General features: G+C 46.4%; 2 protein-coding genes across 2 annotated transcripts; one reads left to right on the top strand and one right to left on the bottom strand.

Moving 5' to 3' along the window:
* The first annotated feature begins 15,753 nt into the window (after positions 1–15,753).
* RNF2 (ring finger protein 2) lies at positions 15,754–70,792 on the top strand. Its single transcript, XM_073582901.1, has 7 exons — positions 15,754–15,885; positions 19,007–19,098; positions 19,178–19,338; positions 37,387–37,602; positions 57,248–57,520; positions 67,589–67,760; positions 69,947–70,792. Exons 2-7 carry the CDS (start codon positions 19,012–19,014, stop codon positions 70,046–70,048), a joined length of 1,011 nt encoding a protein of 336 aa, XP_073439002.1. The 5' UTR covers positions 15,754–15,885; positions 19,007–19,011; the 3' UTR covers positions 70,049–70,792.
* Positions 32,588–34,905, bottom strand: LOC141096362 (uncharacterized). The gene is made up of 4 exons (XM_073582917.1): positions 34,532–34,905; positions 34,299–34,455; positions 33,489–34,176; positions 32,588–32,605 (listed from the first exon to the last, which is right to left on the bottom strand). Exons 1-4 carry the CDS (start codon positions 34,767–34,769, stop codon positions 32,588–32,590), a joined length of 1,101 nt encoding a protein of 366 aa, XP_073439018.1. The 5' UTR covers positions 34,770–34,905.
* Positions 70,793–72,089: the final 1,297 nt, after the last annotated feature.

Raw genomic sequence — 72,089 nt, 5'->3', positions numbered from 1 at the left:
AAACGCATCAAATCCTCGTGGATTTTTTGCTGCCAAGATATGCAGATACTGTGCAGAAAATTCCACAGGCAAATCTGCAACGTGTGCACATACCCTTGAAGGTATGTGTCCACGGTCTGGATATGCAGCGCTTTGGACGGCAAAAGCGCTGAGCCCTTTTGTACGTGCGGTGACACCGCATGTGTTCATTGAACACGTGAGGAAACATCGCATCCTATACATAGACTGTTTGGATTTGCTGCGGTCTGGAAAGACGCGCGCCGCATGTCCGGTTACTCAGTGCCGCTGGATGTCACCGTGCACGCATAGTGGAGATGGGATTTCATAAAATCCCCTCCACTATGCTGTAAAATCTGGAAGCTGCGGCTGTTTGCAGCGTCCAATCCGCAGCAAATCCTAAAGGAATACTGACCGTGGAAACATACCCTAAAGTTTGGAAATAAGACCTTTTTTCAAATACCTTGCGTTTCCAAAAGTGCCAGTCACGTCAACTTCCAGAATTGGAAGCTGACTCTGGATCACCGAGGTGGGCTCAGTCTCCCTGAGTAACTGGGCTGTGGGTGAAGTTTCATGGCACGTCACAGCCCAGCATCCTGCAGGCTTGCTGCACTCTGTTAATGAAAGCAGTGCAGGAGAGAGCACACACAATGCTGGGCTGTGACGTGCAGTGAAGCTACGCCCACAGCACCTGTTTGAACTCGTTACCTGTACAAGACATCTGTCCACACAATAAACCTTTCACACTACAGCCTCTCTACCATGGTCAAGACCAAATTCAACATTGGTGCACTGTGCTTGTAACGGATGAGAGCAGGTTCACACTGAGCACATGTGACAGACATGACAGTCTGGAGACACCTGGGAGAACGTTCTGCTGCCTGCAACATCCTCCAGCAAGACAGCTCTCCATGAGGTACCCTGACAGCCATTAGGTGCTGGGATCATATCATCAGACACATTGAGAGACAATATGCAGGCGCAGTGGGCCCTGCTTTTTTTTTTATGCATGACAATGCTAGGCCTGATGTGACTGAAATGTGTCAGCAGTTTCTGCAGGATAAAGGCATTGATGCTATGGACTGGCCTGCCCGTTCACCAGACCGGAATCCAATCGAGCACATCTGGGACATCATGCATGTATGTACATATTTCTGGGATATTAACTTGTTCCTCAATGTGATCTGCTTCCTATGAAGGTTAAAGGGGTTGTCTGGGTTTTTCACATAATCTCAGTGCATATCTGGGCTACAGAATGCTGACAATAAGTAATTTACCTTCTGTGGCCAGTTTGCAGGGTTTCCCAGATATCAGCTCTTGCTTGTAAGAAAAACGTCCAGGGGGGGTGTTCTGGCATTGAAATGAGAACTGGTCGTTTCCTCCTACTCTACTAAAAACATGCCGTCTGTAGCAACAACCCCACCCTCCATAGCTACAGGCCCTCCCCGACCACATGAAGAAGCCCATCCCTCCTCACACAGTAACAAATCCTCCCACTCTAGCAGCCTCAGTGCAGAGAGCAGGACCACCCAGCTGCTCCTCCCCCAGACACACGCTGAACAGTGATCTATGGAAAGTGAAACTAGTGAGGAGGAAATGACCAATTCTCATTTCAATGTCAGAACACCCCCCCCCTGGACGTTTTTCTTACAAGCAAGAGAGTGATATCTTGGAAACCGTGCAGACTAGCCACAGAAGGTAAATTACTTATTGTCAACATTCTGCAGCCCAGATATGCACTGAGATTATGTGAAAAGCCCGGACAACCCCTTTAATGTATTACTTTTTTTTTTAAAATTAATGTATAGGTCCAACCAGGGGTGTGGAGTCGGTAAGCCAAACCTCTGACTCCTCAATTTCCCTGACTCCGATTCCCTCCACTACTGAGCATGTACATAAAGTGTAGACTAGATTCATCTCAACTAAAAGCCTAGATTCTTACATCAGGAATAGTACAGATATTTATAGGACTTTCACACATTTTTATGAAAAAATATTCACCACATACTGCATTGTATTATTCCACCCGATTTATATTTTAGGAGTCCAAGTCGGTCCACTTTATACCAACTCAAATAAAATGGAAACCAACTCCACATCACTGATATCACAGATCTAAGGGTATATGCACACGCTGCGGATTCTGCTGCGTTGTACAGTACCTTTATTTCCTATGGAAATAATAAAAACGCAGTGCACATGCTGCGGATTTCTCAGTGCGGATTTGCTGCGGGTTACAATCCGCAGCATGTCAATTCTTTGTGCGGATTTCGCTGCTGTTTCCTACCTTCACCATTGTAGAGGTGTGAAACCGCAGGCTAATCCGCAGGTCTTTTGACCTGCGGATTTTACAAAATCCGCAGGGAGAAACCTGCAGCACCAAAAATCTACGTGGGCACATAGCCTAAAAAAGATGTGTCTTTAACCCCTTCATGACCAAGCCTATTTTGACCTTAATGACCTGGCCATTTTTTGCAAATCTGACCAGTGTCCATTTATGAGGTAATAACTCAGGAACGCTTCAACGCATCCTAGCGATTCTGAGACTGTTTTGTCGTGACATATTGGGCTTCAGGATAGTGGTAAATTTAGGTCGATAATTTTTGCATTTACTTGTGAAAAAAAACCGGAAATTTGGCGAAAATTTTGCAAATGTCGTAATTTTTAAATTTTCAATTTTTATTCTGTTAAACCAGGGCGTGTGACACAAAATAGTTAATAAATAACATTTCCCACATGTCTTGAGGGTTAAAAGTTGACCAGCGATTTCTCATTTTTACAACAAAATTTACAAAACCATTTTTTTTTTTTATAGGGACCACCTCACATTTGATGTCACTTTGAGGGGTCTATATGGCAGAAAATACCCAAAAGTGACACCATTCTAAAAACTGCACCCCCCAAGTTACGCAAAACTACATTCAAGAAGATTATTAACCCTTCAGGTGCTTCACAGGAACTAAAGCAACGTGGAAGGAAATAATGGACATTTTAATTTTTCCAACAAAAATTTTTTTGAGCATCAATTTTTTCATTTTCACATGGGCAACAGGATAAATTGGATCCTAAAATTTGTTGGGCAATTTCTCCTGAGTACACCGATACCTCATATGAGGTCATAAACCACTGTTTGTGGGCACGGTAGGGAGTGGAAGGGAAGAAGCGCCATTTGACTTTTTGAATGGAAAATTAGCTCCAATCGTTAGTGGTTGCCATGTCGCATTTGGAGAGCCCCTGTGAGTCTAAACATTGGAGCTCCCCCACAAGTGACCCCAATTTGGAAACTAGACCCCCCAAGGAACTTATCTAGATGCATAGTTAGCACTTTGAACCCTCAGGTGCTTCACAAATTGATCCGTAAAAAAAAAAAAAAAAAAGTACTTTTTTTTTTTTCACAAAAATTTTCTTTTAGCCTCAATTTCTTCATATTCACATTGGACCCCTAAAGTTGTTGTTCAGTTTGTCCTTAGTACGCTGGTACCCAATATGTGGGGGGGAACCACTGTTTGGGAGCACGGCAGGGCCCAGAAGGGAAGGAGTGCCATTTGACTTTTGAGTGGAAAATTAGCTCCAATCGTTAGCGGACACCATGTCGTGTTTGGAGAGCCCCTGTGTGCCTAAATAATGGAGTACCCCCACAAGTGACCCCATTTTGGAAACTAAACCCCCCAAGGAACTTATCTAGATGCGTGGTGAGCACTTTGAACCCCAAAGGGCTTCACAGAAGTTTATAACGCCGAGCCGTGAAAATAAAAAAATAATTTTTTAGCCCGCAATTTTTTATTTTCACAAGGGTAACAGGAAAAATCGGACCCTAAAAATTGTTGTCTGGGTTTGTCATGAGTACGCTGGTACCCCATATGTGGGGAGGAATCACTGTTTGGGCACACATCGGGGCTCGGAAGGGAAGTAGTGATGTTTTGAAATGTCGACTTGATGGAATGGTCTGCGGGCGTCATGTTAAGTTTGCAGAGCCCCTGATGTGCCTAAACAGTAGAAACCCCCCACAAGTGACCCCATTTTGGAAACTAGACCCCACAAGGAACTTATCTAGATGTGTGGTGAGCATTTTGAACCCCCAAGTGCTTCACAGAAGTTTATAACATAGAGCCGTAAAAATAAAAAAATCATATTTTTTTTTCCACAAAAATGACCTTTTTGCCCCATTTTTTATTTTACCAAGGGTAGCAAGAGGAATTGGACCCCAAAAGTTGTTGTGCAATTTGTCCTGAGTATGCTGATACCCCATATGTGGGGGTAAACCTCTGTTTGGGTGCACGGTAGAGCTCGGAAGGGAAAGAACATCGTTTGACTTTTTCAACGCAGAATTGGCTGGAATTGAGATCGGACACCATGTTACGTTTGCAGAATGTCATGAGCCCAATGCAGGTTTTTGAGCTGTACGTCAGGGGTTAATGTCTGGAGATCAGTGCAGGTTTTGACCTGCACACCTGGGGTTAATGATTGTGGCCTCTCTTTGGTTCTGGGAGAGCTTCTTAAACCCCTGGGAAGCTCCAATCCCTATCAGTTATACTTTTGCCTTTGGCAGAGTGTGGTGACCTCTGTGCCTGTTCGTTGTTATAGCTTGTTTACATGGTTCTGACCCGGTTCTGTTCCCCGTTATGAGTTTGCCTGTTGATTCTGTACTTCGCTACCCTCCCTGTGTATGACTCATTGGCTATGTCCTGACTATCTTCCCTGTTTATGCCCCTTGGTAACTTTGTCTCGCAGTTACCCTGCTTGGAAGTTACCCTGCTTGGAGTTCTCTTGCAGCTCCTAGCTCTCTGGAGTTTAGGCAACGCCCCCAGCAGTCACGTGCTTCAGGTCCTGCTGTTCTGAAGTACGCTCCTACTCGGCTGCTGCCCGCTCCACAGGTATCTTTGAGCACAGTTCGCTTTACTCAGGACACGCGCACTGGCTCAGTGAGCAAGTTCAGTGCAGTGTTCCTGACACAGAACCCCTGATGTGCCTAAACAGTGGAAACCCCCACAAGTGACACCATTTTGGAAACTAGACCCCCAAAGGAAGGAACTTATCTAGATGTGTGGTGAGCAGTCTGAGCCCCAAAGTGCTTCACAGAAGTTTATAACACAGAGTCATGAAAATAAAAAATCATTTTTTTCCTCAAAAAATGATTTTTTAGCCCGCAATTTTTTATTTTTACAAATGTAACAGGAGAAATTGGACCCCAAAAGTTGTTGTCCAGTTTTATCCAGAGTACGCTGGTACCCCATATGTGGGTGAGAACCACTGTTTGGGCACACGTCAGGGCTCGGAAGGGAAGTAGTTACGTTTTGAAATGCCGACTTGATGGAATGGTCTGCAGGCGTCATGTTACGTTTGCAGAGCCCCTGATGTGCCTAAACAGTGGAAACCCCCCACAAATGACACCATTTTGGAAACTAGACCCCCTAAGGAGCTTATTTAAATGTGTGGTGAGCTCTTTGAACCCCCAAGTGCTTCACAGAAGTTTAGAAAGCAGAGTCGTGAAAATAAAAAATCATTTTTTTTCCACAAATATCATTTTTTAGCCCCCAGTTTTTTTTTTTATTTTTCCAAGGGTATCAGGAGAAACTAGACCCCCTAGATGTTGTGCAATTTTTCCTGAGTACGCTGATACCTAATATGATGGGGTAAACCACTGTCTGAATACATGTCGGGGCTCAGAAGGGAGGGAGCATTGTTTGACTTTTTGGACGCAAAATTGGCTGGAATCAATGGTGGCGCCATGTCGCGTTTGGAGACCCCCTGGTGTGCCTAAATAGTGGAAACCCTTTCAATTCTAACTCAACCCTAACACACCCCTAACCCTAATCCCAACACACCCCTAACCCTAATCCCAACCCCAACACACCCCTAAGCCTAATCTTAATCCTAATTCCAACCCTAACCCTAAAGGGCCTGTCACACTAAGCGATATCTCTAGCAATATCGCTATAACGTCACTGGTTTTGTGATGTTATAGCGATATTGCTATGTCTGATACTTACCTCCGACCGGCTCCCCCGCTGGTTATCGCTGATCGCGCAAGAACGTCCTGGACCGTTTCTTGTCATCAGCTTCCCGTGGCGCCGACGAGCGACGCGTGGATGCGGGCGGGCGGACGTTAGGATCGCCGCGTCTGACAGGTAAGTAACGACCCCCGACCCCTGCTATGTCGCTGGTGAGATCTGCCTGTGTGGCAGCTCACTAGCGACCACTTAGCGATTTACCAGCGATCCTGACCGCGTCATATCGCTCGTCGGGATTGCTGGTACATCGCTAAGTGTGACAGTACCTTAACCCTGATTGCAACCCTAACCCTGATTCTAACCCTAACCCTAAATCTAACCCTAACGGAAAAATAGAAATAAATATATTTTCTTTATTTTATTATGTGTCACTAGCTATGGGGGTGATAAGGGGGGCTTTATTTACTTTTTTTTGTATTTTGATCATTGTGCTAGTTTATCACAGTGATCAAAGTGTACCTGTAAAATGAATGAATGAATCCGCCGGCTGGCAGATTCGCGGGTGCACTGCGCATGCGCCCGCCATTTTGTAAGATGGCGGCGCCCATGGATAGAAGACGGTGGGACACCGGGAGGTACCGGGGGGGCAGATTATTGCGGCGGCTACCGATCGCCGCTGTCAGTCGGTGGTGGTGGTGGTGGTGGGGGGGGGGTCGGATCACAGTCTCCAGCCATGTCCGATGCCATTGCAGCATCGGCCATGGCTGGATAGTAATATTTCATCAAATTTCATTGATGAAATATTACTATTGCTCTGATTGGCTGCTTCACTTTTAACAGCCAATCAGAGACATTGTAACCTCGTGGGGGCGAAGTACAGTGAAGTGGTGAAGTACAAAGCCCCCTGTATTTGCGGGTCGGGTGACCTTTCAGTGACCCCGGTCACCCGACCCGCAGGGGGGCTTTAAAGTCATGACGCCACATAGGTGTCACTGGTCACAATGGCACAGGTTTTCATGATGCCTATGTGGCGTCATTGGTCGGGAAGGGGTTAAAGGGGATCTGTCACCCCATTTTTGGCCTATCAGCTGCCGACTCCGCCATCAGGGGCTTATCTACAGCATTCTGTAATGCTGTAGATAAGCCCCTGATGTAACCTGAAAGATAAGAAAAACGAGTTAGATTATACTCACCCCGGCGTTCGGTCCGGTCCAAACTATATGTTGAAAAAGCCCCCCTCGGTTTATAGTCAAGTCAGGGTCCCACAAGACGGAGGGGGAGTGGCAGCGGCGGTGCAGCGGAGGCAGGACGTGGTCACAGGAGGTAGGAGACGGCTGCTGCAGCTAACACCTGTGCCAGCTGCCAAAGAGAAATTAATATTAACTGGGCTCGCAGTGAATATTCATTTCTCTTTAATAGCGGGCACAGTAATTGCAGCCACTGGCTTCCTGCAGCTGCCGGGCGATCACGTGTGCCCGCTATTTAAGGGAATGAATATTCACTGCTCTCCACTCCCAATGGCGTGGAGAGCAGTGAATATTCATTCCCCTTAGTAACGGCACAAGTGATCGCCCCGCAGCTGCAGGAAGCTGGCGGCTGATGGTACTGTGCCCGCTATCAAATGGCAATGAATATTCACTGCTCTTTACGCACACAGTCCAGGCATGGGGAGCACCGAGTATGCCGGCAGCTGTCCTCTGCTCGTAAGCAGTGCATTACATTACTGCCATGCCCTGCTTACAAGCATAAATCAGCTGATGGCATTGGAACAAGACAATGCGAGGGAGCGCAGGAAGGTAAGTAGGATGGCTTATTTTTTCTAATGTTTTTCTGATGAGGGCCATGCCTACCAGGACGGGGATGAGGGGGGGGCCATGCCTACAGAATATAGAATCTGTCTCTCACCGTTGAAGTGTACCTACAGTAGAAATTACAGACCTCTTCGTTCTTTATAGGTGGGAAAACTTGCAAAATCGGCAGAGTATGAAAAACTTATTTTCCCCACTGTATAGCCTGCAGTAATACATACATGTATACTCAGCACACAGTGTGCATGTATGTCTTTTATCTTATAACAATGCATATGCTTTTTGGTACTGCTACACAATAATGTGTATTACCATTATGTATGCCACATCATTGGATGTATTACCTTTGCTGTATTATATGTAATGTATATATTTATGTGCTGTTATAATAGGGAAAGTGCAGATCTTGGGTTGGCCACTAGATGGGGGCATTCTATTGTTCAAGGCTCTCAGCTTGTATGTAGTGAATAGTATAGGAAATGTTCAACATAGGAGGGGCTGCTGTGTGTAACGCTAGACACAGGAAACGTTTGGATCAGAGGGCTAGGGACGCCCAAACCGTTCACACGGGCTACAGGCCCAGGACACCACAGCAGTCATGCAACCTGTAGTGAAGAGAACCCCAGTCACCCACAGCTACGGTAAAGGAAAATCAGGGGGCTAGAACAGTTGGAGAAGATTCAGGATGTGGCGCCTCATTGCTTGGGCAGAAACCCTGTGAGCCGGGGCGAAATGGTCCAGGGACCTCATGGAAGCAGTAAGCGCGTACAGTAAAGACATGGTGCAAAGTCAGCAGCCAGCACAGAAGGGCAGAAGTCTCTTACAGCGGTTTTATACTCCGGAGATTAATGATCTTGTGTCTGGGGCAAAACAGACTGAGAGAAGCATACCCGTAGTAAAGCTACACAGAGAATCCGTTGAGGAACTGTCAGGGATGGTCCGATCCGGGCATGCGCTTTGTGACCATGAAAGTAGTGCAGGGAAAGAAAATGAACATTGTTTTGTGAAGCCTGTTGTTAAGAAAGTGAAGTCTGTGGATGCGCTGTGCAAAGAAACCAGTAAAGATGTTATTGTTGAAGCGGAATTGGACTGTGTCTCAGTTTTTTCTGACCAATTTGGAAAGGATGTCCAACAGCGGAAAGGGGGCACAGGTATGCTGACAAATGGTGAATGTGATTTTTCTGCGAGGCCGACCCTTACATACACTATGAAGCATGTACATACATACAATACTAGCTGAAGAGCCCGGCGCTGCCTGGACATAGTAACTAACTACGGTTAGTTATAACAAATTATAGTGATTATATCTATATATAAAGCTGAGTGTAGAGCCCCGCCCACTCTACATAGCCACATTCGCTTAAAGGGATCCCTTTAAGAGAGGCCTGGGGTCAGTACCAAAGCGCAGAGTGGATTTGCCCTAACTTCCCTACCAATGATCCCTTTAAGAGGGGCCTTGGGTCAGAACCAGAGCGCTGAGTGGATTTGCCCTAACTTGCATACCCATGATCCCTTTAATAGAACCCTGGGGTCAGAATCAAAGTGCTGAGGGATTTGCCCTTCCATGCAGGAGATCCCTTTAAGAGAGCCTGGGGTCAGTACCAGAGCATTTGAAGGCAATTGCCCTGACTTCCATACCGGGGATCCCTTTAAGAGAGCCTGGGGTAAGTACCAAAGCGCAGAGTGGATTTGCCCTAACTTCCATACCAATGATCCCTTTAAGAGACCCTGGGGTCAGAACCACAGAGCTGAGTGGAACGGTCCTAACTTCCATACCGGAGATCCCTTTAAGAGAGGCCTGGGGTCAAAACCAAAGGGCTGGATGGATTTGCTCTAACTTCCATACCAATGATCCCATTAAGAGGGAAGATGTGCCTATAGGATGGCGGATGTGTATATGGGCACAGGAGGGGGGATTCATTTCTGTCATGTGCTCTCTGCTCCTTTTTGGGGGGCAGACAATGGCTGGGAGCTTATGTTCCCAGGGATGCTAGATTTCTCCCACCATGTCAGTGTCTGCTGAGGTGTTGTCAAGTGTGAAAACTTGCTCACGGCAACCAATCACAGCTCAGCTTCTTTTAACCAGCTCTGGTGAAATGAGAGATGCTTAGTAATTGGTTGCAAGGAAAACTGTTGCTCATTGCAACCAATCACAGCTCAGCTTCTTTTGAACAGCTCTGGTGAAATGAAAGATGATTCATGATTGGTTGGTGATACACACATACATACAGTTATATTATAGATAGATAGATAGATAGAGAGATTCAGATATATATATACAGTGGGGCAAAAAAGTATTTAGTCAGTCAGCAATAGTGCAAGTTCCACCACTTAAAAAGATGAGAGGCGTCTGTAATTTACATCATAGGTAGACCTCAACTATGGGAGACAAACTGAGAAAAAAAATCCAGAAAATCACATTGTCTGTTTTTTTTTTCATTTTATTTGCATATTATGGTGGAAAATAAGTATTTGGTCAGAAACAAAATTTCATCTCAATACTTTGTGATATATCCTTTGTTGGCAATGACAGAGGTCAAACGTTTTCTGTAAGTCTTCACAAGGTTGCCACACACTGTTGTTGGTATGTTGGCCCATTCCTCCATGCAGATCTCCTCTAGAGCAGTGATGTTTTTGGCTTTTCGCTTGGCAACACAGACTTTCAACTCCCTCCAAAGGTTTTCTATAGGGTTGAGATCTGGAGACTGGCTAGGCCACTCCAGGACCTTGAAATGCTTCTTACGAAGCCACTCCTTCGTTGCCCTGGCGGTGTGCTTTGGATCATTGTCATGTTGAAAGACCCAGCCACGTTTCATATTCAATGCCCTTGCTGATGGAAGGAGGTTTGCACTCAAAATCTCACGATACATGGCCCCATTCATTCTTTCATGTACCCGGATCAGTCGTCCTGGCCCCTTTGCAGAGAAACAGCCCCAAAGCATGATGTTTCCACCACCATACTTTACAGTAGGTATGGTGTTTGATGGATGCAACTCAGTATTCTTTTTCCACCAAACACGACAAGTTGTGTTTCTACCAAACAGTTCCAGTTTGGTTTCATCAGACCATAGGACATTCTCCCAAAACTCCTCTGGATCATCCAAATGCTCTCTAGCAAACTTCAGACGGGCCCGGACATGTACAGGCTTAAGCAGTGGGACACGTCTGGCACTGCAGGATCTGAGTCCATGGTGGCGTAGTGTGTTACTTATGGTAGGCCTTGTTACATTGGTCCCAGCTCTCTGCAGTTCATTCACTAGGTCCCCCCGCGTGGTTCTGGGATTTTTGCTCACCGTTCTTGTGATCATTCTGACCCCACGGGGTGGGATTTGCGTGGAGCACCAGATCGAGGGAGATTATCAGTGGTCTTGTATGTCTTCCATTTTCTAATTATTGCTCCCACAGTTGATTTCTTCACTCCAAGCTGGTTGGCTATTGCAGATTCAGTCTTCCCAGCCTGGTGCAGGGCTACAATTTTGTTTCTGGTGTCCTTTGACAGCTCTTTGGTCTTCACCATAGTGGAGTTTGGAGTCAGACTGTTTGAGGGTGTGCACAGGTGTCGTTTTATACTGATAACAAGTTTAAACAGGTGCCATTACTACAGGTAATGAGTGGAGGAAAGAGGAGACTCTTAAAGAAAAAGTTACAGGTCTGTGAGAGCCAGAAATCTTGATTGCTTGTTTCTGACCAAATACTTATTTTCCACCATAATATGCAAATAAAATGAAAAAAAAACAGACAATGTGATTTTCTGGATTTTTTTTTCTCAGCTTGTCTCCCATAGTTGAGGTCTACCTATGATGTAAATGACAGACGCCTCATCTTTTTAAGTGGTGGAACTTGCACTATTGCTGACTGACTAAATACTTTTTTGCCCCACTGTATGTATATATATATATATATATATATATATATATATATATATATATATAGAGAGAGAGAGAGAGAGAGAGAGAGAGAGAGAGAGAGAGAGAGAGAGAGAGAGAGAGAGAGAGAGAGAGAGAGAGAGAGAGAGAGAGAGAGAGAGAGAGAGAGAGAGAGAGATTCAGATTGGTCGCGGCCGGCCGGGCTCAACCAATCAGCGACGCAGGATGGATTTCCGTGACAAACAGGTACTGTATGATAATGGGTATGGCGCCGGACATCGCGATCTCCGGCGCCGTACTTACCTCACTGGGAGGAGTGTTGCCGTGGCGCTTCTCTTCTTACGGTGACCGGGACAGGAGGCTGGGGGAGGAGTGTGGCACTGACGCCGGAGTATGCGCATTTGCAGTGTGCCTTCAGGAAAATGGCGCCGGACAGCGCGGTGTGGGCATGCGCATACTCCGGCGCCAGTGCCACACTCCACCCCCAGCCTCCGGCAGAACGGGACAGCGCTGGACCACAGGAAAGATGGGAGAGTATAAGCGTTTTTTTTTTGTGTGCAGTTTCCTAGGGGTGAGGGGGACCATGCATACCAGGAAGAGGGGGTGAGGGGTACCATGCATACCAGGAAAGGGGGGTGAGGGGTACCATGCATACCACAAAAGGGGGGTGAGGGGACCATGCATAGCAGGAAAGGGGGGTGAGGGGTACCATGCATAGCAGGAAAGGGGGGTGAGGGGTACCATGCATACCACGAAAGGGGGGTGAGGGGACCATGCATACCATGAAAGGGGGTGTGAGGGGACCATGCATACCATGAAAGGGGGGTGAGGGGACCATGCATACCATGAAAGGGGGTGTGAGGGGGACCATGCATACCATGAAAGGGGGTGTGAGGGGGACCATGCATACCATGAAAGGGGGTGTGAGGGGACCATGCATACCAGGATAGGGGAGGTGAGGGGGACCATGCATACCAGGATAGGGGAGGTGAGGGGGACCATGCATACCAGGATAGGGGAGGTGAGGGGGACCATGCATACCAGGATAGGGGAGGTGAGGGGGACCATGCATACCAGGATAGGGGAGGTGAGGGGGACCATGCATACCAGGATAGGGGAGGTGAGGGGGACCATGCATACCAGGATAGGGGAGGTGAGGGGGACCATGCATACCAGGATAGGGGAGGTGAGGGTGACCATGCATACCAGGATAGGGGAGGTGAGGGGGACCATGCATACCAGGATAGGGGAGGTGAGGGGGACCATGCATACCAGGATAGGGGAGGTGAGGGGGACCATGCATACCAGGATAGGGGAGGTGAGGGGGATCATGCATACCAGGATAGGGGAGGTGAGGGGGACCATGCATACCAGGATAGGGGAGGTGAGGGGGACCATGCATACCAGGATAGGGGAGGTGAGGGGGACCATGCATACCAGGATAGGGGAGGTGAAGGGGACCATGCATACCAGGATAGGGGAGGTGAGGGGGACCATGCATACCAGGATAGGGGAGGTGAGGGGGACCATGCATACCAGGATAGGGGAGGTGAGGGGGACCATGCATACCAGGATAGGGGAGGTGAGGGGGACCATGCATACCAGGATAGGGGAGGTGAAGGGGACCATGCATACCAGGATAGGGGAGGTGAAGGGGACCATGCATACCAGGATAGGGGAGGTGAGGGGGACCATGCATACCAGGATAGGGGAGGTGAGGGGGACCATGCATACCAGGATAGGGGAGGTGAAGGGGACCATGCATACCAGGATAGGGGAGGTGAGGGGGACCATGCATACCAGGATAGGGGAGGTGAAGGGGACCATGCATACCAGGATAGGGGAGGTGAGGGGGACCATGCATACCAGGAAAGGGGGTGAGGGGTAGCATGCATACCAGGATTTGGGGGTGAGAGGACCATGCATACCAGGATTGGGGGGTGAGAGGACCATGCATACCAGGAAAGGGGGGTGAGGGGTAGCATGCATACCAGGATTTGGGGGTGAGAGGACCATGCATACCAGGATTGGGGGGTGAGGGGTAGCATGCATACCAGGATTGGGAGGTGAGGGGACCATGCATACCAGGATAGGGGGGTGAGAGGACCATGCGTACCAGGATTGGGGGGTGAGAGGACCATACATATCAGGATTGGGGAGTGAGGGGACCATACATACCAGGATTGGGGGTGAGAGGACCATGCGTACCAGGATTGGGGGTGAGAGGACCATGCATATCAGGATTGGGGGAGTGAGGGGACCATACATATCAGGATTGGGGAGTGAGGGGACCATGCATATCAGGATTGGGGGTGAGAGGACCATGCATACCAAGATAGGGGGGTGAGAGGACCATGCATACCAGGATAGGGGGGTGAGAGGACCATGCATACCAGGATAGGGGGGTGAGAGGACATACCAGGAGTGAGGGGACCATGCATATCAGGATTGGGGGTGAGAGGACCATGCATACCAAGATAGGGGGGTGAGAGGACCATGCATACCAGGATAGGGGAGGTGAGGGGGACCATGCATACCAGGATAGGGGAGGTGAGGGGGACCATGCATACCAGGATAGGGGAGGTGAAGGGGACCATGCATACCAGGATAGGGGAGGTGAAGGGGACCATGCATACCAGGATAGGGGAGGTGAGGGGGACCATGCATACCAGGATAGGGGAGGTGAGGGGGACCATGCATACCAGGATAGGGGAGGTGAAGGGGACCATGCATACCAGGATAGGGGAGGTGAGGGGGACCATGCATACCAGGATAGGGGAGGTGAAGGGGACCATGCATACCAGGATAGGGGAGGTGAGGGGGACCATGCATACCAGGAAAGGGGGTGAGGGGTAGCATGCATACCAGGATTTGGGGGTGAGAGGACCATGCATACCAGGATTGGGGGGTGAGAGGACCATGCATACCAGGAAAGGGGGGTGAGGGGGAGCATGCATACCAGGATTTGGGGGTGAGAGGACCATGCATACCAGGATTGGGGGGTGAGGGGACCATGCATACCAGGATTGGGAGGTGAGGGGACCATGCATACCAGGATAGGGGGGTGAGAGGACCATGCGTACCAGGATTGGGGGGTGAGAGGAACATACATATCAGGATTGGGGAGTGAGGGGACCATACATACCAGGATTGGGGGTGAGAGGACCATGCGTACCAGGATTGGGGGTGAGAGGACCATGCATATCAGGATTGGGGAGAGAGGGGACCATACATATCAGGATTGGGGAGTGAGGGGACCATGCATATCAGGATTGGGGGTGAGAGGACCATGCATACCAAGATAGGGGGGTGAGAGGACCATGCATACCAGGATAGGGGGGTGAGAGGACCATGCATACCAGGATAGGGGGGTGAGAGGACCATGCATACCAGGATAGGGGGGTGAGAGGACCATGCATACCAGGATAGGGGGGTGCATTATTATTAAATCTTCATAAAGAAACTACATACATATTCTAGAACATCTGATGCGTTAGAATTGGGCCACCATCTAGTATAGATATATATATATATATATGTACACACACACACACGTATACTCCGCACACATCAGCGCCAGCAGATCTCTGTACCTTTGCGGACACACAATACAATGCAGATACATCTCTATACCTGTGCAGACACATGTATACAACGTGTACACTATGAAGCCTATATATATATATATATATATATATATATATGTACACACTGCAGTAATGCATGTATAATCAGCAGTGTACACTATGAAGCCTATATATATATATATATATATATGTACACACTGCAGTAATGCATGTATAATCAGCAGTGTACACTATGAAGCCTATATATATATGTACACACTGCAGTAATGCATGTATAATCAGCAGTGTACACTATGAAGCCTGTACGCATACATACACACACGTCTCCTCAGTGCACACTATGAGGCCTGCACATATTATACATACACGTATACTCCGCACACATTAGCGCCAGCACATCTCCGTCCCTGTGCGGACACACCTGTAATCACACGCTGCACTCACCTCCCTGCGACATGTCACAAGTTGCCGTCCCTGCGGTGACTGCCTGCCCCGTTGGCGCCTCTTCCGTCCTTCCCTTTCCGCCTCCTCCTCCGTCCTCCCCTCCCCACTCTGTGCAGCATCTTCCCGAGCTCCATTGCGGATGCTGCTGCTGGGCCCGCGCCATATTGTATCGGTGCTTGGCTAGCCGCTCGTCCTCCGCCTTGTGTGCAGACGTCGTCCCGCCGAGCGCAGTGTGAGTACCGGCTCCATCCTCAGGGGCCTCCATATTGGCGGAGAGGTTGTGCTGGATGTGATAGTCTCCGCTGTGTGCAGGGGATGCCATTGTCTGCGGAGCCGGGCGCTGTGCCCACCGCTGGCTGCACGGAGGGGAGCGCCATACGTCACACACTGACAGCCCCGCCGCATGCACAGCTGTCCGTGCAGTGTGTCATCTGCACACTGCTCCTACCTGCTTATCTTCCGGTACCCGCCCGGAGGATGCCACACCTGGTGCCAGTACAGCAGGACCGGCCCAGCCTGGCAGCTCATTGCCACCGTGACTGGTGGCCGGGGAGAAGCCGCTTCTATGTCCTCTCTCCTGACTGCATGCTGGGACCTGTAGTCCTCAGACCTCTGGGCAGCACTGAGCGGCTGGGGTCCCTGTTGTGCACCTGCCCTCACAGCGGGGACAATGGCCTGACCTGAGGGGGCTGTGGTGGCACCATTACACTGGGTAGCCCCACAGCCCCCTGAGTACAGAAGACCCCAGATTACAGAGGACCCCTGCAGCCCCCCGGGCCCCGAAGTACAGAGGACCCCTGCAGCCCCCTGGGCCCCGAGTACAGAGGACCCCTGAGTACAGAGGACCCATGCAGCCCCCCGGGCCCCGAAGTACAGAGGACCCCTGCAGCCCCCTGGGCCCCGAAGTACAGAGGACCCCTGCAGCCCCCCGGGCCCCGAAGTACAGAGGACCCCTGCAGCCCCCTGGGCCCCGAAGTACAGAGGACCCCTGCAGCCCCCTGGGCCCCGAAGTACAGAGGACCCCTGCAGCCCCCTGGGCCCCGAAGTACAGAGGACCCCTGCAGCCCCCCCGAGTACAGAGGACCCCCTGCAGGTTGCGCAGAAGCGACTCGCTGGTCACATGTTCAGCCTTCCGAAAATGCCAAGACGCGCTAATAAGCGAGTGTCCATCTTTCAGGGGTCTTCACTGTGGGGACACTCCAACCTTTACAGTGGGGCAGCACAAAACACCTAGGAGGCACCCGCTCGTCTTTTTGAGGGATTTTTCTTGCGAAGCCCCTAGATCAGGGGTCCCCAACCTGTAGCTCGGGAGCCACGTGGCTCGCGGTCCCATGAATTGTGGCTCGCGGGTGTCTGCCAGCTTAGTGCATTAGCTCCAGGTCTAGCAAACAGGTATGAGGAGAACATCTCAAAATAGTGATTTACGTGAGTAGCCCTGCACAGGAGAGCAGATCTGGAGGCACATATACTGGTCACAGGGGTTTAGAGAGAATTTAAGTGTGGTACGCTGGAGACAGGATGATACTACCTGTCAGAGGAGGTGTGTGAAGCTGGATGCAGCAGTGTGTTGGGAGTGCTGGATTGGAGAACACTGAATGGGGGGATCGTGGGAACCCCGGAATCTCAGTATACTGCATTGGAGTGATTTCTGTGGAAAAGATCTATCATTATACCTGTTATGGGGGCTTTGGTTGCCACTACTTTGAGGGGGACAGGAGCAGGATGTTGCTTGTGACCCTCTCAGTGCTCAATGTGGCTCTCAAGGCCAAAAAGGTTGGGGACCTCTGCCCTGGATGTTTCCCCATTGTTGTGTAGCATTAAAAAGTCAAAATGCCAGTAAGAAAAACTCTGATAAACCCTGACTGGTGATCGAAAACACTATAGAAGTGCCCAGGAAACAATCAGGGCTTCAGGGAAACCTGTCGTGTCCGGAGCCGTCTTCCTACAGACCCTCAGGGGGTCCCTTAGGCCAGGTTCACATAGCGTTAACCAGCCCTATTAACGCATAGCATTGACGGGCTGCGTTAAGGCTATAGCATAACGTGGTATGCGTTATGCTATACCGCTAGTGCTTATGATTCATCAGCGCTAGCTGTGACGGAGCCTCAGACGCTGCAGGCCGCGTCCGAGGCTCCGTTAGTGCTTAACGGCACATCGCGAACGCGTGCCGATTTATGGCATACGTCGCGATGCGTCACATATTGGTGGTGTGTGGCAGCGTTAACGGACTGCCTTACACCGCGTTATACCACAGTGTAACACAGTCCGTTAAACGGACTGCCTTGGCGCAGTGAGAACCCAGCCTTACCTGATAGAAGCGTAGGCAGGATCTTTGTACTGATGGGGGATGATATGTGTGGTCTTCAGTGCAGTCTTACAGCAAGGGGGTCCTGGGGGACATCTAGGAGTCTGTATGTTCTCCCCGTGTTTGCGTGGGTTTCCTCTGGGTTCTCCAGTTTCCTCCCACACTCCAAAGACATACTGATAGGGAATCTAAATTGTGAGCCCTAATGGGGACAGCGATGATAATGTCTGTAAAGCGCTGAGGAATTGCGCTATATAAGTAAAATAACCTACAAGCATTGTTCTGCTGGGTAGTAATGCCCATACCCTCAGCCAAACCCTTTAGGCAGCTTTTCCTCTCTACCCCTCCAGGCACATGCACACACAAATCAGGCGAGTGTACATGTGTTGTTAGTGGGCAGAGGAGAGTGAACCATTGTCAGATACGATTAGTAGCATCTGTTTCCAGTGAGAACAAAAGTTGTGAGTGTGTTTTGAGTCCTACAAGCTGAGCCTTCATCTACCGCCCCCTGGATCAGGACCCCACAATAAACAAGTAATGGTCGGCTTGTATCACTCACATTATCAGTTTTTTGCTAACATTCAACTAATGTTTTTGGGACTTTTGTGTTTTTTTTCTCCTTTGGAGCTAAGATCTTACCAGCGGGGAGTTGCTAACTGGGAAGATGTCTCCCGGCCCAGGCAGCGATTCTGCTGCTTACTATGACCCTATGCCAGCATAGCAGCTCTTCTGCTCTGTCAGTGGTCTGTCACTGCCGACGTTATGGTGATTGTCAGCCGGCTACATGCGGTTAGACAGCAGGAGACTGCTGACAATCACCATAACGTCAGCAGTGATGTCACGATGACAGAGCACCTTGGAGGACGTCACAAGAAGCAGCAGAATGGCCGCCAGGAGCCGTCCGTGACTGGGAAGAGAGAACTACCGGCCTCTAAGTGCTTAGCCCAGTGGGGGAAAAGGCAAAGTCCTGGATAATCCCTTTAACCCTACTGTACCTTGGTGAAGGTGCTGCACACTAACACTATTCTGGTGTCCTTTTTCCTTTCAGTAACCATGTCTCAGGCTGTCCAAACCAATGGGGCTCAACCACTGAGCAAAACATGGGAGCTGAGCCTTTACGAGCTGCAGAGGACTCCACAGGTAGCCGTCAGAGATGCACTAGGAGCGAGTCCTCTCGGCTCCTGTCCTGCGCTTTAATCAGTCACATATCTTTTCACAGGAAGCAATTACAGATGGCTTAGAAATTGTAGTGTCCCCGAGAAGCCTGCACAGTGAGCTGATGTGTCCCATCTGCCTGGACATGCTGAAGAACACTATGACCACCAAGGAATGTCTGCACCGCTTCTGTGCCGACTGCATCATCACCGCCCTCAGGAGTGGGTATGTAATGCCAGGATCTCACAGTTTAGTTTCTGCAATTGTTTTCATTTGTGTTACAATAATTGAGGACGATCTTTGGCCCCTTGATAAGACCAGATAGCTCCTCACTAACCTGCCGAATGTTTGTGTTTCACCTTTTTTCAGGAGCTAAAGTTTTAATTTTTATTTATTGATGTCTCGGTAAAGTTCTGTTGTATGCGGGACAGACTGTATTTTTTGAGTACATAAAAAATTACTTTATAATTTCTGTTTTTTGTTTTTCCAATGAAAATTTAGATAAACCTTTTTGTTTATACTTTCAACCATTCACCTTATACACCAAAATCACTCTTGAATGAGTTCTCCAGATTTAGTCATATGGATACACATTGTGTAGGGCATTTTGTTGCATGTATGAAAAATGAAATGTATTTTATATGAAAAATTATTCTCTTTTTTCCACAGTGCCGACTTTTTACTATTCATTACATTTTTTTAAATTATTCCATTGTTCCATTGTGTTGAAAATCTGTATTCATTTTTCTTTTTACTTTTTTCAACAAAGATCTGTGAGCAACATTTTTTTTTTTTTCTTTATCTAAATTTTATTCCACTGTAGTTACACCATCCATAGGAACCCCAAGTACAAGGGAAAATATCCCACTGGGAATACTAGTCTCTGCCTAAGCTGATCTGGGTTACTTCTGAATTACTGGCAGTCACCCAGCGATCGTGTGATCGCACGGTCCTGCTTAGGTAGTGTCAGTACTTCTGCACCACACTACATAGCGCACACTGAGGGCATGGTGATAGTGCACAGGAGCTGTGCCCACGCAATCGCCGCTGGGAGTTCGGCTTAGGTTATAGCAGAGATCCAGCTTTCGCTTCCAGGAGTGGTGCACGCACCACCGTGGGCCGTTTAATCCCTTAAATGCCACAGTGTAACACTGACTGGTATAATGCATTGCAATTAGTGATGAGCGAGTATGCTCGCTGCTCGGGTGATCTCCGAGTATTTGGATGTGCTCAGAGATTTAGTTTCTGTTGCCGCAGCTGCATGATTTACAGCTGCTTGACAGCCTGAATACATGTGGGAACTCTTTTAACAAACAGGCAATCTCCACATGTATTCAGGCTGGCTAGCAGCCGCAAATCATGCAGCTACGGCGACAGAAACTAAATCTCCGAGCACATCCAAATACTCGGAGACCACCCGAGTAATGAGTATATTCGCTCATCACTATTTGCAATGCATTCTACCAGCGATCAGAGTGATAAAAATTAATCCCATAGAAGACTAAATTAAGCAAAAAAAGTTAAAATTATTTTTTAACAAAATAATAAAAAAACTCAACAAATACTATATCCATAAATACGTGGTTTTATGTAAACACAGAAAAAAGTAAACCACTTTGGTATCACCACACTTGAAAATACCTCATGTTTTAAACTGTCCCACTAGTTAAACCCTTCAGTGAACATTGTAAAAAAAAATAAGGCAAAAAACTGTTTTTTCATCATACCACCGAACAAACAGCGGAAGAAAACGCGATCTATCAGACGAACGTAAAATAGAAATGGTATCTCTGAAAACGTCATTGTCTTCTGCAAAAAGCAAGCCGCCATACAGCTCCATCCGTGGAAAAATAAAAAAAACTATCCCTCTCAGAATATTGTGAAGTAAATGCAATTCTTTATAATTTTTATTATGAACAAGCATAAAAAATATATTTTTCATATGAATTTGGTATCGCTGTAATCGTACTGACCCGAAGAATAAAGCTGCCTTATTAATTTTACCGCACGCGGCATAAAACAAAAGAACGGAATAAATGCGATCAAAAAATGCTACCTGCCTGACAATGGTACCAATAAAAACGTCAGCTTGTCCCGCAAAAAAAAAGCCCTCACATGACTGTCAGTAGAAATATAGAAAATTATAGCTCTCAGAATATGGCGATAAACAACTTGTTTTTGAAAAAAAGCGTCTTTTAGTGTATGACAGCAGCCAGACATATAAGACCAATATAAACCTGGTATCACTGTAATCGCACCGACCCGAAGAATGAAGTCGTGTAATCACTTTTATATCGCACGTGCAATGGTGTAAAAATAAAACCAATTCTTGACCTGCTGTTGATTTTTTTTTTTTTTAGTTTTGCTTCCCAAAGATTGCAGTAAGGCTCGTTGCATATTTATCATTCACTCTGCACTGAGCGCTTCCACTATGGTTTCTGTGTAAATCTCTGAAATACGTATTTTGATTGAACCCGAGGTGGACGTTTCCCTATAATGAAGCTGATGGAGACACTGTGAGCGCAGTGTGGCCTGTGATCCAGCAATGTCCGTCGTCTGGGGCGTGCATAAAGGAGTCGGGCCACAGTTTTTTTGACTTCTGAATAGGACACTGCTAAACAGAGGCCAGACAGAGTCCAGAGTAACTCTTCTGCCTCATAGTGAATGGATCCCTCGGGGGTTTTATCTGAATCACGTCACTCAGAGATTTAGATGGAAACTCCAAAGTAAGTGCTCAGAGTAGAGCACAGGATGAATGTTATAAAAAAAAAATAAAAAATAAAGGTTCTGTAAAATGTTCCCAATAAAAGCTTCAGCTCGAGCCACAAAAAACACACGTTCCCACTTAAGTCTGTTATCGGGAATATAGGGGGCTTCCACGTTGTTGGCAAGACAAAGACTCTGGAAAAGCTAAATGGCTCCTTGGCCCCCCAAAAGAAACTCTGTGAACACTGCACTCCCAAATTCAAATGCCCCCTCCCTAATTAGTCCCACAATGTACTGTACTTACACCAAAAATAGCATCCACATCTTTGGCATTTCTATAGCAATGAGTGGTCACCTAACTTAGGGGTACTTGTCTCCAGAAGCATGAGCTGGTGACTACGATGTACTAGGCTCTACAGTGGGAGATTTGCAATTTTTTACTCTACAACATTCACTGATGGTTTCTGGAAAACAACCATTAAGTGAAACTACATCTTCTGATAAATTTCCAAAGGGTTATCATTTCAAAATGTGGTCACTTGAGGGGGGATTCTGCTCTTCTAGCACTTAGGGGCTCTGTACATGGAGTCAGCAAACTAGTCTAGGAAAATCTGCGCACCAGGAGGCAAATAGCGCTCCGTTCCTCCCGAGTCTCTCCGTATGGCTAAGCAGCACTGTACAGCCACATATGGGGTATTGCCATGTTCAATAGAAATTGTGGGACAAATTTTGGTGCCATTTTTACCCATTGGAAATGTAATATCTGGGGCGAAAACATTTTTGTCGCAAAGTTGTGATTATTTTTTAATTGGGAGTTCAGTTTGTAAAATGGGGTCACTGTTCTGGCACCTCAGGGGCTTTGCCAATGTGACTTGGCACCCTCAAACCATTCCAGGAACATCTGAACTCCAGTATGGGGCTCCTTCCTTTCTGAGCTTTGCTCTTTGCCTCAAAAGTAGTTTTTCTCCACATATAGGGTATTGGCGTACTCAGGAGAAAATGTACAACAAATCTACCATTCAGTGTTTCCTATTGGAAAGTTGGGGCTAAAGCAACATTTTAGCGGGAAAAAAATGGTAATTTTCCATTGACTCAACCCAATGGTATACAGTTCTGTGAATCATCTGAGGTTTAAAAGTGCTCACTGCACCCCTGCATGAATTCCTCAAGAGGTGTAGTTTACAAAATAGGGTCACTTGTGGGGGTTTGTGCTGTTTTGGTATGTCACAGACTCTTCAAATGTGACATTTGCAACTGCAATCTATTCCAGCCAGAATTGTGCTGCAGAGTTCAATTGGCTCTCCTTTACGTCCCAGCCTTGCCATGCGCCCAAACAGTCGTTTTCCACAACATATTGAGTGCTGCCATACTTGGGAGAAATTGCACAACAAATTATTATTTAGTTATAAAGCACCATTGATTCCATAGTGCTGTACATAAGAAGGGGTTACATACAAATTACAGATACCACTTACAGTAAATAAACTAACAATCACAGACTGATGTAGACGGGAGAGAGGACCCTGCCCTTTCGGGCTTACATTCTACTTTTTTTCTGTTAATGTTGTGAAAATGAAAAATTTGGTGCTAAAGCAGCATTTTTGTGGAAAAAAATGTATTTTTTTATTTTTACTGCTCAATGTTATACAATTCTGTGAAGCACCTGTGGGTTCAAGGTGCTCACCACACATCTAAATAAGTTCTTTGAGGGATGTGGTTTCAAAAATGAGGTCACTTGTACGGGGCTTCCACTATTTAGGCACATCAGGGGCCCTGAAATATGACATGGCGTCCGGTATCTATTCCATGCAATTTTGCGCTATAAAAGACAAATGGCGCTCCTTCCCTTCTGAACCCTGCTGTGTCCCCAAAAGTCAAATTGTTTTCCACCACATACAGTGGGAAAATAATTTTTTGATACACTGACCGTTTTCCCATTTACAAAGAATGGAGAGATCAGTAATTTTTATCGTAGGTACACTTCAACTGTGAGAGACAGAATCTTAAAACCATGCTGATCTAATTTAGACATGTGGGAAATTAAATTGAAAATTGCTAAATTTTTGCCAAATAATTGCAAAAAATATTGACCTAAATTTACCACTAACATAAAATACAATGTGCCATGGAAAAACAGTCTCACAATCAGTGGGACCTGTTGGAGCGTTCCTGAGTTATTTCTACATAGACACGGGTCAGAATTGTAAAATGTGTCCTGATCAGGAAGGTGAAAAGAGGCTCGGAGGTGAAGGGATTAACCCTATGCGGAGCATGGTGTTTATAGGGTTAATGTAAGTTATTCGTTAGGCCCTGAAAACTTTAATCATGATGCAGTTTCCCTGAATGCCATAGCTGTATAACGGAGCACACTCCAGTCAGGGCACTTCTAAACTTTGCGTCTTTGGTAACCAAAAGTTTAATTCCCACAATGAGTTTTTAACTTGGCGTCCTACAGTTCCAGCAAAGTGGATGGGATTTATGGGATCTCGTGTCCGCTGTGCTTTGTTGTTTTTGGCTACTTTCTGTTTGACGCTACGTTTGAGAACCCCCAGTGCATGGTGGGATACTCTCAAGTCATCATCAGGGGGCTGTCTGCGGTCACTGCCATAGCCTCTGCCCCCACCCTGATAGTGTCATCAGTGACGTCCATTTCCATGGCTGGACTAGTCCCTGCTCTGAGCATGTGTTATCAGCTGTGAGTTCTGACGTGTGCACAGTGACCATGTGCTAACTCACCGACTGATGAGATGTGAGGAGCCAGGAAAAGTGCGCACTGTGCGTCTGTATGTAAGGAGATAACCCAGCATTCCGAGACCATCACCAGCTCCGCAAGTCTCATTAGGGACTTTATTGGAAAAGAGATTAGATTATAACATTACATGGACAGACATTTAGCACTAAAATAAATGTTAGTTTCGGACCACCCCTTTAAGTGATTTTAACCACTTTACCACCAAGGGTGGTTTGCACGTTAAGGAGCGGGCCAATTTTTACAATTCTGACCACTATCCCTTTATGAGGTAATAACTCTGAAACGCTTCCATGGATCCCGTTGATTCGAACATTGTTTTCTCGTGACGTATTGTACTTCATGTTAGTGGTAAAATTTCTTTGATATTTGTGAAAAAAAACGGAAATTTTGTGAAAATTTTGAAAATTTCACAATTTTCCAACTTTGAAATTTTATGCCCTTAAATCACAGAGATATGTCACACAAAATACTTAATAAGTAATATTTACCACATGTTTACTTTATATCAGCACAATTTTGGAACCAAAATTTTTTTTTTTAGGAAGTTATAAGGGTTAAAAGGTAACCAGCGATTTCTTGTTTTTACAACACCATTTTTTGGGGGGACCACATCACATTTGAAGTCACTTTGAGGGGTCTATATGATAGTAAATACCCAAAAGTGACACCATTCTAAAAACTGCACCTCTCAAGGTGCTCAAAACCACATTCAAGAAGTTTATTAACCTTTCAGGTGCTTCACGAGAACAAAACCAATGTGGAAGGAAAAAATAGTAATTCAATCCCCCCTTTATCACCCACTTAGTTAGGTCAAAATAATAAAATAAAAAAATGTATTTCCATTTTTCCAATAGGGTTGGGGCTAAAGTTATGGATTACGGTTAAGGTTGGGATTAGGGTTAGGGGTGTGTTGGGGTTAGGGTTGTGGTTAGGGTTCGGATTAGGGTTTGGGGTGTGTTGAGGTTAGGGTCGGAGTTAGGATTGGGGAGGTTCCACTGTTAGGTACATCAGGGGTCTCCAAACGCGACATGGCGCCACCATTGATTCCAACTAATTCAACTGTTCAAAAAGTCAAACGGTGCTCCCTCCATCCTGAGCCCTGCCATGCGCCCGAACAGTGGCTTTCCCCCACATACGGGGTATCTGCATACTCCTGATACCCTTGAGAAAATGAAAAAAAAAAATTGGTTCCAAAGTAAACTTTTTGTGAAAAAAGTAAAATGTTCATTTTTTTTTTTTTTTTATGACTGTGATAAGGTCTATATCAGAGTGATCAAAATGAACCAATAGGAAAAATTTCCTATTGTTGCCGGGTGCTGGCCGGCAGATCTCGGCGGGTGCACTGCGCATGCGCCCGCCATTTTCTTCCCAGAAGAAGATGCCGGGGGACCATCATGGGAGGATGCAGGAGGGTCCAGGGACACCGGAGATCCTGGAGGGGAATCGGGGGACCACATTTCTCTCTCCTCTGATGTGCGATCACATCAGAGGAGAGAGAAATTAAATGGGAAATTTGACTTTTTTTTTTGTGGTTGCTGTTATTCTGTTAATAACGTTGTTTGCAACACTGGGGTCGGTAAAAACTGACCCGAATCATGTTCTCTGGGGTCTCGGCTACCCCACCTCTACCGCCGGGGCCCACATCAAAGCGGGGGATGCTGCCATCGGACATACTATACCATCCGATGGCAGTAAGGGGTTAGTTAATGGGGCAAAAAGGGGTTGATTTGAACTTCTATCTATTTTTTTCCATATTTTTAAAACACTTTTTTTTTCAATTTTAACTATTTGTTAGACCCTTGGGGACTTGAAGATGTGATCTTCTGATCGCTTGGACTATACATATAAAATGGCGAAAATCATGGGCTAATATGAATTATTTATTTATATAGCACCATTGATTCCATAGTGCTGTACATGAGAAGGGGTTACATACAAATTACAGATATCACTTAAATTAAACAAACTAACAATCACAGACTGATATATAGGGGAGAGAGGACCCTGCCCTTTCGTGCTTACATGCTACAGGACGGTGGGGAAGGAGACAGTAGGTTGGTGGGTTGCAGCAGTCCGGTGTTGGTTGAGGTGATATCTCCGGTAGTGTTGAGGAGGTAGCGGGGTCATTGCAGGCTGTAGGCTTTCTTGAAGAGGTGGGTTTTCAGGTTCCGTCTGAAGGATTCAAATGTGGTTGATAGTCGGACATGTTGGGGCAAAGAATTCCAGAGGATAGGGGCTATTCGGGAGAAGTCTTGGAGGCGGTTGGGTGAGGAGCGAATAAGTGTAGAGGAGAGAAGGAGGTATTGGGAGGACCGGAGATTACGTGAGGGAAGGTATCGGGAGATTAGCTCAGAGACATATGGGGGAGGCAGGTTATAGATGGCCTTGTAGGTATTAGTAATTTGAACTGGATACGCTGAGGAAATGGGAGCAAGTGAAGAGATTTGCAGAGGGGAGAAGCGGAGGAGTAGCGAGGAGAAAGATGAATTAGTCGGGCAGCAGAGTTAAGGATGGACTGGAGAGGTGCGAGGGTGTTAGCAGGGAGACCACATAAAAGGATGTTGCAGTAGTCGAGGCAGGAGATGATGAAGGCATGCACAAGCATTTTAGTAGATTGAGGGTTGAGGAAAGGACGGATTCTGGAAATATTTTTGAGCTGGAGGCGACAGGAGGTAGAAAGAGCTTGGATGTGCGGTTTGAAGGACAGGGGAAAGTCAAAGGTTACTCCGAGGCAGCGGACTTCCGTTACTGGGGAAAGAATGATGTAATTAATTGTTATAGGTAGGTCGGGTAAGGAAGATCTGTGAGATGGAGGAAAGATGATGAGTTCAGATTTGTCCACATTGAGCTTGAGGAAGCGAGAGGAGAAGATGGAGGATATGGCTGATAGACACTCTGGGATTTTGGACAGCAGAGAGGTGACGTCTGTGCCAGAGAGGTAGATCTGAGTGTCGTCAGCATAAAGGTGGTACTGGAATCCGTGAGACTTTGAGTTGCCCCAGACCTAGTGTATAGATTGAGAAGACTAGGGGTCCTAAAACAGAGCCTTGGGGGACTCCAACAGAGAGAGGGTGGGATAAGGAGGTAGTGTGGGAGTGGGAGACGCTGAATGTGCGGTTGGAAAGGTATGAGGAGATCCAGGATAGGGCGAGGTATTTGATGCCAAAGGAGGAGAGGATCTGTAGTAGGAGGCAGTGGTCCACTGTGTCGAATGCAGAGGACAAGTCTAGAAGCAGGAGTATAGAGTACTGTCCGTTCGCTTTGGCTGCAAGTAGGTCATTAGTAATTTTGGTCAGGGCTGTCTCAGTGGAGTGATGGGGGTGGAAACCAGATTGTAGATTGTCAAAGAGCAAGTTAGATGATAGGTGGGAGGAAAGATCAGCGTGGACTTGCTGCTCCAGAAGTTTTGAAGCGAATGGGAGCAGCGATATTGGGCAGCCTCCCTTCTTAGGCTGGTGCGGCGGTGGTGCTCCTCTGTGGGGTGATGACAGTGGTGGTGCTCTGTTGGGCAGCGGGGCTCCTCCAGCATTTCGTGAAAGCCCGGAGGCCCCCACAGATACAGCATGCGCCGCCCCCGGCGGCCATTTTCCTGGAGGCCACCGCATCACAGCACTGGATCTGCGGGGACCTCTGGGCTTTTACGAAATGCCGGCGGAGCCCTGACGCCCTACAGAGGAGCACCACTACCGCCATACCTGGCGCAAAATGCCGGCGGAGCCCCGCTGCACCACAGAGCAGCGCCAGCCTAGGATGAGATTTCCCGGAGGTCACCGCACCAGCCTGGACCACCGACCAAACCCTGTGACCACTCCTCCACCTGTGCTGCCGATCCCCCCCCGGTAAGCTGAATTCGTAAGACGGACCCCCACTTGACACATTGCATTTTTTCCCTATTTTCCTTCTGAAAATTTGGGGTGCGTCTTATGATCCGGTGTGTCTTATATTCCTAAAAGTACGGAATTTCCTACACCTTTGTAAATGTGTATCTATAGAGTGGTGTAAATGCAGTGCTATACTCTTTGTTTATCATCTTCTCCAGTTTCCAGCACCGCTCCGGTCCTCTTCTTTGTCACCTAACTTCTATTCCAACTCAGTGACTCACAGTGGGGTTTGTGTGAGCTAGAAGTGACTATTACAATGTATGGAGCCTTGTTCTTACTTTCCATAGGCTTACATTGTAAAAAGACTTCTGTCTTACACACAGACCCCAGTGTTATCACTTGACTCGGAAGTGGACCGCAGAGGTGGAGGACACCAGAGAAGCTGGCGATCGGTGAGTATATTACCGTACTTGCACTACACTACATATACATTTACAGAGGTGTAGGCAATGTAAAGTGTTGTGGGAGTGATTCTTTAGAATGAGCATTTTGTGACACCAGCAGTAGATTGATATTGCTGGTGCCATAGCGTATTCTGTCTCTGCCCACCCAGCCTGACTGACAGCGGCAGCTCATACTGAGCAGTGTGGGATCTCAGCAGCAGGCGGGATACCGAAGCGCTGTTAATCAAGCTAACTAAGTGGACTCCCAATGTCTCCTAAGAAGTTGTCTGAAATAGCCGCCATCACATAATTCAAGCTGCAATGCATTCTTAGTATGCATTGGAATGAGTAGTCTGAAGAAACCCTGCTTGAGACACAGGTCTTTGCATGATTTTAAAACAATGTCCTGTCAGCATCATGAATGAGCATAACTGATCTGCTCATTCAGCCTGAACACGGAGCAGGACAGACGTAGGACACCCGTTCTGGTCAGTCAGCCTGGCAGTTTTACAATAGGGCATAGAGGCTGACTGAGCAGAATGAGTTGACAACTGAGCATGGAGCTGAAGTGATGCAGGGGAAAGAGTCCATTCTGCTTAGTCCTTCTGCTTAAGCCCTGCTGTGTACAGCTGTTAACCCGTTGGGCTGAGTGAGAAAATCTGTTTTGCTTGTTCATGATGCTGCTCCTCAGCATGACTGGAACTTGCTTTAGGCTTTGTGCCCACGATGCGATTTTTAAGCGTTTTTGCCACGATTTTCGGCGCGAAAACGTTGCGAAAACATTTAAAAATCGTGTACAGAACGCCCCCCATGCATTCCTATGGCATTCCGCACATGCTGTGCTAATGCTGCGCTTTTTTCCGCGGCGGAATCGCATCGCGGAAAAAATTGCAGCGTGATCATTCTTTTGTGCGGAATCACAAAGAATTGCCGCGATTCCGCACCCATAGGAATGCATGAGAATCGCTTACTTCCCGCATGTGGCTATGCCCACCATGCGGGAAGTTAAGCGTCTCGTGCGGTTGGTACCCACGGTGTGGAGGAGAGGAGACTGTCCTCCAGGCCCTGGGTACCATACCCCTGTAAAAAAAAGAATAAAAAAATAAAATTTACCTTCCGACGTCCCGCGCTGCCATCCCGGGCCACAGCGTTCACAGTAATGCCTTTAGTCAAGGTCCTGTGATGACGTAGTCTCGCGTGACTCTAGCGGTCTCGCGAGATCGCTATAGTAACGCGAGACCAACGTAATCACGGGTCTCGCAAGGCATCGCTGGGAACGCTGAGGCCCGGGATGGCAGCGCGGGACGTCGGAAGGTAAATATACCCCGATTTTTTTTATTTTTTTTTATCATTTTTTTACATTCTATCTAGTAAAAAGCTGCTCACAGTTGATAAACACTATGTTTGACGAGTGTGACAAACCTGTCAATCAGTTTCCAAGCGATGCTTCAAATCGCTTGGAAAGTGCTTGAGAAAATCGCGGTGAAATCGCGCGGAAAAAAACGCGCGATTTCTGGGAAGGAGTCCGGTTTTCACTGTGCGTTTTAAAACGCTACGTGGGCACATAGCCTTAAGGGTGTATTCACACTAAGAATTTTTTTGCTGAGTATTTGGGGTAGAAACTTCAAAAAACAGAAATAATTCAAAACCACAAGTGATTGGGACTTGGAGAATTTCTGCTATCAGAGTAAGCACACCCTTAGGCTACTTGCACACTAGCGTTATCAGTCACAGTGCTCGGCGGCCGCTAAGCTCCGCCCCGGCCACGCCCCTCCGGTCAGCTCCTCCTATGGGCGCATGGCCCTGCATGCAATCAGCGTACCCTATATTTAGCGTTGTGCGCCGAGCGCACAAAAATGCAACATGGCGTGTTTGGCGCACATCGGCGCAACGCAAAAAGGGCACATGCGCCGGCAAAACCATACCAGCGCACGACCAGCCTACCCAACGCTAAATATAGGGTACGCTGATTGCATGCAGCGTCATGCGCCCATAGAAAGAGCTGACCGGAGGGAGCGCGGCCGGGGGCGGAGCCTAGCGGTGGCCGAGCGCTGCGACTGATAACGCTAGTGTGCAAGTAGCCTTAGGCTACTTTCACACATCAGTTTTTGTGCATCAGGCGCGATGCGGCGCCGTGCCGCATTGCCGGATCCGGCATAACATGTGAAAAAACTGATGCACCGGTTCCGGTTTTTTACCGGATCCGGTCAACGGATTATGCCGGATCCGGCAAAAAACCGTAACCGGTGCATCAGTTTTTATCAGTTTTTCCATCCGTTTTTTTGCCGGATCCGGTTTTTAAAAAAACGCCCAAAAGCCACCATTGGCTACTGGCATTTACAGAAAATCCTATATATACCTTGGTATACACCCTGTTGACAGGTTGTTGTTTTGGAGCAAGATGGAAGCCATTATTGGGAACATCGCTCAGGCTTACATTGATTTCACTTTTGAGGCCAATTCTTTGGCAGCAATTGTCATGGCGAAGGAGCGACAAAGGCAGCGTATCATGCGTCTGCGCCGACGTCGTTTCTGGATTCACCCTATAACTGCACAGAGGCTGACACTGGGAGTGTTTGCAACGTTATATCTGTCGTTGCGAGGAAATCCAGAGAAGTTTTTTCAGTATACGAGGATGAAAGTGGAAACTTTTGATTTTTTGCTGGACAGGGTTGGAGAACTGATCCGGAGACGTGACACCTACTGCCGCTTCTCCATCTCACCACCGGAGCGTTTGATGGTCACTCTCCGGTAAGCAATTGTTATTCTTTGTCCTTCAAAGCAGACTTCAGTATACTGGAAATGTGTCTCCTCCTGTTGTTGCAGTTATTTTGCATTAATTATTTTTTTTAACTTTTCCCACAGATTCCTTGCAACAGGCGAATCGCTTTCGTCGCTACAGTACCAGTATAGGATTGGGATTTCAACATTATCAGGTATCATCAAGTATACATGCCGCGCATTGTGGGATAGTCTACATGAAGAGTTTATCCCACAGCCCACAACAGAGAGGTGGCTCGAAATATCTGACCAATTTTACAGCATCTGTCAGTTTCCGAATTGCCTGGGTGCAGTTGATGGCAAGCACATCAGGATCACTAAACCAGCAGGATCGGGATCTGAGTTTTTTAATTATAAAAAATATTTCTCAATAGTCCTGATGGCGATTGCAGACGCCAAGTACAAATTCATTGCGGTGGATATTGGGGCCTATGGACGCTCCAATGACTCACAAGTTTTTAAAATTTCAGCAATGGGACGTAATTTGTACGGAAACACATTCCAATTCCCACCTCCAAGACCGCTTCCTCAAACTTCTGGGCCACCACTGCCATTTGTCTGCGTAGGTGATGAAGCGTTTCAGCTGTCAGAACACCTGCTGAAGCCGTACGCAAGCAGAGACTTGACACCAACAAAAAGAGTGTTCAACTATCGCCTGACACGAGCACGGCGGATGGTGGAGTGTTCGTTTGGAATTCTTACCGCTAAATGGAGAGTACTGTTGACCGCAATTAACTTGAAAACAGAAAATGTGGATGAGGTGGTAAAAGCATGTGTTGTGCTACACAATTTGGTTATTAGTAAGGAACAGATTGCCATCGAAGACAATGATGTTGAAACCACATTGCATGATTATCGCAGTGTTAATGTGCGAAGTACTCTAGCAGTGTCCAGAATGAGGGACACATTTGCCGAGTACTTTATGTCACCTGAAGGTAGAGTTGAATGGCAGGATGACATGGTTTGAGATGTTAAAACCAATTTTTAACCTTGTTGTACCAAACCATTTCTGTGGTTTAAGTTACTGTACCCTTCAATTTTGGTAAAGTATTAGTACCTTTGTATCAGTATTCTATATTGTTTTACTACCTATTTTTTGTACGAAAATATTCCCATTTTTTAAATTCCTGACAAAGCTCTTTTAAAATTGAACAAAAATTATCATTTAGTTAAAAACTTTCTACTAAATCATGTAGTGTGGTGTGTAGAAAATAATATAGGGGCTATAAAGCGGTATCCAAGGACCTTCCACAGTACTGCCCACCAGCAGGCCTCCCCCCACCGCCACACACGTACGTAATTACTCATACATGTTCTTGTACACACACTCCCATACATTCACATACTCACACACACCTACTCTCGCACAATCACTCACACACACACACTCATTGAGTTTTATACATCGACATGTTATATTAACAGTAAAACAAACAAAAACATTTGACAGACTGAAAAATTTTTTTTATTTTTATCAGCTTTAGCTGGAATTTTTTCTTTTATATTTTTGTAATAAAACTTTTTTATTGGTAACAACAAAACACATTAAAGATTGGTGTAATGTGTAGCGGAAATAGTATTGGAGGGGCTCTCAGTTTGGACCACTTCAACAGGGGTGTTGTGGGAGGATGTAGTTTGTGAGGGGTCAGATAGCAAAGGACAAGGTATAGGAATGGAGAAAGAAGGTGAAGGGGTGGATAAAGCTGATGAAGGGGTGGAGAAAACAATAGACGGGGGGGAAACTAAACTGTGGGTGAAGGACGCTTGAATTTGGGATGTGGAAGGAGACTGGATGTATTGGGAAGGGAGTGTAGGTTGGGAAGGGAGTGTAGGTTGGGAAGGGAGTGTAGGTTGGGAAGGGAGTGTAGGCACGGATGCAGTTGGGAACTTGTACAGGGAAGCAGACTGGAAAGGGGCAGGAGGTTGGTACTGGGTAAAATGGTATGGTACAGGAGGGGTAGGAAGGACCGGGCCTGGAGCAACTACTGGGCCTGTTGGAGGGGCTGCTGATGTCACCTGTGCTAAGGCCACCTGGCAGGCTTGCATTACATGTAGCTGCTGTTCAGGAGTTAGGTTGTCCAGCCGCTCAATCACAGCTTTGAAAAAAGAATGATGCGGCGCTTTATTTGCATCTAGATGCATCCTTTCAACACGCGTGCCTAAATCAAGCACCTCTCTAGTAACAAGATTGAACCCAGCAGACATTTGCTGGGTCATGACTTTCATAGTGTTTTGAAAGGATGCATGTAGATTCATAAACTCTGCAGCCAACTGCTTTTCCTGACCCCGCTGACGCAGCCGCCCAGAACTCAAAGGTGTTCTATAGAGGGCAGCTGTGTCAGAGGGGTGAGGTAAAGGAAAGCCTACCTCGTCAACAGCAGCTTCATGTAATGAAGCCTGCACAGATGCTCCAGCAGAGGTGGATGGGGCTGAGGGATCACACACAAGGGAAGGCAGGGAGGGTGCAGAGGGGTTGGGTATGTTGTGGTCCATGGTGGCGGCCTCCTGGGGGATCGCTCCAGAAGGGTTCAATGCAGGCTCCCGCGTGCTGCTGAAGGTGCTGTTGAAAAAAGTAGAAAAAAATAGACATTAATATCATGATATTCATTAGCCCTGGCTGCCAAAAAAAAGATTACACATTTGACCATTTTTTATTTAATCACTTCTGGTAGGAATGTTTACCTTCTTGTCACCATAGTTGATTTCAGGAATGACAGGGCCTCAGAATACTTATAGCGGCTCCTGCGTCCTCTTGATCCGCTGGGAGCCTGCATCTCTTTGTTGAACTCCTTCTTGAAGCGATCCCGCATTGACCGCCACCGCAACTGAACTCTTTCCCCTGAAAATTGAAAACACAAAATGATTAGGATCAAGCACAATACATCCGGAAACATTACTGAAATGTGAATACTTACGCTGTTCTTTCTGTGCCCGAGAATGGAGTTCCTCCCAGTTAGATAGCACAGCCTGGCACACTTCCTCCCAGAGTCGTCTAGTAACACAAGCATCTGCATGGAAGCGGTCCGCCATATTCCAGAGCGGCTCACGATCTCTCACCATATCAATCAAGAGGTCCACATCAATAGCCACATCCTCACTGTCGGAATCGTGAGCACGCTGTGAAGCCTGTTTAAAGACAAAAAAGGTAAACATAACAATCACAGCATTATGTACAAACCTTATAAAAGTCCTAAAAAAAAAAAAACCTTACTCTATGGCGACCGCCCCGGCGTGGTTGCCGACGACTCTGGGAGGCACTTTGAGGAACTCTCGGACGAGCCACAGATTCAGAAGCCTATAATGGAAAAAAAAAAAGAAGAAAAGGAAAATTAAATGCTGTTATGTTGATCTTGTTTTTAGGTCCAGTGATGTGTAAGAACATGTTTTAGTGCAATTAATGCAAAGATACTTACATGCAGGGAGCCCACTCCAGGCATTTCTCCGCTACGCCCGTCTCCTTCTGAGAGACCCTCTGGTTCAGCTTCCTATTAAACAAGAATGCATATATAGGGTTATGTGTACCAAGAATGTTCTGGCAATAATAAAAAAAAAAAAATACCTCATTTCGCTGGCGATGTGAGGGAGGGCTCCCAGAAGAAGACATGTCTGGCTTAAATTCTGTAATGAAAACAATTGTTACCTACAACACTAACCATATTCAAAGCTTTCAGGCCTGTATACTTACAATATGGGTTGCAAATTAGGATTTTGCAGTAGTGTCCTGGGCAAGTTCCTGCATGAAAAAAGCACGATGTAGTTTAGATTTGTGCTGTGTGCAACATTTATTTTTACAATCAAACAAAACAACAAAAATAGTAAAAAATAAGATTTTTTGAATTCCACTCTCACCATGCTATAAAATGCAGCTTGGGCAACAAACCATCGCAAAATTACTATGTATATACTCGTGTATAAGCCGCACCGGCCCAAAAATTGGGAACACATAAGCCCAGTGTGTAACCCATACACTATGGCCCCATATGCTGTTCCATAGAATATGCCCCCATATGCCAAAAAAAAAAAAAAAAACCTATTGTGGGTCCATCGCCCCTGTCTGCCACTTCTTGCGTCAGTGACTGTTCATCCAGCAGAGGGGGACACGCACTTCTCACATCAACGCACCCACTGAGGATGCAGCAGAGACCGCAGTGAGCAGCAATGGACCCAGGAAAGGTGGATATCACTATGCTTGCAACGCACAGATTCAGGAATGGTAACGTTACCACTGAAGACAGGAAGGGAGACAGTGGAGAAGCAAGCAAGGCTACAGATATGACAGCAGGATGATCTGTGACACCCCTGCTCCCCCTCTGACCCACAGGGAGATGACCCGTGTATAAGCCAAGAGGGGGACTTTTAGCACCAAAAATGTTCCTAACATCTTGGCATATACACGAGTATATACAGTACCTCCCCCTACAGTATTTACACATAAATTCACACACCCACCCACGCAAACTACTTCACACTGTCCTTCATAATTAGAATCCCCCCCACACTGATGACCACACCTGAAACTTTTTAAAAACAATAGTACAATGTATGAACAACATACATGTGTGTGTGTGTATATATACATATACATGCTGGGCAGGCAGCAGCAGGTACAGCATGGGACTCCAGCGTGGTGGCTAGCAGTGACAGCAGTGATGGGGGTTCTGCGGCAGAGGGTTCAAGTGGCGGTTGTGGGGGTCATGGTGGTGACAAGTTTATCTGGGAAGGCGGCAAGACAGTCGCTGGCTGTGACGGGGATGGGTGCGCAGGTATCGGCAGTCACACAGACAAAACGAAAACCTATGCTTGCAAGAAAATTTTTATACTCACACTCAAACTCCTGCTCGCTGGAGGTCCAATAGTGGATGGCTGTCAAAAATCCAGTTGGTTGCTGGATGTCTGTCTGGCTGGTGTATATGTGGCAGAATCCAGTGGCTGTGTGTGTCTCCAGTAGCTCTTTCTCCTCTGTATTAAGGGTGATTAATGCCCTCTCTCTACCTTTCCTATAGGGTGGGTGGAGATTGGCAGGTGTTTTTCCCCAAATTTGATACTTTTTGGAGCATGCTCAGTGCAAAAACCGGATCCGGCGCCGGAATCAGGCAAAAACCGGATGCCGCCGGATCCGGCGAACATAGACTACCATTATAAAAAAAACCCGTATGTCGCCGGATCCGGCGTCTCCCGGTTTTTTACCGCAGACAAAAAACGTTACATGTAACGTTTTTTCCAGACGCCGGACCGGCTGTTTTTGCCGGATCCAGCAAAAACCGGATACGCCGCATAGGCATCCGGCGCAATGCGGCAATAATGAAACTCTATGGGGAAAAAAACGGATCCGGTGGCAACAGGCGCCGGATCCGGTTTTTACACTTTTCGCCGCATCGCGCCTGATGCACAAAAACTGATGTGTGAAAGTAGCCTTAGGTTGTCAAAAAATTTGTCTTGGGTGGGTACTGTTCCTTCAGGCAATCCATCCTAATGCATACCTAAGGCGGGTTGCAGCCTGAAATACTGTATGTGACGGCATTTTGGACAACTTGTCCGTGAATCCCCTTAAGCTGAAACTTTAAAAAAAAAAAAAAAAAAAAGGGATTCTATTCATTCTTTCATTTATTTTAAAGATCAGCCCCAGACTCTTCAGGTCTAAGAGATCTATTTAATATTCTATGTAGTTTTTGTTTTCAAACCTAATGATATATCCCATTTACCGTAAGTGTTATTTACATGGTTTACTAGTTCATTTATTTTTCACACTGCCATAATATTTTTCAAACAGAAATAAGGAATGTCCGACATGTCGTAAAAAGCTGGTATCCAAAAGATCACTACGACCAGACCCAAACTTTGATGCCTTGATAAGTAAAATCTATCCAAGTCGAGATGAATATGAAGCTCATCAGGAAAGAGTTCTGGCCAGGATCAGCAAACATAACAATCAGCAAGCGCTCAGCCATAGTATTGAGGAGGGCCTAAAAATCCAAGCCATGAACAGGTAATGTGATTGATGCTGTATGCGGTAATGTGCAGTATCTTTCTTTTTTCCTTTCTTCCTTTCTTTCTTCCTTCCTTCCTTCCTTCCAAATCTAATGTGACTGTAAGCACAATTTTAGCATTACTGTTCTCAGTATTCCTGTGCATGGTGGACACTACACCTTGTATAACACTACAACATTAGATTGTCAGTTGTCGTAACCCCGGTACCTGATGGAAATAAATGGTCCTCCAGGCTCTCTGTACAGTATGTGCAAACATGGAGCTATTTTTTCCTGTATCAATCCACAACAAAGTGGGTATAAAAAAGAGCTAACACAGTTGTATTTTCAAAAAATGCTGGGAAGAGAAGATGGCGCCAAAATAGGGTTTTATCCCCTTAAAATCGGGGTATAAGCGTTAGTGTGCTAACATGATTAGACTTCTTTTGCGCTTGTAGTATGTTACAGCTGCTGCAGATTCACGGGTTACGACATAAACTGAAAGACTTTTATCCAGACGAATTGTTTAGTGGAAATCCTCTGCGCTGCTGAACGATGGAAGAGACATCAATCCATGTATGATTTATTAATTGTGGCTTTATTCTATGCGTTTCGAAGTTACAAGAACTTCCTCAGGAAAAAAGGACCTCATGTAATAATAATCTTTATTTTTATATAGCGCTAACATATTCTGCAGCGCTTTACAGTTTGCACACATTATCATCACTGTCCCCGATGGGGCTCACAATCTAAATTCCCTATCAGTATGTCTTTAGAATGTGGGAGGAAACCCACGCAAACACGGGGAGAACATACAAACTCCTTGCAGATGTTGTCCTTGGTGGAATTCGAACCCAGGACTCCAGCGCTGCAAGGCTGAAGTGCTAACCACTGAGCCACCGTGCTGTCCATATACATACACCATGTACATAGTAGATACAACGGTGGATTCTTGTAGGTGCACCTTCTGAATCTAGGCGCCAAAAGGATACGACCTGACAATTCAGGTTGTGTCAAAGTTCAATGTAAGCGTATCTGGACTTTTTGTGTCATATATGCAAGAATAGCTGGCAAGGTAGAGAAGCGGGACATTGAACATGTTTTTTAACAAATGTAACAAGGATTCTAGACCAGAGCAAAACTCCTATGTATTTTTAATAACATTTTTTTCTCTTTTTTTATTTTTGTCATTTTAATTCTTTGTGGACCATTTCTAGAAAAAGTATGTATTTTATTGTATGTGAATTTTTATTAATCTTGCATATATAGTAGGACACAAATAGTCCAAATACACTTACTTTGAACTTTGACACAACCTGAATTTTCAGGTGGAATCCTTTTGGCACCTAGATTCAAAAAGCTCACCTATAAGAATCCACTGTTATGTACATGAGGTCCTTCTTTTTCCTGAGGAAGAAGTTCTTGTAACTTCGAAACGCGTAGAATAAAGCCACAATTTATTAATAAACCATACATGGATTGACGTCTCTTCCCATCGTTCAGCAGCGCAGAGGATTTCCACTAAACTATTCTTTTGGCTAAAAGTTGTATTTTCAGAGAAAATGTTAAATATGTTTTCCTGGATGAAATGTCTTATGATGACCTATCAGATCGGGGTCAGGCACCCCACTAGTCAGCTATATTTGCTCCAGCAATATACAGAGCTGAGTTCCACTCCTTGCATTGCTTACATCTATCTACTGCCAGAGCAAAACCCCAGTTGATTGGCGGGGTTGCTGGATGCCGGATCCCCCCCTATTCTGATTGATGTACACTCCTATACTGCAGAAAGGTATACAATAATTTAGTCCCAGACAACCCCTTTAACCCCTTCACACTGCAGCCCTTTTTCATTTTTGGATTTCTGTTTTTCGCTCTGTTATTTGTCCATCAATATGGCCATGTGAGGGCTTGTTTTTTTTTTGCGGCACGAGTTGTACTTTTGACGGACACCATTGGTTTTGCCATATAGTGTACTCGAAAATTGGAAAAAATTGCAAGTGCAGCGAAATTGCAAAAAAAGTGCAATTCCACAACTGTTTATTGGAATTTTTTTTTTACCATATTCACCAAATGCTAAAACTGACTTGCTATTATGATTCTCCAGGTCGTTAAGAGTTCATAGACTCCAAACATATGTTGGTTGCTTTTTTTTTTTTTTTAAATTAGTTTATTAACCGTAACACAACATATACACACTAGGATATAGCCAAAGCAATATACATACACTTGTCCAAACAACTATAAAGGTACAGCAATCTTGCATAGTAAATCCTTAATACAACTTTTGGATTCATAAGTCCATGTAATGTTGTAGGGATAATAAACCAAATCGACAAGTGAGCAGAACATTTTGTCTTTATGACCATTTGGCGATATATATCTCAAAATGATACTACACATCTACTTAAACTGCAACCACGCTGCCATGCACAATTATGCATTACTAATAGCCATTTGGTGCTATAGGATAACCCGAAATATTTTTAGCATAATAGTTACGGTGGTACCGAACCACTACGTACTAGAATGGTGAGAGGAGAGGAGTTCCACCTATCCCATATTATGTCAAATTTCCCTGGACAGCCCCGGTTCTGATATAGCGTTCGTTCATACGTATAACTGAATTTACCATTTCAATCCCTGCTCTGCAGGATGTGCACCACCCATCCACCGTAGTGCCAGCATCTTTCTGGCCAGCAAGAGTGTCTCCCGAAAGAAAATTCTAACATGGTGTCCCCACATCTCCCCGTCCAGCAGCCCAACTAAACAGACCAACGGGTTAAGGGGAACCTGGATTTGTACTAATGAAGTCAGCAGCGATGTTACCTCACTCCAGTAGGAGAGGATAATGGGACAACTCCACACCATATGAGCAAAATCTGCCTCTGCTGAGTGACATCTCAAACATTCCGAAGACTGGAGTCGACCCATTCTGAAGAGTCGTGAAGGGGTTAAATATAATTGAATCATTCTATTGTTGATCGATGGAGACACACCAATCGGAGACTCGAGAACCTCCTCCCAATCCTCATCTTGAGCATCAGGAATACGACCACCCCCACCTCCTCCTGATCGTCACCAGGGCAGAGCCGGTTCCCACAGACAGCATATAAGTGTATAGAGCGTAAATGAGACCCCGGGGCCCCTGCGACTTAAGGATTCCTATTAACCCCTTAACGACCAAGCCATTTTGTAGGTTAAAGACCAGGCCTTAATTTTGAAATCAGACCACTGCCACTTTATGTGCTTCTAACTCTGGAACGCTTCAACGGATCCCGCTGATTCTGAGATTTTTTTCGTGACATGTTATATTTCATGTTAGTGGAAAAATTTCTTTGATATGACTTGCGTTTATTTATGAAAAAAACGGAAATATGGCGAAAATGTTAAAAATTTGGCAATTTTCAAACTTTTAATTTTTATGCCCTTAAATCAGAGAGATGTCACAAAAATAGTTAATAAATAACATTTCCCACATGTTTACTTTACATGATCACAATTTTGGAACCCAAATTTTTTTATTTGTTAGGAAGTTATAAGGGTTAAAAGTTGACCAGCGATTTCTCATTTTTACAACAAAATTTACAAAACCATTTTTCTTGGGACCACCTCACATTTTGAAGTCACTTTGAGTGGTCAATATAACAGAAAGTGCCCAAAAGTGACACCATTCTAAAAACTGCACCCCTCAAGGTGTTCAAAACCACATTCAATAAGTTTATTAACGCTTTAGGTACTTCACAAGAAATGAAGCAATGTGGAAGGAAAAAATGTACATTTAACTTTTTTTCCCCAAAATTTATCTTTGGACACAATTTTCTTTATTTTCTCAATGGTTTCAGGAGAAAATGCACCACAATATTTGTTGTGCAATTTCTCCTCAGTACACTGATACCCCATGTGTGGAGGAAGACCAATCTTTAGGCGCACGGCAGGGCTTGGAAGGGAAGGAGCATCATTTGAGATTTTGAATGTCAAATTGGCTGGAATTGAGATTGGACGTCATGTCGCGTTTGGAGAACCCCTGATGTATCTAAATAGTGGAAACTCCACATAAGTGACCCCATTTTGGAAACTAGACCCCCCCCCAAGGAACTTATCTAAATATGTGGTGAACACTTTGAACCCCCAAGGGCTTCACAGAAATTATCTTTTCACCCCAATTTTTATTTTCCCAAGGGTTACAGGACCCCAAAATTTATTGTGCAATTTGTCCTGAGTACGCTGATACCCCATATGTGGGGGTAAACCACTATTTGGGCACATGGCAGAGCTCAGAAGGGAAGCAGCGCCATTTGACTTTTTTGGCTGGAATTGAGATCAGATGCCATGTCGCATTTGGAGATCCCCTGATGTGCCTAAACAGTGGAAACCTCCCACAAGTGACCCCATTTCGGAAACTAGACCCCCCCAAGGAACTTATCTAGATCTGTGGTGAGAGCTCTGAACCCTCAAGGGCTTCACAGAAGTTTATAACATACAGCCGTAAAATTAAAAAAAATCATATTTTTTCCACAAAAAAGATCTTTCTCGTTCGCCTTATTGGGGGACACAGAGACCATGGGTGTATGCTGCTGCCACTAGGAGGCTGACACTGTGCACAAAAAAAGGTTAGCTCCTCCTCCGCAGTGTACACCCCACCGACCGGCAGGAAGTTCCTCAGTTTAGCTTAGTGTCAGTAGGAGGTGGACACGGGTCTTTTATTAGACCCCTATCTACCTCGTCGTGCGTCGTTCCTTTACAGGTTTCGGAGGGATACGGAGTGAACAGTCACATCCGTACTCCCACAAAGAGACTATGAGTACGGCGTGTACTGCCACCCCGTATCCTCATAGGTCTCCGCGGCAGGACCAGGAGCCTCGCACAGGTGCGTGCCAGCTATACGGACGGTCCTTGCCCCCCGCCGCCCACCATCTCTCCTACCAGAGCCTGACGGTTGGACGAGGCGTGGATTCCATAAAGACGACAGACAACGTAGGATTCTCAGGTACCTTTATTGTGGCCCCCGGCCTGGGTGAGTATGCGGTCTAGCGGTCCCCCGGCGTTTTCATCCTAAGGCGGTCGCCAGGGGACCACGGTAGGGCCTGCGCGCCCGCTTCTCCCCACGGTCGCCGCATCCATGAAGGCCCCTGTTCTTTCGGGCCTTGTTCTGCGCCCCCCCCCCCCCCGTTTTTTCTTCATCCCGGCAGGGGTATACAGGGGTCGGGCTGTGGGAAGCAGGGACGCGGCCCGGTGTTGCGGCGCATCTTCCGCGCCGACCCCCTGCTGACAGGCGGCCAGCGCTATTAATTTAGGCCCCGGCTTCATCTCGGGCCTACCGCTGCGTCGCGGCCACGCCCCCTGCCCCTTTCTTCTAAGCGGGCTTCTCTCCCGCCCGTCCTAGGCCTTCCCAGCCCCCTTGCCTCACACCAGCCTGCTATTGGACAGCGGGCGGTGCTAAGGGGATCTCTGCGGCGAGCTCCGCCCTTCTTCTCCCTCTGGCAGCGCGTCCTTTCCCTGGTGGTCGCCATCTTCTCAGCCTGCCAGCCGGACCTCATTCCCTGTCGGATTTCGGTCGCTGGGCCTTTTTTCAGCCGGATTGGCCTGGCCTCATCCTGCAGCCAGATCAGAGAGCGTCGCCCTTGGGGACACCGGACCGTGAGTAGCTCTGCACCTGCAGACTGACACCCTTCTCTGCCTTCTGTCCCCCAACCGGCCGGCACTGCCTCTCTTTTCACTATGTCCAACGCTAAGTCTGATCGTACCCGCTCTGCGGCCCCCCCTAGCACTCTGGTGAAGTTTTTTGTCTGTTCGTCCTGCAATCGCAAACTTCCCTCAGGTCAGTCCACTCCCCTCTGCCTGGACTGTAGCAATCCAATCCAGCCCGACGCCGCTCAGGAGCCATCCATAGACCCAGGGGCGAGTGAGCCCCCCATGCCGGGTTGGGCCTCCTCTCAATCACAGTCAGTGGCAGACCTCACCAAGGTGTCTCAGTCCCTAGTAGCCGTTCTGGACAAGTTGCCCTTGGTAGCTTCGGCGGGACCCAGCACGTCTCAGGACGTCCCATCTGAGCCAGCCAGCGGCAGTCGCAAGAGGCCCAGGCAGGACCTCCAGGCGGAGTCCTCCCCTCGTCCTACCTCACCCCATAGTCCCCAGCAGTCTCCCTCTCGGGCCTCCTCCCCCGAGTCAGGCGAAGCGCTTTCGGAATCGTAAGGGTTCTTAGAGCTGGATTCGGACCAGGATGCGAACATGAAGGTTACGGTGCAAAACCTCATTGCCGCGATTCACCATACCTTTGACATCGCTGACGCCCCTGCGAAATCCTCAGATCAGGAGGTTTCGTCCAGACGGGCGGAAACACCATCCAGGGTGTTTCCCTTCCATTCTGAGTTTGGAAAGATTTTTACAAAGGAGAGAGAAGATCCGACCAGACGCTTTCAAAGAGGAAAGCGTCTCGGCGTGCTGTACCCGTTTGCTAAAGAGCTCACGGACAACTGGGCCGCTTCTCCCTCGGTGGACCCTCCCGTGTCCAGACTTTCTAATAATACGGTCCTTCCGCTGTCAGGTGTGGCGTCGCTAAAAGATTCTAATGATAGGATCATAGAATCTCTAGCAAAATCTGCCTTCGAAGCGGCATCAGCAGCGATATGTCCAGTCTTTGTTTCTTCTTGGGCAGCAAAGGCCATATCCACTTGGGCAGATGACCTTCGGCAGGGCATTCTGGATAAGGCACGACCAGAGCATTTGGACGATCTCGCCAATCAGATTTCCCATGCGGGGGATTATCTGCCTTCTGCCTCCTTGGATGCCGCATCTTGCGCAGTTCAGGCGTCAAGTAACATCGTGGCAATCCGACGTACAATTTGGCTCAAGGCCTGGCAGGCGGACTTGTCCTCTAAAAAGTCTCTGACCAATCTGCCTTTTCAGGGAGTGCGTCTCTTCGGATCACAATTGGATCAGATTATTAAGGACGCTACCGGAGGTACGAGTTCTCTTCTCCCCTCCAAGCCTCGCAGACCTCCTCCAAGGCGTCAGTTTCGTCCCTTTCGGACTTTCCGCCGTTTCAATACGGCGGAAAACCCTTCCAACCAGCAAAGGCCACAGGCACGTCAGGAAAGAAAGAAGGTTTCCTTCAGGCCCACTCCGTCCTGGCGGTCCCACTCTTCCCAGGGAAGACCGTCCAGATCTAGATCTGGACGGTCTACGTCCGCATGACTACCATCGGTCTCCCGTGGGTCCCTTCCAATTGGGAGGTCGACTTCTCTTCTTCAGCGACGTCTGGCTCGCCTCAGTAGAGGACGCTTGGGTCAGAGAGGTTGTATCAACAGGATACAAAATAGAGTTCATTTCTCTTCCATGGGATCGTTTCTTACAATCCCGTCCGCCGAGGGATCCGGCCTTGGTCCCGGGGTTCGGTACGGCCATCGCCTCTTCTCAGTTCCGGGGTGATTGTGCCCGTTCCCGAATCGGAACGCTTCACAGGGTTTTATTCAAACCTGTTTGTGGTGCCGAAAAAAGACGGGACAGTTCGACCCATCTTGGATCTCAAGTTACTCAACAAGAGAGTTCGCCTTCGCCACTTCCGGATGGAGTCAGTTCGCTCGGTAATTGCTTCCATGGAGGAGCAGGAATTCATGGGTTCCATAGACATCCAAGATGCCTATCTACATGTGCCCATATTTCCCGGACATCAGAAGTTCCTGCGGTTTGCGATTCTTCACGAACATTACCAGTTCGTCGCGCTTCTTTTCGGGCTCGCCACCGCTCCCAGAGTCTTCACGAAGATTATGACAGCGTTGATGGCCTTGTTGAGGATCAGAGGTCTCGTTCTTTTTCCGTACCTCGACGATATCCTGATCAAGGCTCCCTCCTTTCAACAGGCCCGCCTAAGTGTGGCGATCGTTCTAGACACCCTGTCCAGTTTTGGGTGGATCGTCAACCGGGAAAAGTCCTGTCTGGTCCCTTCTCAACGCCTTGTGTTTCTGGGCCTTCTGTTCGACACTCGTCGGTCAAGGGTATTTCTCCCACAAGACAAGATTCTTTCCCTGCAGCAGGGCGTGCGATCATTACAGATCACACGATTTCCATCCCTCAGGACAGCCATGAGGGTCCTGGGGAAGATGGTGGCGGCGATAGAGGCAGTTCCCTTTGCCCAATTTCACGCCAGGCCACTCCAGCAGGCCATTTTGTCCAGGTGGAACAGGTCGGCTCTGTCTCTGGATCGTCCGGTTCACCTTTCCTGCCAGATCAGGCGGTCTCTCAACTGGTGGTTGACGTCTCCCCTCATTCTCTTGGGGCAGTCTTTTCTTCCCGTTCACTGGCAGATTGTCACTACGGACGCCAGCCTCATCGGCTGGGGTGCAGTGTTCCGCAATCACACTGTTCAGGGTCGATGGTCGACTCAGGAATCAGCTCTGCAGATCAATGTCCTAGAGATACAGGCGATCCATCTAGCTCTCGTCCACTGGGAAAGGCGCCTCAAGGGCCTGCCTGTCAGGATTCAGACAGACAATGCCACAGCGGTGGCATATATCAACCGCCAAGGGGGGACACGGAGTGTCTCAGCCCTGGCGGAAGTGTCCAGAATTCTTCAATGGGCAGAGACCTTTGTTCCAACGATTTCCGCGGTTCACATTCCCGGCGTGGACAACTGGGCCGCCGATTTCCTCAGCCGCGAGGGTCTCGCGGCAGGGGAATGGTCCCTACATCCGGAGGTGTTTCATCTGCTATGCCGTCGGTGGGGAACCCCGGATGTAGACCTCACGGCATCTCGCCTCAACAGGAAAGTCCCACAATTCGTGTCCAGGTCTCGGGACCCTCTGGCAGTGGGCGCCGACGCTCTGGCCGTCCCTTGGTCACAGTTCGTGCTCCCCTACCTGTTCCCTCCTCTGCCTCTTCTTCCCAAGTTGTTGAAGAAAATCAAAGCAGAAGGGGATTCCAGTCATCCTCATCGCCCCGAATTGGCCTAGAAGGTCTTGATTCGCAGACATTGTCAACCTTCTCGCGGACGCCCCCTGGAAGCTTCCCGACGGGCAGATCTGCTGTCTCAAGGCCCGATTTGCCACCCCAATTCTCGGTCGCTCAATTTAACGGCGTGGCTGTTGAGACCGAGGTTTTGAGAAGGGCAGGATTCTCTGATCGGGTAATTCATACCATGATCCGCGCCAGAAAGCCGCCTTCTTCGAAGATCTATTACCGTACTTGGAAAGCCTATTTCTCCTGGTGTGAGGCCAATGACATCGCGCCCTTGGTTTTTTCGCTCCCTTCTATTCTGGCGTTTCTTCAGGCAGGGCTGGATGCGGGGCTTGCTCTCAGTTCCTTGAAGGGTCAAGTTTCGGCACTGTCCATTTTATTTCAGAAAACTCTGGCCTCCCGGCCCCAGGTCAAAACCTTCCTCCAGGGTGTGGCTCACACGGTTCCTCCGTACCGAGCTCCCATGGATCCTTGGGATCTTAATTTGGTTCTTCAGGTTCTGCAGGGTCCTCCTTTTGAACCTCTCAGGGACGTTTCCCTTTCCCTCCTTTCTTGGAAAGTGGCCTTTCTGGTGGCCATTACCTCCATCCGGCGCGTGTCGGAATTAGCGGCACTTTCTTGCCGCTCTCCTTTTTTGGTCCTTCATCAGGACAAGGTAGTTCTGCGGCCTCCGATCTCTTTTCTTCCGAAGGTGGTATCTTCGTTTCACCTCAATGAGGACATTGTTCTGCCATCCTTCTGCCCGAGCCCAGCTCACCCACGGGAGCGGTCTTAGAACAAGCTGGACCTAGTCAGGGCATTGAGAGTCTATCTAGCCCGGACGACTTCCTTGCGGAAGTCAGACTCTCTGTTCATCACCCAGCCTCAAAGGCCACTATTGCGCGCTGGATCAGATTGGCAATTTTGGAGGCATACCGGGTCAAGCATCGAGTGGCCCCTCCAGGGATCAGAGCGCACTCTACCTGGGCGGTGGGTGCCTCCTGGGCGGTGCGCCACAGAGCTTCCGCGCTGCAGCTTTGCAAGGCTGCAACGTGATCATCTGTTCACACCTTTGTGAAATTCTACAGGGTCCACACCTACGCTTCGGCGGACGCCAGCCTAGGTAGAAGGATTCTGCAGGCTGCAGTGGCGAGTCCACTGGCCTGATGGAAGTTTGTTTCCCACCCCAGGGACTGCTTTGGGACGTCCCATGGTCTCTGTGTCCCCCAATAAGGCGAACGAGAAAACAGGATTTTTTGGGTTGCTTACCGTAAAATCTGTTTCTCGGAGCCTTCATTGGGGGACACCGCACCCTCCCATGTTCTACAACTCCAGTTCTTATGTTTGTCGGTTTGTTTCAGTTGAGTTGTTTGTTCTGTTTTCAATCTATTCTGTTACTTCTCCTACTGCTTTCTCACTAACTGAGGAACTTCCTGCCGGTCGGTGGGGTGTACACTGCGGAGGAGGAGCTAACCTTTTTTTGTGCAGTGTCAGCCTCCTAGTGGCAGCAGCATACACCCATGGTTTCTGTGTCCCCCAATGAAGGCTCCGAGAAACAGATTTTACGGTAAGCAACCCAAAAAATCCTGTTTTTGATCCCCAATTTTTATATTCCCAAGGGTAAAAGGATGCCAAACGTTGTTGTGCAATTTATCCTGAGTACGCAGATACCCCATATGTGGGGGTAAACCACTGGGTGCATGGCAGAGCTCAGAAGGGAAGGAGCGCCATTTTGGAATGCAGACTTTGATGGAATGGTCTGCGGGCGTCATGTTGCGTTTGCCTGATGTGCCTAAACTATGGTAACCCCCCACAAGTGACCCCATTTTGGAAACTAGACCCCCCCAAGGAGCTTATCTAGATGTGTGGTGAGCACTTTGAACCCCCAAGTGCTTCACAGAAGTTTATAACGTAGAGCCGTGAAAATAAAAAAATCATATTTTTTTCCACAAAAATGATCTTTTTGCCCCCCAATTTTTATTTTCACAAGGGTAACAGGAGAAATTAGACCTCAAAAGTTGTTGTGAAATTTGTCCTGAGTATGCTGATACCCCATATGTGCAGGTAAACCACTGATCGCCTTACTGCGACCTTTGGGAGACAGAATGACAAATCCATAAAAGGTAAAGAAATGGTTTTATTTTTTACGCCGTTCCTCGTGCGTTATTAGTGATTAGGCGACTTTATTCTTTGGGTCGGTGCGATTACAGCGATACCAGATTTATATACTTTTTTCGTGTTTAGCTTCTGTCGCACACTAAAAGACACTTTTTTTGGAAGAATTTTTTGTAAGAAATTTTTGCATCGCCGCATTTTGAGAGCTGTAATTTTTCCATATTCCGGCCAACAGAGTCATGTGCGGGCTTGTTTTCTGTGGGACGAGCTGACGTTTTTATTGGTACCATTTTCGGGCACATAACGTTTTTTGGTCGCTTTCTATTCCGATTTTTGTGGAGGCAGAATGAACAAAATCTAGCAATTCATAAATAGTTTTTTTGTTTCATCGTTTCGCGTGTGGTAAAATTAGTATGGCAGCTTTATTCTTCGGGTCAGTACGATTTACAGCGATACCTCATTTATATAGTTTTTTTATGTTTTGTTGTTTTTTACACAATAAATACGTTTTATAGAAAAAATAATTATTTTTGCATCACTTTTTTCTGCAAGCTATAAGTTTATTTTTCCGCTGATAGAGCAGTATGGTGGCTCGTTTTTTGCGGGACAGGATGACGTTTTCAGCGGTACCATGTTTATATCTCTTTTTGATCGCGTGTAATTGCACTTTTTTGTGTTCTTTTTTTACGGCGTTCACTGAAGGGGTTAACTAGGGTGACGCTTTTACAGATGGGAATTTTACGGATGCGGTGATACGAAACGTGTTTTTTTTTGTTTTACATAAAAATCTGTATTTTTAGGGGAATTTTTAGGGCATTTTATTTTTCTTTAATATTTTTTCTTTACATTTTTTTTTTTTTTTTTTTTTTACCTTGTCCCTTTATGGGACTTTCACTTTAGATATAATACATTGTAATGCATTATACCTATGTTGAAAGCTGCTGACACCATGCTGTGAGCATGGTCTCTGCAGCTTTCCGTGTGTAAATGACCCGGAGGTTGTCATGGCACAGGGGACGCAGACGCAGATCTGAGGCAGAGGGAACCCCCTACCCTCTGCCTCCCCCTCTGAACGCTGAGATCGCGCTCGATCGCAGCAGTGAGGGGGATAACAGCGGGGGCGGTGGGGGCGCCACTCCCAGCTGTCAGTGCAGAAGCTTAGCCACTGCAGCACTGAGCTCCTGCACTGATCATCGGGCAGGAGATGCTGACATTTGAGCCTCTCCTGCTCGATCGTTGCTGTGTTTGGTCAGTCAGATTGACTGACCAGTCACAGCCCTTGGGGTGCAGGGACCGACTGCAAGGGTCCCTGCACCCCTTTCTGTGCCTCTCAGCTGTCATAGACAGCTGTCGGCACTGAACTGTCAGTGCGTGTTTATGTGGGGTCGAGGGTCGGACTGGGGGGTGGTCCCTCTCTTACCGCGCAAAGACGTCACAGACACCAGATGGAGGCAGATTTCGGGTACAACAGGTCCAAGTTTATTTCCAGCCGTCTGTCTGACGGCCCCAGCAATACACCGCAATTCTTTCACGGCCCTCCGTTTCCAGGCCCCGGTATACACACACCGTACTTTCACTTGAGAAGTGGATACACACACCGTCCCTCTTTCAGCTTAGTGACGTTCCTGCCAGTTTGGTCACTGTGGCCGCCTTAAGACTGAACACCAACAGCAATTTTACTGGTCAGCTGTCGTCGTCAAATTCGGTCTGCTTTCCCCCGGGACCTCGTCTGTACTGCGGTACTTTGTGTCAGGACCACCCCCCTGACTTCTTTCCTCCTCAGTCCCCTGGTTTAGCTCTCCTCACAACACACAATTTGTCACAGACTTCTTGTCTCTTGAGCTCCTCCCGAGGACTGGAACTTTCTGGAACCCTCCTGTCAAATTTATAACTTTCCCGGTTCCCTGTAACTCCGCCCCCCATGACCAACAGTTTCTAAAGCCCTAAGCTGCTGTCAAATCCTGAACTCGCACTCCTCCCTGCCATCTAGTGGTCATCCAGGGTACTGCACTTCATCTATACTGTTCAGCTGTTTCCCTTCTATCATAACTGACAAGTCCGTCCATCCGTCAGGTCACCTCCCTACACTTACACGCAGTGGCAGTTCAAAGCCATGACGTGCACAGTCCGTCATGGTGCGGGAAGTTACCTCCTGCCATGATGGACTGTGCACGTCAGTGGACATTAAGGGGTTAAAGGGAAAGATGAGAGAGCCTGGATCCCGCCCACAGAACGTAAATGTGACTGAAAAGCTGATCTAAGCTGAAGGTAGCGAAAAAATTGGGACCTTGGGATATTGTTTTTAGATTGAATTTGTTCAGAGGACATTAGGACACCATTTACATATAAATCGGGGACCTTGGGATATTGTTTTTAGATTGAATTTGTTCAGAGGACATTAGGACACCATTTACATATAAATCTCTGACCGAGGAGACCCCATGTACAATCCAGAACTCCGTGGACGGGTGGTTCAAAAGCATCGGGAAATAAGTTCCATAATGGCATTTCAGCTACAATATCCCCAAAATATGCCACCTTTTTAACTTGTCTCCAAACTGACCTTGCTAAACGGAGTAAAGGTAATAATCGGGGGATGCCAGGCTTATTCATTTCCAAAAAGCCCAGCGGGCAGTCAATTCTCGCAGTATGGGCCAGGTGACTTTCAGAGTTGGGCAATTGGCTATCAAGCATCCATTTACTCAAGGCCTTGATCTGCCCAGCAAGGTAATATAAATAAAAATCCAGCAGTGTCGCCCGGCCCATCTGTTTAGGTCTCTGCAGAGTAGATAATTTAACCCCTTAAGCCCCAAGGGTGGTTTGCACGTTAATGACCGGGCCATTTTTTACAATTCTGACCACTGTCCATTTATGAGGTAATAACTCTGAAACGCTTCCATGGATCCTGGTGATTCTGACATTGTTTTCTCGTGACATATTGTACTTCATGTTAGTGGAAAAATTTCATTCAAATAACTTGCGTTTATTTGTGAAAAAAACGGAAATTTGGCGAAAATTTTGAAAATTTCGCAATTTTCCAACTTTGAATGTTTATGCCCTTAAATCACACAGATACGGCACACAAAAAACTTGATAAGTAACATTTCCCACATGTTTAATTTACATCATCACAATTTTGGAACCAAATTTTTTTTTTGTTAGGAAGTTATAAGGGTTAAAAATTGACCAGCGATTTCTCATTTTTGCAACGCCATTTTATTTTTATGGACCACATCACATTTGAAGCCACTTTGAGGGGTCTATATGATAGAAAATACCCAAAAGTGACACCAGTTTATTAACCCTTTAGGTGCGTCACAGGAATTTTTTGAATATTTAAAAAAAAAAAATGAACATTTAACTTTGTTTCACAAAAAAAATACTTCAGGTTCAATTTTTTTTATTTTACCAAGGGTAACAGGAGAAATTGGACTGCAAAATTTATTGTGCAATTTGTCCTGAGTACGCTGATACCTGATATGTGGGGGGAACCACTGTTTCGGCGCATGGCAGAGCTCAGAAGGGAAGGAGCGCCGTTTGACTTTTTCAATGCAAAATTGGCTGGAATTCTGATCGGACGCCATGTCACGTTTGGAGAGCCCCTGATGTACCTAAACAGTGGAAACTCCCCCACAAGTGACCCCATTTTGGAAACTAGACCCCCCAAGGAACTTATCTAGATATGTGGTGAGAACTTTGAACCCCCAAGGGCTTCACAGAAGTTTATAACACAGCCGTACAATTAAAAGATCATATTTTTTCCACAAAAATGATCTTTTCACCCTCAATTCTTATTTTTCCAAGGGTAACAGGACCCTAAAAGTTATTGTGCAATTTGTTCTGAGTACGCTGATGCCCCATATGTGGGAGTAGACCACTATTTGGGCGCATGGCAGAGCTCGGAAGGGAAGCAGCGCCATTTGACATTTTTGGCTGGAATTGAGATCAGACGCCATGTCGCGTTTGGAGAGCCCCTGATGTACCAAAACAGTGGAAACCCCCCACAAATGACACCATTTTGGAAACTAAACCCCCCCCCAAGGAACTTATCTAGATGTGTGATGAGCACTTTGACCCCTCCAGTGCGTCACAGTTTATAACAATCTGGCGTGAAAATAAAAAAATCGTATTTTTTCCACAAACATGATCTTTTAGTCCCCAAGGGCAACTGGAGAAATTGGACCCCAAAAGTTGTTGTCCAATTTGTCCTGAGTACGCTGACACCCCATATGTGGGAGAAAACTACTGTATGGGCACACGTCGGGGCTCGAAAGGGAAGTAGTGACGTCTTGGAATGCAGACTTTGATGGAATGGTCTGCGGGTGTCATGTGCGTTTGGAGAGCCCCTGATGTACCTAAACTATTGAAACTCCCCACAAGTGACCCCGTTTTGGAAACTAGACCCCCCACGGAACTTATCTAGATGTGTGGTGAGCACTTTGAACCCCCAAGTGCTTCACAGAAGTTTATAACGCCCGGGCGTGAAAATAAAAAGATCATTTTTTTCCACAAAAATGATATTTTTGCTCCCAATTTTTTATTTTCCTAAGGGTAACAGGAGAAATTGGACCCCAAAAGTTGTTTTGCAATTTGTCCTGAGTAGGCTGATACCCCATATGTGGGGGTAAAACACTGTTTGGGCGCATGGCAGAGCTTGGAAGGGAAGGAGCACCATTTGACTTTTTCAACTCAGAATTGGCTGGAATTGAGATCAGACGCCATGTTGCATTTGGAGAGCACCTGATGTGCCCAAACAGTGGAAACCCCCAATTCTAACTCCAACCCTAACCCCAACACACCCCTCACCCTAATCTCAGCCCTAACCCTAGCCCTGGCCCTAACCCTAGCCCTAATGGGAAAATGGAAATAAATACATTTTCTTTTAATTTTATTATTTTTCCCTAAGGGGGTGATAACGGGGGGTTTGATTTACTATTTATGGCGGTTTTTATGTTTGGCAGCTGTCGCACGCTAAAAGACGCTTTTTATTGTAAAAATGGTTTTTGCATCACCACATTTTGAGAGCTATAATTTTTCCATATTTTGACCCACCGAGTCATGTGAGGTCTTATTTTTTGCGGGACGAGTTGACGTTTTTATTGGTTCCATTTTCGGGCACGTGACAATTTTTGATAGCTTTTTATTCCGATTTTTGGGACGCAGAATGAACAAAAACCAGCGTTTCATGAATTTCTTTTTGGGGAGGTGCGATAAAATTGATAAAGCGGCTTTATTCTTCGGGTCAGTACGGTTACAGCGATACCTCATTTTTGTCGTTTTTTTTATGTTTTGTCGGTTTTATGCAATGAAAACTATTTTATATAAAAAATATTTATTTTTGCACCGCTTTATTCTGCGAGCTATAACTTTTTTATTTTTTCGCTGATGATGCTGTATGGCGGCTCGTTTTTTGCGGGACAAGATGACGTTTTCAGTGGTACCATGGATATTTATATGCGTCTTTTTGATCGCGCGTTATTGCACTTTTTGTTAAGCGGTATGATAATAAATCATTATTTTTTGCTTCGTTTTTTATTTTTTAAGGGGTTCGCTAAAGGGGTTAACTAATGGGACAGTTTTATAGGGCAGGTCGTTACGGACGCGGCGATACCAAATATGTGTACTTTTATTGTTTTTTTTTTATTTCCAAAAAATGAATATATTGGGGGAATATTTTTTTTTTTTTTCTAATTTATTTGGCGATTTTTTTTTTTTTTTTTTTTTTTTTTTTTTTTTTAAACTGTTAACATCTTTTTTTTTTTTAACTTTATTACATTGTCCCAGGTGGGACATCACTGTCCTGTTACAGATCGCTGATCTGTCACATCACAGATCACTGTGACAGATCAGTGATCTGTCACAGGCAGTGCAGCAGGCTTCCTCATGCCTGCGCTTTGCAGGCACTGAGGAACCTGGCTCCCTGCAGGCCTCCGAAGGTCCCCGTCGCCATCTTTAATTCGGGGGCTTGCAGGGAAGGAGCCCCTCGCAGCAGCGCTGCACATTGCGCTGCCGTGGGGGGCTCAGGGAAGCACGAGGGAGCCCCCTCCCTGCCGATGCTTCCCTTTAACCCCTGGTACACCGCGATCGTGTTTGATCGCGGTGTACAAGGGGTTAACGTGTCGGGGGCGGTCCGTGACCACCCCTGACACATTGTGCCGGGTGTCAGCTGTGATAATCAGCTGACACCCGGCCGCGATCAGCGGCGCTCACCACGTGGGCGCTGCTGATCGCTATGACGTACTACCCCGTCCCTGGGAATTAAGTCCCAGGGCACATGGACGGGATAGTACGTCTCATGGCAGAAAGGGGCTAAGCTTGGTTCTGGTTTTCCCCCATATAAAGGACGTAACTACAGAATTCAAACTTGCGAAAAAGGTCTTAGGAATCAACACCGCACTGTGTTGGAGGGAATAACTAAGCTTAGGGAGCAGGATCATCTTAATAAGGTTTATATGACATGTATTGGTTGTTTTTTATTGAAATATTGAAAAAAAAATTCCAAAGTTTAGCAACAAAAAAAAAGAAAAATTGTGTCATTTTCCGAGACCTGTAGCGTCTTCATTTTTCGGGATCTGGGGCTGAGTGAGGGCTAATTTTTTATGTGCCGAGCTGACCTTTTTAATGATAACGTTTTGGTGTGGATGTTTTGACGCTTGTTATTGCATTTTAATGCAGTGTTGTGGTGACCAAAAAACATAATTCTGTAATTCTTGCGTTTTGACTTTTTTTTTTTCCGCTACGTCGTTTACCGATCAGTTTCATTCTTTTTGTATCTTGATAGATCAGGCGATTCTGTACTCAGTGATACAAAATATGTGTTTCTCTTAGTTTTTTTAAATTGTTTTATTTTGGTTGGGGTGAAGGGGGGGATTTGAACTTTTATTTTTTTTAATATTGTTAAAACATTTTTTTTTTTTTTACAGTACTTTTAACTTGCTTCAATAGTCTCCATGGGAGACTAGAACCTGTGATCTTTTGATCGCCTCTGCAACACAAAGGCAATGATCAGATCGCCTGTGTGTAGCAGAAATGCTCACTTACTATGTGTCCGACTGCTGGGTGACGTCTGCTGATGGGCGGGATTAGGGACGCGATTTTAACTAGTTAACAGCCGCGGGTGGATTGCGATTCGATCAGCGGCTGTCAGGGGCACATGTCAGCTGTTCAAAACTGCTGACATGTGCCAGAAAAGAAAGCTTGTTTCTGTGCACCCATAAGATCACCAGATCCACAGGAGTGGGTGAAGCGGAGGAAATATAAGGGTGAGGGGTTCATTTGTTTTTTCTAAACTTATTTTTGTGCTGCTCAAAAAAAAAAATATGGTAGTCGGTTATCACTGCACATTGCGTTATTACTGGAGATGTATTGTGTGATGACTGCACAGGCAATAGCTGATAATGTACAATAAGTATATACAATTGCTTGCTATCGTCTTTTGTATTTAGAACAGTTATATATTCTTACATCTCTAGTTATACAACACTAAGTGATTTTTGGGTATTCTGATGATCATATAAACAAGGGTCGGTCAATGAAAGCAGCATTGCATGTATAATGGCCCTTGTATGGTAGCACATTGAGCACTTATGGGTCTGTGGTGTAGTCTTGTGTGCACTCCAAGTGCCTCCATAATGGATCTTAGTGAGGACCCATATTTACCCCAGAAGCAAAGCTTCTATAGAGAAATATGTGGAACATGGGTTGGCATGGAGCTTCTTACAGGGCAATTGAGGTACAGGTCAGATCTAAAGCTTGCCAATGGTGCCATATTAGGATCTGTACAACAATGACCCAGAATACAGCTGTGGACCTGTGTCCTCGGCAGAATAAATGTTTTTCAGAGACATTTACCCATTGATATAAAATCTATCCCCTTATGAGTTGAATGCACAGGTAATTATTAGAGGTATCTTCTGTTTTGTGCTGTGTACAGGGAAAGGAGAACATTCTAAGCTGCTTACCAGTTTCTTCTTCTGGAAAATAATCCAACCGCAGGAGAAGAACATTATGGTAAGCCAATTTAGAATTTTCTCTTTTTTTTTAGCATCAAAACATTTATTTAGGTGAAGAAAACATTTGTGTAATGTGGCACTTGAGAAATATATCTAAGAGTATTTGAACAAATGTCTGTGCAAAATATGGCCAAGATGCTAAAACCTTGTATGCTAAGCACCATGAGAGCATTCTTCAGTATATCACGGTTTAACATGTTACATATTCACAAGCGGCTACTGGGGAATACTTACATTGTAGGAATTATGTTTTGGTCCTACACTATGGCTGCACCAGGCTTGTCCTCTCTTTGGTACCTGTTCCTGCTATGCCAAAGAACGCAGAGGCATACAACGGCTCAGGAGCAATCGGTCATCTCAGAGGTGGGGTATGCATACGTGTAAGGCTGTTTATGACGGCTCAACCTAAAGTACGCATGAGTAAAATTTACTGTATACCCTACATAACAAATGCTGTTCTAGAGATGCCGCTGCCCTAGGTAACCATTACATTGGGAGAAAAGGGCTGTGGAAACACATCCAGAAAACTGGATGCATAGTCACAAGCACTTGTGTGGGATTTGTTTTGTGTAGCACATTACTGAGTCATTTCATTTCATTGCAGGTTACAAAGAGGTAAAAAGCAGCAGGTGGAGAATGGGAGTGGGGCAGAAGACAACGCAGACAGCTCCCACTGCAGTAATGCTTCTGTACATAGCAATCAGGAAGCGGGGCCGAGCAACAAGAGGACCAAAACATCCGATGATTCGGGGTTAGAGCTGGACACCAACACTGAAGCTGTCACTATGGACCCTGCGCTGGATGGGTCCAGTGAGATAGAGTTGGTGTTCAGACCCCACCCTACACTAATGGAGAAAGATGATAATGCCCAGACTCGGTAATAACTATAATAACGTAGTAATGTGAGCATTGTGAAGACCAAATGCTGTGCCCACATGTGTTGGTATTGCCAACTCGTTTGCTCATTCACACCTGCATGTGGCCGCCACAGCATGGGATCCTACTATACATTTCAGCCCATTGGAGGCATTATTATTATTGTTATTTTACCCTCTTAGGCTGGTTTCACATTTGCGTTAAAACAACGCTGCGCCCTGCGTCGTTAAGCCCCGCCCCGAGCCGGCTCCCTGCCCTCCCCATCCGGGATCACCGCCTACTTTCGCATTTGCACGCATGCGATCGGCGCACCCTATCTTTAGCATAGGGTGCGCAGATCATGCGCTGCCAGTGTGAAAGTAGCGTGCTGCGCACTTTTGACGGTGCGCCGTGCGCGCCGAAATGCAACATGTTGCATTTCGGCGCGCACGGCGCACCGTCAAAAGTGCGCAGCACGCTACTTTCACACTGGCAGCGCATGATCTGCGCACCCTATGCTAAAGATAGGGTGCGCCGATCGCATGCGTGCAAATGCGAAAGTAGGCGGTGATCCCGGATGGGGCGGGCAGGGAGCCGGCTCGGGGCGGGGCTTAACGACGCAGGGCGCAGCGTTGTTTTAACGCAAATGTGAAAACAGCCTTACTGCACAAATATGATGAAGTGATGTAATTGGTCCAAGATTATACTGTTAATATTAGTCCCATAGTTTAGCATATTGTAATTTTTCATATAAACTGTATTTTTAATGTATGTTATCTTGATTAGTGTTCCTGTTGTCAGTTCCCAGCCGCAGTCATGTTTCTTCCCCTGCCAGTGTACATGCTGCGGTATCTATATTAGGTGGTTATAGCACAGCACAGGTGGAGCATATAAGCACTTGGCACGTATGATCATGTATGTCATCACTGTGGTGCTCTTTACGAAGGTCCTTAATGGATTATATTCATTGGGTTTAGTAGGGTCTGTTAGGGCAAGATGATGGTGAGTGGGGGTGCCATTTGCGCACTATAGGATGCCAACCTCCGTGACTAGGTAGGGCTTTCTTCCTAAGATACAACTAAGGCTCTTTACACTATGAGCTCACGCCCTTCCCATTCTACCATCTCCTATACATTTATAGGACCTCTTGTAGCACCATGGGTGTATACCGTCTCATCAGGGTTTGGTTAACATATAGTGGGTCTTTGTTGTATTTTAACCCCTTCACGACCCATGACGCCTACGTAGGCGTCATGAAAAGTCGTGCCCAAACGACCTATGACGCCTACGTAGGCGTCATGCTATAAATAGCCCCCCTGCGGGTCGGGTGACCGGGGTCACTGAAAGGTCACCCGACCCGCACACAAAGGACACTCTACAGTTAATCCCTGGGGGCGTGGCTTAGCCCCCACGTGCCTACGATCGCTCTGATTGGCTGTTAAAAGTGAAACAGCCAATCGGAGCGATTTGTAATATTTCACCAATGAAATTTGGTGAAATATTACAATCCAGCCATGGCCGATGCTGCAATAGCATCGGACATGGCTGGACACTGACCCCCGACCCCCCCACACACCGACTGGCGGGGCCGATCGGCCCCCGCCACCGATGGACGGCGGCAATCGTTCGCCGCCGTCATCATCTGCTCCCCCTCCCCTGTCTATCACTCCCTCCCACCTTCCGATGCCCCCAGGACCTCCGATCGTGCTCCCGGTGTCCCGCCGTGGCTCCCGGCGTCCGGATCATGGGCGCCGCCATCTTGCAAAATGGCGGGAGCATGCGCAGTGCGCCTGCCATTGTCCAAGATGGCGGCGCCCATGAATTTGCCGGTTGCCCGTTCATTTTTCATTTTGATCACTGTGATACACTCTCACAGTGATCAAAATGAAAAAAAAAGTAAATACACCCCCCTTTTATCACCCCCCATAGCCAGGTGCAAATAATAAAATAAAAAAAATATTTTTTTTTCCATTTAGGGTTCGAACTAGGGTTAGGGTTGGAATTAGGGTTAGGGTTGGAATAAGGGTTACAGATAGGGTTAGGATTAGAAATAGGGTTAGGGCTAGAATTAGGGTTAGGGTTGGAATTAGGGTTAAAATTAGGGTTAAAATTAGGGTTAGGGTTGGAATTAGGGTTAGGGTTGGAATTAGGGTTAGGGCTGGAATTAGGGTTAGGGCTGGAATTAGGGTTAGGGCTGGAATTAGGGTTAGGGCTGGAATTAGGGTTAGGGGTGGGTTGGGATTAGGGTTAGGCTTGTAGTTAGGGTTAGAGTTGGGATTAGGGTTAGGGGTGTGTTGGCGTTAGGGCTGTGGTTAGGGTTATTATTAGGGTGGGATTTTGGTTAGGGGTGTGTTGGAGTTAGGGTTGGAGTTAGAATTGAGGGGTTTCCACTGTTTAGGCACATCACAGGGTCTCCAAGCGCGACATGGCGCCACGATTTATTCCAGCCAATTTTGCGTTCAAAATGTCAAACAGCACTCTCTCCATTCCGAGCCCCGACGTGTGCCCAAACAGTGGTTTACCCCCACATATGGGGTATCAGCGTACTCAGGAAAAATTGCACAACAACTTTGGGAGTCTAATTTCTCCTGTTACCCTTGGGAAAATAAAAAATTGGGGGCTAAAAAAATGATTTTTGTGAAAAAAAATGATTTTTTTTTTTCACGGCTCTGAGTTATAAACTTCGGTGAAGCACTTGGGGGTTCAAAATGCTCACCACATATCTAGATAAGTTCCTTGGGTGGTCTAGTTTCCAAAATGGGGTCATTTGTAGGGGGTTTCCACTGTTTAGGCACATCAGGGGCTCTGCAAACGTAACATGACGCCCGCAGACCATTCCATCAAGTCGGTATTTCAAAACGTCACTACTTCCCTTCCGAGCCCCGATGTGTGCCCAAACAGTGGTCCCCCCCCACATATGGGGTACCAGCGTACTCAGGACAAACTGTACAACAACTTTTGGGGTCGAATTTATCCTGTTAACCTTGTGAAAATAAAAATTTGCGGGCTAAAATATCATTTTTTGAGGAAAAAAATAGATTTCTTATTTTCACGGTTCTGCGTTATAAACTTCTGTGAAGCACTTGGGGGTTCAAAGTGCTCACCACACATCTAGATAAGTTCCTTGGGGGTCTAGTTTCCAAAATGGGATCACTTGTGGGGGGTTTTCACTGTTTAGGCACATCAGGGGCTCTGCAAACGTAACATGACGCCCGCAGACGATTCCATCAAGTCGGTATTTCAAAACATCACTACTTCCCTTCTGAGCCCCGACGCGTGCCCAAACAGTGGTCCCTCCCCACATATTGGGTACCAGCGTACTCAGGACAAACTGGACAACAACTTTTGGGGTCCAATTTCTCCTGTTACTATTGTGAAAATAAAAAATAGCGGGCTAAAAAAATCATTTTTTGAGGAAAAAAAATATTTTTATTTTCACAGCTCTGCGTTATACACTTCTGTAAAGCACCTGGGGGTTCAAAGTGCTCACTATGCATCTAGATAACTTCCTTAGGGGGTCTAGTTTCCAAAATGGGGTGATTTGTGGGGGAGCTCCAAAGTGTAGGCAGACAGGGCCTCTCCAAACACGACATGGTGTCCGCTAACGATTGGAGCTAATTTTCCATTCAAAAAGTCAAATGGCGCTCCTTCCCTTCTGAGCCCTGCCGTGCGCCCAAACAGTGGTTCCCTCCCACATATGGGGTGCCACCGTACTCAGGACAAACTGAACAGCAACTTTAGGGGTCCAATTTATCCTGTTACCCTTGTGAAAATAAAAAATAGCGGGCTAAAAAATCATTTTTGAGGAAAAAAAATGATTTTTTATTTTCATGGCTCTGCGTTTATAAACTTCTGTGAAGCACTTGGGGGTTCAAAGTGCTCACTACACATCTAGATAAGCTCCTTGGGGGGTCTAGTTTCCAAAATGGGGTCACTTGTGGGGGGTTTCTACTGTTTAGGCACATCAGGGGCTCTGCAAACGCAACATGATGCCCGCAGAACATCCCATCAGTCTGCATTCCAAAATTGCGCTCCTTCCCTTCTGAGCTCTCCCATGCACCCAAACAGTGGTTTCCCCTGACATATGTGGTATCGGTGTACTCAGGACAAATTACACAACAACTTTTGTGGTCCAATTTCTCCTGTTAGCCTTGTGAAAATAAAAAATAGCGGGCTAAAAAATCATTTTTGAGGAAAAAAAATTATTTTTTTATTTTCACTTTTCTGCGTCATAAACTTCTGTGAAGCACTTGTGGGTTCAAAGTCCTCACCACACATCTAGAAAAGTTCCTTGGGTGGTCTAGTTTCCAAAATGGGGTCACTTGTGGGGGAGCTCTAATGTTTAGGCACACAGGGGCTCTCCAAACACGACATGGTGTCCACTAACGATTGGAGCTAATTTTCCATTCAAAAAGTCAAATGGTGCTCCTTCCCTTCGGGACCCTGCCGTGTGCCCAAACAGTGGTTTATGACCACATATGAGGTATCTGTGCACTCAGGAGAAATTGCCCAACAAATTTTAGGATCCATTTTATCCCACTGCCCATGTGAAAATGAAAAAACTGAGGCTAAAAGAAAATTTTTGTGAAAAAAAAGTCCTTTTTTTTTTTATGGATCAATTTGTGAAGCACCTGGCGGTTCAAAGTGCTCACTATGCATCTAAATAAGTTCCTTGGAGAGTCTAGTTTCCAAAATGGGGTCACTTGTGGGAGAGCTCCAATGTTTAGGCGCACAGGGACTCTCCAAACGCGACATGGCAACCGCTAAATATTCCAGCATATTTTCCATTCAAAAAGTCAAATGACGCTCCTTCCCTTCTGAGCCCTGCAGTGCGCCCAAACAGTGGTTTATGACCACATATGAGGTATCGGTGTACTCAGGAGAAATTGCCCAACAAATTTTAGGATCCATTTTATCCTGTTGCCCATGTGAAAATGAAAAAATTGATGCTAAAAGAAATTTTTTATTGGAAAAATTAAAATGTTCATTTTTTCCTTCCACATTGCTTTAGTAGCTGTGAAGCACCTGAAGGGTTAATAATCTTCTTGAATGTAGTTTTGAGTAGCTTGAGGGGTGCAGTTTTTAGAATGGTGTCACTTTGGGGTATTTTCTGCCATATAGACCCCTCAAAGTGACTTCAAATGTGAGGTGGTCCCTAAAAAAATGGTTTTGTAAATTTTGTTGTAAAAATGAGAAATCGCTGGTCAACTTTTAACCCTTATAACTTCCCAACAAAAAAAAATTTTGTTTCCAAAATTGTGCTGATGTAAAGTAGACATGTGGGAAATGTTATTTATTAACTATTTTGTGTCACATAACTCTCTGGTTTAACGGAATAAAAATTAAAAATGTGAAAATTGCGAAATTTTCAAAATTTTCGCCAAATTTCCGTTTTTTTCACAAATAAATGAAAACATTATTGACCTAAGTTTACCACTAACATGAAGCCAAATATGTCACGAAAAAACAATCTCAGAATCGCTAGGATCCGTTGAAGCGTTCCTGAGTTATTACCTCATAAAGGGACACTGGTCAATATTGCCAAAAATGGCCAGGTCATTAAGGTCAAAATAGGCTGGGTCATGAAGGGGTTAAGAAAGGGTATTTGTACTTTTAAAGCATAAAAATTATTTTTAAGGGTTTTATATAACTTTTCTGTGAATCTACTAGAGGTTGTATACCTTGCATTGTCATGTACTATGAATTTCTCTTAACCGTTTAAGTGCCACTGTCCATCTCTATATAGTTGCATAAGTTGAAAAAAGAATTGGGTCCATCAAGTTCAACCTTCCTCCACAAATTGTACATTTTGTCACTAATTAACCATTATCCGCGATGTTATGTGTATTGAGGAAATAATCCAGCCCTTTTTTCAAAGCTTTTCTAGTGTCTGCCATTACTACCTCTTGTGGCATTCCACAGTCTAACATAGTAACCTAATATCAGCATGTAAATGGAGTGATTTCCAATTCAGTCACAGGACACCGGTGGGTCACCATAGGAAGCGAGAGCCTAAAGGGGACTAAAAATAAGTAAAATTGTAAGGAAACATTTTTTAAAAAAATAAATATAAATTTCAAATCTCCCCAAATTTTAAAATGATAGAGATAAAGTAAACATATTTGGTATCACTGCGTCTGTAAAAGTCTGGTCTAGCAAAATATAAAAGTAACGCAAATGGTTCACACCGTAAAGAGAGAAATAATCTGAAGGCAAGAACTGTGAGTTTTGTTAATCACACCTCCCTAAAAAAAAAAAAAAAAAAAAAAGCTGTGAAAACTGATCCAAATGTTGTCTATATCGATATTAATAACACTCCAAAATTCTAGACCTCAAACAGCTCAATCTAATGGAAAAACATAATGGATCTCAGAAAAGAGTGACACAAACCGAGGGTTTTTCTTTTTATAAACTTCTGACATTATTTCCTCCACATAAAAAAAATGCTTGTTTGGGATCACAGTAATTGTAATGACCTGAAGAATCCTCTGTCACAATAAGCCACGTAAAAAAAAGACCCAAAAAACTATGACGGAATTACATTTTATTCACCATTTCACCCAACTTGGAATTATTTTCCTGTTTTTCAGGACAATATATTGTAAACTGATTTATGCCGTTCAAAACTAAACTCCTCCTGCAAAGAAAAATCTGATGTGTATGAGGGACAGAAAAATAAAAAACAGTTATGGCTCTTAGGAGAAGGGGATGAAAAAATGCAAATGTAATAAATGAAAATTTTGCTGCAGAGGCAAAGGGGTTCACAGGGTTTTGTGGGAACAGATTTAATATGACTGATTCTGTGGTCACTTCATGCTTATGAGACACTAGATTATGGCCCGATGCTATCGCATCGGGAGGATGCGATAGCATCACACCTCTTGCCATGTTAACCCTCAACACACACACTCCTCAACACACACTCCTCTCACCTTTCACCATCTCCACTCACTCTTTCACTCCACATACGACCCCTTCTCTCACTCCGTCTCTCATACTCACGCCGTCATCGCCGCTGCTCCACGATCCCCAACATCATCTTCCGCCGGCGCCATCCTGGATCCAGACGTTGTCCACGCCGGCGACATGTTCTTGCGGCGACGCCATCTTGAGTATCGTGAAATCCCGCGATAGTCAAGATAGCGTCGCCGGAAGAACATGTCGCCGGTGTGGACGACGTCGGGATCCAAAATGGCGTCGGCGAAATCTCGCGAGTTTTCGCCGACGCCATTTTGGATCCCGACGTCGTCCTCGCCGGCGACATGTTCTTGCGGCGACGCCATCTTGACTATCGCGGGATTTCGCCAATCCAAAATGGCGTCGCCGCAAGAACATGTCGCCGGCGTGGACGACATCGGGATCCAAAATGGCGTCGGCGTAATCCCGCGAGATTTCGCCGACGCCATCTTTTTGGATCCCGAGTCGTCCACGCCAGCGACATGTTCTTGCGGCGACGCCATCTTGAATCTCGCGGGATTTCACGAAATCCAAGATGGCGTCGCCGCAAGAACATGTCGGCGGCCTGGAGAACGTCTGGATCCAGGATCGCGGCGGCGGAGGAAGATGTCGGGGCAGCGACGATGACGGTGTGAGTATGAGAAACGGAGTGAGAGAAAGGAACGTATGTGGAGTGAAAGAGTGAGTGGACGTGAGTGGAGGTGAAAGGTGAGAGGAGTGTGTGTTGAGGCGGTGTGGTGTGTTGAGGGTTAACGTGCGTGTGTGTGTGGTGACGTCACCGGTTACAACTGGACGGAAGTTGTTACAACCGGAAGCTGGTTTGGGCATTTATTATTATAGATGATGAGGAAGAAGCCGTCTGATGTTGGAGGTGATGGCGTGTAGAGGCTTCTTCAGCCAATGTAATAGATTTAGAGTTAGGGGATTCGTGTGTGAGACGACGGCGTTTATAAGCCTTAATCTTGTCAAGTCGATGCTGTTTTTCCTCAGGAGTCTCATTAGCACGGCGTTGTTTTTGTCGTAGTGCTAAAGCTGCTTTCCTTTCACTGGCATTGGCATACTGTGCATCGGTATTGAATGGTGGTATTGATAGGGCAGAAACAGATTGCTGATTAGTTATGTCAGTGAACGGCATATGGGATGAAGTGTAGCAGTAAATTGTTCCACATGCTGATGTGGAAGCATCCTGTTGTGAGTCTAATAATAATGATGAGGAAGAGGCCGTCTGTTGTCGGCGGTGACGGCGTGCAGAGGCTTCTTCAGCCAATCTTATGGATTTAGAATTAGGGGATTCGTGTGTGAGGCGACGGCGTTTATAAGCCTTAATCTTCTCAAGGCGATGGTGTTTTTCCTCAGGAGTCTCATTAGCACGGCGTTGTTTTTGTCGTAGTGCTAAAGCTGCTTTCCTTTCACTGGCATTGGCATACTTTTTGTTATGACTCATGTTGGCACAGGTAAAGGAGTCTATTTGGCAGTTATCTGGCAGTGAAGAAGGCGTCCTGGAGTATTGTAGAGTAAACAGATACTAATTGACCCTGTAATTGCCCAGCAGTAGTTATGAAATGGTAGTGGCAAATTGGCCCTGTAGTTAGACACCGGCAGAGGAGCAAGGCAGCAGTAGTTATGGCGGTAGAGGCAAATTGGCCCTGTAATTAGACACCGGCAGAGGAGCAAGGCAGCAGTAGTTATGGCGGTAGAGGCAAATTGGCCCTGTAATTAGACACCGGCAGAGGAGCAAGGCAGCAGTAGTTATGGCGGTAGAGGCAAATTGGCCCTGTAATTAGACACCGGCAGAGGAGCAAGGCAGCAGTAGTTATGGCGGTAGAGGCAAATTGGCCCTGTAATTAGACACCAGCAGAGGAGCAATGCAGCAGTAGTTATGGCGGTAGAGGCAAATTGATCCTGTAATTAGACACCGGCAGAGGAGCAAGGCAGCAGTAGTTATGGCGGTAGAGGCAAATTGGCCTTGTAATTAGACACCGGCAGTAAACAGGCAGATGACCAAAGCAGCAGTAGTTATGGCGATAGAGGCAAATTGGCCCTGTAATTAGACACTGGCAGAGGACAAAGGCAGCAGTAGTTATGGCAGTATAGGCAAATTGGCCCTGTAATTAGACACCGGCAGAGGACAAAGGCAGTAGTTATGGCGGTATAGGCAAATTGGTCCAGTAATTAGACACCGGCAGAGGAGCAAGGCAGCAGTAGTTATGGCGGTACAGGCAAATTGGCCCTGTAATTAGACACCGGCAGTGATCAGGCAGAGGAGCAAGGCAGCAGTAGTTATGGCGGTACAGGCAAATTGGCCCTGTAATTAGACACTGGCAGTAAACAGGCATAGGACCAAGGCAGCAGTAGTTATGGTGGTACAGGCAATGCCAAGCGTCCGCACAGCAACTCGGCGTGAGGTAAATGACGCAATTTCACGAATGCAAGATGGCGTCGGCGAAATTCTTGCGGGACGCCATCTTGGATGTCGTGAAGTCCCGCGATATTCAAGATGGCGTCGCCGCAACAACATGTCGCTGGCATGGGCGACATCGGGATCCAAAATGGCGTCGGCGTAATCTCGCGAGATTTCGCCGACGCCATCTTTTTGGATCCCGATGTCGTCCACGCCAGCGACATATTGTTGCGGCGACGCCATCTTGAATCTCGCGGGATTTCACGACATCCAAGATGGCGTCCCGCAAGAACATGTCGGCAGCCTGGAGAACGTCTGGATCCTGGATCGCGGCGGCGGAGGAAGATGTCGGGGCAGCGACGATGACGGTGTGAGTATGAGAAACGGAGTGAGAGAAAGGAACGTATGTGGAGTGAAAGAGTGAGTGGACATGAGTGGAGGTGAAAGGTGAGAGGAGTGTGTGTTGAGGCGGTGTGGTGTGTTGAGGGTTAACGTGCGTGTGTGTGTGGTGACGTCACCGGTTACAACTGGACGGAAGTTGTTACAACCGGAAGCTGGTTAGGGCATTTATTATTATAGATATCTTGTAGTCGGCTCCTCCTGCTGTAAGGGGTTGTGTGCAGATAAAGCGCAGGTTCTGGGTTGCAGATTAGCTGTAGAGACCTGCCTGCATTTGTTAATTTGTTACATTATGCTTAAAAATAATTACCATTGTGTTTTTTACATTATAAGGTACATAAAAACGTCTGGAAATGCCACAGTCGATCATTTATCCAAATACTTGGCAGTAAGGTTGGCTCTTGAAGAACTGCGAAGTAAAGGAGAGACCAACCAAATGAGTCTGAACGCAGCCAGTGAAAAACAGTACACCATATACATAGCTACAGCCAATGGGCAATTTACAGTGAGTATTACATATACCAAGCCATCCCTCTTACTGACTGTTTTCTATACGGTAGCTGTAATTAACAAATCATAACATTTGTTTACTTTTTTTTTTTTTGTGACGAGTGGAAAGTTCTACCAGATTTTTAATTTTTTTTTTTTTTTTTTTTTTTTTTTTTTTTTACAAGTGATGGAAAGAATACTATTCGATGAGCCAGAACAATTGCTATAAAAAATATCTTGTGTGAAACGTTTGATTTTTTTTGTGTCACTGCATTCCGAGAGTGCATTGTAAATGAGGGACCTTGCAGTGTGACGTTTCTGGATATCGGTGCTCAGTACTGGACATATCTCATGGGCTCGGTACGCTTGAATGATCAGTGTTTGGTCAGGAGATCCTGTGTGCATTGAATCTATTGGAGGCAAACTGACTGTGCCTTATTATAAACTGTGGCCTTCCAGATCCTAGAGTGTATGTATGTATGTATGTATGTGTGTATGTATATATGTGTGTGTGTGTGTATATATATATATATATATATATATATATATACTGTATATATATATACTGTATATGTGTGTGTATATATATATATATATATATATATATATATATATATATATATATATATATATATATATTATACACACATAAAGCTGAGTGTGTGTGTATGTATCAAGCTACGCCCTCTCCGCATAACCACAGGGAAAAAGCCCCTTGTCTAGGGATACCCAACAACAGTTGTGACACACAGCTTGGCCTCACATATGCACACACATCTCTGCTGCAGGGTCCCTCTGATCCCATGTATACGGGGTTACTATACTTCCCCCAGTGATGTGATATCAGACCCTGCTCTGTGACATGAGCTGACACTTCTCCTCCAGCACAGCCCTGCATCTGACTCCTCCCAAGCATGTGACTGGTCACATAGTCGTGACATCATCACAGGTCATTCAGCTGCCCAGGATCTCGCATCTACCAAGAGTTCAGGCCCCTGAACAGAGGGGAAAAAAGCAGCATGAGGTGACGCGGGGCGGTGCCATCCTCTCCGGCAGCAGTGACGGCCCCTTTCTGTAGTTTTACTCTGTCTGCGCTGCTCGCTGCCGCCAAAGTGCTGATTGGGACATAAAGTCCAGAAACTCTCCGGACCCAGGATTGGATCTGTGCACCAGCTGCTGACCTGGCAGGAAGGAGGAAAGAAGAAACCCACCACACACAGGCGGAGCCCCTGCTGTCAGTCTGTGTGGGAAAAGAGCAGCGACATGAACACCCACATCATGTACGCCAGCAGGAAGAGGCACAAACCTGTGCAGAAGGCGTAAGTTATACCCCTGCCCCACTACCGATCCCCACAGGCCTAATAGGGGTTAACAGTAATGACCTGAGAGCAGCAGAGGGCCTCTGCTGGCATAGAAGGGACGGGGCAGCGCTATCTGCCCGGTAACACTGCCTGCCACTTTGTGTATATAAAAGCTGTGCTGCAGAAAAATGCTGTGTATAAAGGAGGAGTGTGAGGTGCAGGAGGAGGCTGTGTTAAAAGGAGCATGAGGTGCAGGAGGAATAAGGCCCCTTAACCGCCACCGTTATTTGTTATAACTAACCACAGTTAGCTAACATGTCCGGGCATCGCGGGGCTCTTCAGCTAGTAATAAACATAGGCTCTGATTCCTCACTTCTGCTTCTACTTTAATTTGCTTTTTTTTTGGAACTTTAGTATATGCGCCTTATTTGCTAGAAAATTTATAGAATTAATGCCAAGTTGTATTTTTTTTTTTTTTTTTTTTTTTAATTAAAGGAACCTGTCACCAGAAAAATGCAGTCCAATCATAAGGCACCTTATTACAGGGCAGGGGGGGCGGAGTAGTTTGATAAATGGCTTTGTGAGAATAGATTCAGTATAACTAGTGTTTTATTCATTTAATCCTCTCCTCTTTCTGGTATCTTCAGGACCACCCACTGGACCATCAGTGACTGCCGGCTTTCTCTGCATGCACATTTATGCAAAGACATCTGTCAGTCATTGAATTCCAAAATTCTAATTAAGAATGGATTTCAGCATACACCCCCCCCCCCCCCCCTTTTTTTTTTTTTTTTTTTTAAATAAAACTTGAGAATTTTATTGCCCTGAACGGATTCCCTCATCTCATGTTTAGGCCATTCTGATTTTTGTGAATCAATGATTTTATCCTCTTTTCTTCTAGGTGCTCAATGGTTCATTCTCCTTGGAACTAGTCAGCGAAAAGTACTGGAAGGTGAATAAACCAATGGAACTTTACTACGCACCAACTAAGGAGCACAAGTAGTGGGGAGCTCGGTGAGAGGGCTCTCCTTACCTGGTGATATTACCATGAGGACTTTGCACTTGTGAAGCCGGTGACACCTCCAACCTGACGGACAATTGTCAGAGCATTTTCAAAGACAATTTTCTGACTGTTTTTGGAGACTGCCTCTTAGAGCAAAGAGACTTCTTTGACACAAGGACGACGGCGTTATCTTCGGATGCTTCTTATTTGTATTTATTTATTTAGTAAAATGTTGGTAACTGGTAAGTACGCATTGTATGGATCCAAATGTAGTGCTGGCAAAATGCAGACTATATATCGAATCTACGTTTTGGAGCACAATGAATGTGGTAAATGGGCACATATGCTACATCATTTCCATTTTACATAATGCTACATTATGACATGTCCAGATAGGTAATTTTCTATACCCCCTTCATTTACATCTGTCACATTGACTCTATTGGCCAAGGCTTGTATTGCATCTTAATGGTTAAAGGGAATCTCACCTATTTTTTGGACTATCAGCTTCCGGCACCACCATCAGGGGCTTATCCGGCGCCTCCCATCTTCTAACGACGTCCTCTTCTTTGCTTCCCGTCGTGGCTCCTGCGCAGGCGCACTGCTCTGCCCTGTTGAGGTGTCGGCAGCTCTGCTCCATGTGTATTTTAGGCATGTGAGGGTTTGACATTATAATTGTGAAGGGTTGAGTCCTTGGATTATGATGTATATATCCTTTGTAAATAAAACACTGAGCTGGCATGAGTTATTTCTGCACAGTGACCATTTTTTTTAACATATTTTGCTCTTTTCAACTTCGTAATGGTGGCAGAGCGTGCTCCATATTATCAAAATGTCTGTGGCTGGACTAAGCATAAGGCAATGTTCACACAGCTTTTTGATGTGGATTTTTTTCAGTTTGAAAAATAAAATCACGTACATTTTGATGCACATTTTCAGTTTTTGTGTGTGGAGTGTATTCTGGTTCATTCAGCGGTCAAATTTGAAGCTCTTTTGAAATGCTTAAAAAAATTGATGTTGCTTTTTTTTTTTTTTTTTTACCCCCATTATCCTCATGGGTGGTTTGCACATTCATGACCGGGCCAATTTTTACAATTCTGACCACTGTCCCTTTATGACAGGGGCGGGGAACATGCGGCCCGCAGTGGGTTTTCATGCGACCCGTTGGCAGGTCCCTGGAGTCCCCAATGCTTGGGCGGCAGCTGTATCCTGTCAGCTGCCGGCCCTTCAACCCCCAAGTGCTCTCCTCAGCCAGTGTAGTGCGGTGATCACTGCAGTGCGAGCTGCCGTCTCCTGGTCCGTGTGAACCCGGAACTTCTCCATCCAGCCAGAGCCGCACTTCCCCCCTCAGCCATGAGAGAGCTGCTCAAAGGGTAAGTGAGAGCCGGCTTGGTTCCCACAGATGCAGCAGAGCCGGAGGGATGGAGCAATCCTGGGAAACTTTGTGCAGCCTGCCAGGGGCTAGCACTGGTCCCGGGCTTCGGGGGTACGCTTCTGTGCCCGGGACTGGAGGAGGCTCCTGCGTGCACAGATCCAATCCCCGTCCATTGTTCTGAGGCTGGATCCAGCTCGGTGGTAGCGGACACATCAGTGTTCTGACGGCTGCTAGTATCTGATTGTGTGTCTGTTACCTGCAGCTGTGCCACATGCCAAAACCAGCTCTGGTGCCCTCACAGAAGCAGCTATGCTACATCCTGTAGATCAGCAGGGCTCCAGTGCTGCCCAATAGGTGACTGACCACCTTTGTTGTGCTGCCCTCCCACTTCCACGGCTCCATTCAGACTTCTGAAAAGGTCAACTTTCTGCCGGTTTCTTGTGGGGGCGCATAATAGTGTGTCGGTACCCACCGCTGTCCACATCCCTTTATTTTCTGTGGTGAATGGGGGTCAGGCTGGGCTGGAGGTGGGGGGCGAAATCCCAACAAGTGTTACTTTGAAAGTTGTCCCTTCTAGCGCTGGTGGGAGCCCCCCATCACACGTGCAGGATTCCCTTTCATCCGCCCCAGTAGGAAGACATTATCTTGTGATTACTGTTACATCCT

Source organism: Dendrobates tinctorius, unplaced genomic scaffold (assembly GCF_039654945.1).
Source record: "Dendrobates tinctorius isolate UK_male_01 unplaced genomic scaffold, ASM3965494v1 ptg000074l, whole genome shotgun sequence".
NCBI classification, from domain to species: domain Eukaryota; kingdom Metazoa; phylum Chordata; class Amphibia; order Anura; family Dendrobatidae; genus Dendrobates; species Dendrobates tinctorius.
The sequence above is the reverse complement of the archived record's forward strand: the minus strand, read 5'-3'. Positions and strand labels throughout refer to the sequence as shown.

Excerpts from the sequence above, each read along its gene's own strand:
- RNF2 (XM_073582901.1), top strand. The coding sequence starts at position 19,012 with ATGTCTCAGGCTGTCCAAACCAATGGGGCTCAACCACTGAGCAAAACA. Across the intron at positions 57,521-67,588 it reads GATGATAATGCCCAGACTCG|GTACATAAAAACGTCTGGAA; the intron begins GTAATAACTATA and ends TTACATTATAAG. Across the intron at positions 67,761-69,946 it reads CAGCCAATGGGCAATTTACA|GTGCTCAATGGTTCATTCTC; the intron begins GTGAGTATTACA and ends CTTTTCTTCTAG.
- LOC141096362 (XM_073582917.1), bottom strand. The coding sequence starts at position 34,769 with ATGTTTACCTTTTTTGTCTTTAAACAGGCTTCACAGCGTGCTCACGAT. Across the intron at positions 34,456-34,531 it reads TCGGGCACAGAAAGAACAGC|GGGAAAGAGTTCAGTTGCGG; the intron begins GTAAGTATTCAC and ends TTCAATTTTCAG. Across the intron at positions 34,177-34,298 it reads TCAACTATGGTGACAAGAAG|CACCTTCAGCAGCACGCGGG; the intron begins GTAAACATTCCT and ends TTTTTTCAACAG.